This window comes from Equus asinus, chromosome 26, assembly GCF_041296235.1.
Source record: "Equus asinus isolate D_3611 breed Donkey chromosome 26, EquAss-T2T_v2, whole genome shotgun sequence".
Taxonomy (NCBI): domain Eukaryota; kingdom Metazoa; phylum Chordata; class Mammalia; order Perissodactyla; family Equidae; genus Equus; species Equus asinus.
In genome coordinates this window covers 36,537,198-36,598,165 of record NC_091815.1, presented here as the reverse complement: position 1 = coordinate 36,598,165, position 60,968 = coordinate 36,537,198, and the positions used below count along the sequence as shown (strand labels likewise).

Sequence of the window (60,968 nt, the reverse complement as noted above, 5' to 3'; positions counted from 1 at the left end):
TTAAAGTAGCTATTGATAAATATGTACCTATTACCATTTTGTTACTTTTTTCTCCGGGTGTTTTTAGTAGTTCTGTTTCTTTCTTCTTCTCTTGCTCTCTTCCCTTGTGATCTGATAGCTTTCTTTAGTATTAGGTTTGGGTTCCTTTCTCTTAATTTTTTGTGTATTTGTCATAGGTTTCTTGTTTGTGACTACCATGAGATTCATATATAATGACATACATATATAGCAATCTATATGAAGTTGATGGTCTCTTTAGTTGGACCTCTTTCTACAAACTCTTCTCTTTTACTCCTCTCTTCCCACATTTTACGTTTTTGACATCATATCGAACCTCTTTGTGTGTGTGTGTATTTCTATCCTCTTATCATGGAAATAGGTAATTTTAGTACTTTTATCTTTTGATCTTCATATTATCTTCATATATAGTTGATCTGCTACCTTACTTTTACCAGTGATTTTATTGACTTTTAGAAAATAATTTTCTTCCTATTTGTGGTCTTCTCTTTCCCACTTAAATAAGTCCCTTTAGCATTTGTTATAAAACTTGTTTCTTGTTGATGAACTCCTTTAAATTTTACATGTCTGGGAAACTCTTTACCTCTCCTTCCATTCTGAATGATAGCCTTACCAGGTAGAGTATTCTTGGCTGTACGTTTTTCCCTTTCAGCAGTTTAAATACATCATGCTACTTCTGTAAGGTTTCTCCTGTGAGGTCAGCTGATAGCCTTATGGGGTTTCCTTTGTATGTAACTTGTTGCCTTTCTTTTGCAGATTTTAAGATTCTCTCTTTATCTTTAATTCTTGACATTTTAATTATAATGTCTCTTGCTGTGGGCCTCTTTGGGTTTATCTTGTTAGGTGCTTTCTGTGCTTCTTGTATTTGGATGTATTTCCTTCCTTAGGTTAGGAAAATTTACAGCTATTATTTCTTTGAATAGATTTTCTACCCCTTTATCTTTCTCTTCTCCTTCTGCAACACCTATAATACTAATGTTAGTGTGCTTGATGTTGCCCCAGAGGTCCCTTAAACTGTTCCTGTTATTTTTAATTCTTTTATCTGTTCAGCTTGGGTGGATTTCCTCTAGTCTTTCGTTCTGCTCACTGAATCATTCTTCTATATCATCTACTTTGCTATTGAGTGCCTCCAGCGAATTTTTCATTTTCGGTATTGTATTCTTCATTTCCAATTTGTTCTATTTTCTATTTTCCAATTCTTTGTTCAAGTTCTCATTGAGTTTATCCATTCTTTTCCAAAGATCAGTGAGCATCCTTATGACTTTTTGCTTGAACTCTTTCTCAGGTAGCTTGTTTATTTGTTTCATTTTTTTTTTCCCCCTGGGGTTTTGTCCTATTCACTTACTTGGAATGTATTCCTTTGTCTCCTCATTTTGCCTCTTTCTCTGTGTTTATGTTGATGTACTAGGTAGGTTGGCTACATCTCCTGATCTTGGAGCTGGGGCATTATGTAAGACATGCCTTTTGAGGCCCAGCAGTGTGCTTCCCTCTTGTCACCATTTCCAAATATTCCAGGGGTGTGCACTGTGTGGGCTATGTGTCCTTCTGCTGTGGCAGGGCTGCTCTTGCTGCAGGTGCCCAGGGAGGCTAGGCTGTCCCCCTGGCTGGCTGGTTGTAAGGTTCAGCTGTGTGTGGCTGCTGTGGACTCTTCAGTCACTTTATTGCGTGTGGGCAGCCCAAGCACAGCTGGGTGCAAGGTCTAATAGCACATTCCTGTTGCAGTTTTTCTGTTAAGTCAGTAGGCCTCCAGCATGGCAGGTTGCCAGGCTAAGGGACTTACAATTGCTGTTGGCTTCTGGACTGCAAGGCTCTTGTCAGTTCTCTCTGGATTGCAGGTGAGTGGGCCTGGACCCAGGCATGTGAGCACCCAATTGTTTCATCCTTTGGAAGGTGGGGCTGATACTCTATGTGCCTGTGTGAGAAGCACATTTTTCTGCCACTGACAAGCCCCACTACCCACAGGGCCACACACACTGCCAACACAGTCCTGTCGCATGTGCATGTCCTGACCCCCTGAAGTGGACACAATCACCCCACTGGAGAGGCCCCACACACTCTACCAATGTCCCACACACTCCACCTGCTCTTCACACACACCCTGCCCCACAGAGTTGGACCCACTTGCCCAGATGAAGAGGATCCAGGCACCCAGCCTATGCAGGCCCATAAGTTGCCCAAGGGCTTGCTGTTGGGTCAGGCCAGTTGCTAGGGTGGGCTGACTGCCCTGGCTGAGCTGGATTAAATCAATGCTTTAGTGGGTGTGACAGACCTTGGGCCAATAGGCCAGGGGAAGAACTCCAATAGTGCCCATCAGTGTCTGTCAGCATGGTTGTACAAGGTCACAATAATGGCTGCCACCAATGTCTCAGTCCCAGAGGTCTCACCTCTCAATGAGATGCACCCAGAGCATATTAGATGAGTTTCTTTTCACAAAAGGACTGTTAACCTTTCTTTCTGGTGATTTTAGGTTGCTTTCTGAAACAGGGGAATTTGTGCATATGCCTTTTAAGAGCCAGCTTTTTCCCCTTATGTTCAATAGCTTTTATAGGAGTATTCCCTGTTGTTGTCAGTAACCAGCAAAGCCAGATATTATGACACTCATCTAGGTTATGCTGAGTCCAAAGGATGCTTATAGCAGTAGTGCTCCCCTGCTCAGGTCCCCTACTCCTCCAGGGAAGGCTGTGTACCTTAGGATTGCTCCTGGCCAGCCATAAAGCACTAACACTTAGGAAGGTGGCTTTTTCTCTCCAGAAAGGAATTTCTGCCTCTTCCACCTCAGTCAGGACTGTCTTTGGTTGCAGAGGTTCTTTTTGTCCAGTTTTCAGTTCTCTCAGGGGTAATTGTTCCAAGAATAGTTGTAAATTGTTGTGTCCATGGGAGGAAGTGAGTTCAGAGTATGCCTACACCACTATCTTGACACCAACCTCCTTCTTTACCCTTCTGCTAGTATTCAGCTGGCCCAGGACCTGGTGGGATGTGTTGAAGGCCAAGTAGTTGAGCACAAAGGTGGTGACACTGGAGATGTTTCTACCTGAGAAAGCTGGTACCATGGACTCTGTCAGTTTCTCCACCATGCCTGCCTGGAGGGCATGCATCCTGCAGGCCTCATTTAAATTCACAGTTGACTCATCTTCACACTGTCTTGCAGTAGAGCATGTGCCCCTGTACCAGGGCTGGGGGTGGTGTTGGGGCGATTGGTTGGTGGCAGTGGCAGAGTCTGAGGCAAATGAGGAGGCAGCGGAGTCTCTAATATTTATTTATCTTGCCATTCTAGTTGATTATCTCCTTAACGTACTTGGGATGTATTTATCATTTATTAACTTTAGTTCTTGTCTTAGCTATATCTCTTGATAAAAATATTCAAGTGAATATAGTCAAATAATATTTTACTTTAACAGGATTAATTAGTCTTTTATGTTTAATATAATAACGGACAAATTTGGGAAGCATTTACCAACTATGTGGTCTTCATGACACTTGTTCTATTTTCTTATTCTTTCTATGTTGATTTCTTCTGTGTTAATTTATTTTAAAATTCTACATTTTACCCCCCCTCTTTTTTTTGGGTGCTATAGACTTAGTATCTCTTAGATTCCAACCAGAATTTGCAGAATGCTTTTAAAAACTAATCACAATTAATGTTAGTAATACTTTTAACTTCCACCTTCACAACATAAGGTCATCACATATTAATGTACTTACCTTCTTACAACTTATTTTAATTGCTGATATGTCTTTTAAAAATGTTTATGCACAGGCCATGAATGGACTTTCAATTAAATTTCAAAAACTGAACACATCTCCGTGTGCAGCTCCTATCTGAAAAAGAAAACACTGACAGCTTCACAGATGCCTCCTTGTGCCCCAGTCATTATCCCCAAGAGTATCATTATTGTGATATAACTGCATACATCAATTTCACCTCTTTGTAATTTTCATGGATGGGATCACACAGCAAGGACTCTTTGGTACTTGGCCTTTAAAGTTCCATATGTTTGTTAATTTATCTCTATTTTTTCATGCCATTGGTGATGGAATTCCATTATGTGAGTATCAAAGAATTAATTTAATCATTCTTTTCTTAATGCATATGTGAGTGGGTTTATGTTGGAGCTGTGATGATGAGCACTGGTATATAAATTCTAAGTGTGGTCTGGTGATACATGTATGTATTTCTGTTCAATACATATGTTGTAGAAGAATTGCTGGGTCACAGGTTTACATCTACTCAGCTTTTGGAGATACTTGCAGTTTTCCAAAATGTTTGTACAAATTTCACACCCACCAACAGTGTATGAGATGCCTAGTTTATACATATCTTTATTCACACTTAGTATTTTCTGTCATTTTCATTTTAGCTTTGTGGCTGGTGTGTGACGGTAACCAGGTAATAGCTTTATTTGCAGTCCCTTTATTTACTTAGGAAGTTGATCATTTTTCTTGTTTTTTAGACATTGGGTACTTTTTTCTTGAAGTGTCTGTTGCTTTATTTTGTTCATTTTCCCATTGTGTTTTCTGCCCTTTTTTTTTTTTTTTTTTTTACTGAATTTTAAAAAGTCCTTTATATACACTGGATAGGAGGCCTTTCTTGGCTCTCTCTGTCTCTATCTCTAATTCTATCTTGGTGTCTTTTGATGAGCAGAAGCTCTTAATTTTAATACAATATGACTTGTCATGTCCTCCTTTAAAGTTAATATTTTTGTTCTGTTTACGCAGTCTTTTCTTATTATGAGATCTCAGAAATAGTCTATTTTCTTCTAAAAATATCATTTTATACTTTTAAATTTACATCATCAATCCATTCAAAATCAATTTGTTACAGGTATAGGTAGTGATTTAAGTCTTTTTTTTTTCATCAGAATAACATATTTCAATTTATTCTGAAATGTATTTGGCTTTCTTGTCATTTGTTGTCACCTGTCATTGCCTCACCTACTTTAACATAATCTCACCCTTGGAGCTGACATTCTGTCAAGTCTACTGGAAATTCTCTCTCTTCTTGTCTCCTTCAATCTTTACAACTTCAGTGTGCCACCAATCAAGGTTAGCCATGGTGTCAAAAATCTTCAGTGGACCTTTTTGTTTAGAGAATTGATTATTCCCTAGCTCTAAAGGGAATGTGCACCATGTTGAGACAATTCTCCATTAGTCTCAAGTTTTTTTTCACAGCTTATATCAGCTTCTGTCTTGAATTATCTTTTAAAGAATCTTTTGAATAACAGTAAGCCTTAGGTCATGTAGGTAGCATCTCTCTCCAGGGAAAAGTGTGAATTAATTTTAACCAATATGATAAAGATAATGCCTCCCTCTGAGGCAAAATTTGGGCAGGTTTTTTTGTGACCAACTTTAAAAGACTGGGATTGCTCAGTTGTGACACAAGCCTACTACATGTGCAGCATCCACCTGGGTCTCTTTGTATCACCTCAGAAGGACTTGAGGTAGACAAGGGGAACAAATGCAAAAATGAAGCTCTTGCTGCTGTGTCATGAATAAAAAATCTTTTATCTCAATCTGAGGAGTCTCATGCCTTCTGTCAGCATCCATGAAACTGACAAGATTAATTTATTATCTTGCAAATAGGGTAAATTCTAAGCCATTTCTTCACATTTCGTGACAGTCTTGATGATGAGGATGGGATGCTGAGAGAGACATGACTTTCTCAAAGAGTAAATTGCAAAGACCCTTCATGGTCCTGGTTAGTGGATACGAGAAGTCTTCCTAGGACAAGTAGAAAATTCTGTCACCCACATGCTGGGGAAAGTAGAACTAAGGGCCCTGCACTGTCCTACCTGTTAATGAGGCTGAAGAGTGAGAGGTAGGACTGAAACAAGTAACTTGATTGTGCTTTGTTTTTCATTCTCCTGGCAGAAGGAGGAAGAGTCAAGGGATTATCAAGACCGACATAGAACTTTGAGAAAATCAAAAACATTATATATTCATGTCATTGGGCTGCAAACAGCCAAAGGCTGCTGAAACAAAAAGGACATATGCCTGAGAGGGTCATGGCAGAACAGGAAGCCCAGAATCCTCCTTTTCCCTCACAGACACATTGATTCAACAATACGCAGTTGAATTGCTTTTGTGAGAAATTCTGAAACTAGTTAAGAAGTTCCTGAACCCTGGGTGAGACAGAAACCAGCCACATCAAAGCCACTAAGAAAACTCCAGACACCTTCTTGCCAAAATCCCTACCCCTAACCCAGCTCCATTTGATCAGAAGGAACATGCCAGCTCCCAGCTTCTCCCTGAGGAAAGAAAGAGCTGGATCACACATTCAAAGTTCCAACTTTTCTGGGGCTGCCCAAGGGATTGGTTTGTCGTGTCTGTCTTGGAGCACTGATGGAACCTGGCACACTCTAGATACCTGAAGCCTGGCGAGAACAGACAGAGGTTTTCAGCAAGCACACACACAGCTGCTGTAGCCCCTACCCCAGCTAAGCACAGGGTGAGCAGGAGAAAAATCCTAGATCCCAGCTTCTCCCTGGGGAGGGAAAGAGTTGACCACCTGTCCAAAGTCCCAACTTCTCTGGGAGATGCCTGAAGGACTGGCTCCTACCTCACCACAGTGCAAAGGAATCCTCTGGTAATGGTGGGAGAGTTCATGAGGTAACCACATGTTGCCTTAGAAAAATGAGGCAGAGAGTGAGAAAGAGGTTGGGGTAAAATGAATGGGAAATGAATGATGGAGGGAAAATAACGAGCTGGTGGGAATGAATGGAAATACCCTTATCTCCATCTTGACTACACACCCAGACAGACAAAAACTGATCTGGGTCCCACGTCCTTGTGGCTCAGTAGGGAACTCTAGACCATGTTGGTGCATCTCTGCAGAACTGTGCATGGAATTTGTCTTTGAGCACAGACATGACATCTGAGGGATGTTTTCAGGCCTGTCATCATTCATTTGGGGAGATGAAACTTGGTGCCTTCCTTCCATCTATACTTTATCACAATGTGCAAGATATTATCCGTGGGGTGAACAGTTTACTCATTGGGGATGAGGTGCCACCTTGTAATTCTTAGCTGCTCAGGGACCCATGGTAATTCTACTCCAGGGACACCTGCAGTTCATGCACCACAGGTGGATCCTGTTCCTGGCACTGAGGGCACAATGATTCTAAGAGTGTGTGCTAACCTCTACTCAGACCACTGAAGCTAAGGCAGCCAGAAGCATCAAATGGCTCCACAAATTCATCTACATCAAGGTCTTCTAGGTTGAAGCACTGAATGGAGGAGCAACAGGTAAAAACAACAAATTCAGCCAAAGAAATGGAGTCATCAAAAAGGGAGACGATATTACTGTGTGAGTTCTCATGGATGATGTCATGAAAGAAGTCAGGAGAGACAACCAATGCACCACTGCTGGTTTAGGCCTGCCGGGGAAGAGAAATGAGGGCAGTGTAGCTCATCTCGGCTCCACCCGTCTCTTCACCCTGACCTAGCCGCAGGTTCAAGGGTTTAGAACAGCAAACTTCAGCTGTTAAAGAAAGGGTCAGGCTTATAGAGCAAGCAAAGCCTGCAGGATGGGGTGATTAGTAACTGCTCCTAACAATATACTTAATAAAATTAAACAATCATCATTTTATTTGATTCTCCCAACTGAAAGGTCACAGAAGCTGAGTTACCCTCTAGGTGGAAAAGCCACGACTGGAGATCTCAGAGGATGGGACCCTGAGACCAGCAATCCTTTCCACATATCCATGGCTGAAGCACTTCTCAAAAGGAAGAAAAGGGCTGTGTGACTGACTGCAGGTTCCATACACAGGAACTTTCTTCAAAACAAAAAGAACCATAAAGAAAGATTAAGCTATACTCAGTAAACTGATTATTAGTAAACCTGTTAGTCATTTTGGAACTATTACAAATGATTTTATGTTTTCCTAATATATAGAATGTATAATTGTATAACATATACTCTATTTATATGATACATTATATATTTGATAGAATTTATTTAATAGGCAATGTTTCCAAATGTCCTAAAATTATAGATATCATGTAATTATATACATATCCTAAAATATGGATAAAACAAATAAATTATTATGTCAATGTCACTAAAACCTAAGATTTTCAGAGGCCAGCCTGGTGGCATAGTGGTTAAGTTCACGCACTCCACTTCGGCTGCCCAGCATTCACAGGTTTGGATCACAGGTGCAGATCCAGCACCGCTTGTCAAGACACGCTATAGTGGCAATCCCACATGCAAAATAGAGGAAGATTGGCACAGATGTTAGCTTAGTGACAGTCTTCCTCAAGCAAAAAGAGAAAGAATGGCAATAGATGTTAGCTCAGGGCCAATCTTCCTCACAAAAAAACAGAAAACTAAGATTTTTGGCATTAAAGACAAAAGAAGCATAAAGATAAAATCGAACAAGTCTCGGTAGGGTTAGACATTCTGCATTTCTCACAAGCTCCCAGAGGGTGCTGAGGCTGCTGGTCCACTGACTGCATTCTGAGTATCAAGATTCTAAGGTCCTTACATTAAGCACAAGGAGGGTAGTTCTGATTACTGTTAGACTTTGATATGTCGGTTACGCATGTTGTGATTTCTAGGGCAGTGTCTCAGCTGGGATAGACTTTGCCTCCAGTGCATACAAGCAATGTCTGGAGACATTTCTGGCCATGGAGGGGGTGGAGAGGTGTTACTGCTATCTAGTGAGTGGAGGCCAGGGGTGCTGATAAACTTCCTATAGCATAGCCCTGCCAAGGAATTATCCAGCTAAACATACCAACAGTGCCGAGGTTCAGAAACACTGTTCCAGGGGAACCACTAAAGGAATAAAAACAGAGTCTGTGGATTCCAAACGAGGAAGAGAGGAGAAATGGACTGATAAAATCAATCCAAAGTCAATCCACAAAGAACAATGAGAAAAAGGAACAGAGAAGGGCAGAAGAAATAGAAAGCATAATGGGAGGCAGCAGATTTAAGCCCAAGTCTATTAGTTCATTAAATATAATTGGAACTAACTATTGGTTAAAAGCAAAGATTGTTAGACTGGATTTTCAAAAATATGCCATTTACAAATAAAACTTCAGGATGCAGAAAGTTTGATAGTAATAGGATGGGAAAAGTATACCATGCAAATACTAATCAAAAGATAGCTGATAAATCTTTATCGATATCAGAGAAAGGAGCCCAAAGGAAAAAAAGGTCTTCCTCAATGTAAAGAAGGTAATTTATTTCATAATGATGAAAGACTGAATTCACCAAGATATAAAAAATCTTCATTTGATGCCTCAATAATCATGACTTTAAAACATATAAAGCAAAAGTTTACAGAACTAAAAGAAAAAGCAGGCAATTCCACACTAAAGTGGGAGTTCAGCACAATTTCCTTAATATTAATTTTTAAAAAGCAGAATTAATTTAGAAATAGGTCTTCCTAGACAAATAATAAACTTGGTTTTTGGAAATACGTAGAATGTTGCTCACAACATCTGCAGACTACACATTCTACTCAATGAAACAAAGGGATTTACAAAATTGGACCACATACTGGGTGCATAAGGTAAGTCTCGGTTGTTATCAAAGGATTTTAATAATACCAAATATGGGGCTGGCCTGGTGGAGTAGTGGTTAAATTTGTGCACTCTGCTTCAGCAGCCCAGGGTTCGCGGATTTGGATCCTTGGCATGGACCTACATACTGCTCATCAAGCCATATGGTGGTGGTGTCCCATGTACAAAATAGAGGAAGATTGGCACAGATGTTAGCGCAGTGACAATCTTCCTCAAGCAAAAAGAGGAAGATTGGCAACAGATATTAGCTCAGGGCCAAACTTCTTCACCAAAAAAAACCCAAAAAGAAACCCCCATAAAATTAAAAACAAAAAACAAAAAAATATATTCTCTAATTATAATGCAAAGAAGATAGAAATTGATGGCAAACATAAGTTAGAAAATCGTCTTCTAAACAGCACTTGAAACAAATAGTATATATCACTTTGTGGAGAGGACAGAAGAAAATTCTTTGTTCTTACAAGCCTACTTACCTAGACCAGGGGTTGGCAAACTACAGCCAGGGGATCTGTTTTTGAGGGGTGGGATGGGGCTTGGTGGTGATTGTTTTCTTTGAGATGTAATTCACATACCATAAAGTTCACCCTTTTAGTATACAATTCAGTGGTTTTTACAAAGTTGTACAACCATCTCCACCAATTCCAGGACATTTCATTATCCCAAAAAGAAATCCCATACACATTAAGCAATCACTTTCCACTGTCCACCCACCCTTCCACCACCCAACCCCCACGTTCAACCCCAGCCACTAACGTACTTTGTCTCTATAGATTTGCCTATTCTGGACATTTCATATAAATGGAATCATACAATATGTTGCCTTTTGTGTCTGGCTTCTTTCACTTAGCATAATGCTTTCCGTGTTCATCCATGTTGTAGCACTATCAATGTTTCACTCATTTTTATGGGTCATGTTCATTACATGGACACACCACGTTTTGTTTGTCCATTCCTCAGTTGATTGACATTTGGGTGATTTCCACATGTTGACTATTGCAAACAATGCTGTTACAAATATTTGTGAGCAAGTTCTTGTGTGGCTGTGTGTTTTCAGTTCTTACGGGGAACATACCTAGGAGTAAAATTTCTGGGTAAAATGGTAACTTAGTGGGACTAACAATGTTTTCCAAAGTGGCTGCACCATTTTACATTCCCACCAGCAGTGTACGAGGGTTCCATTATCTCCACATCCTCATGAGACACTTGTTATTTGCAATAATACAAATTACTTTTGCATGATCTTGTATCCTGCAACCTTGATGAACTCGTTTATTAGCTCAAATTTTTTTTACTGGATTCTTTAGGATTTCCTATATACAAAATCATGTCATCTGCAGAATTTTCAGTTCTTCCTTTCCAATCTGCATGCCCTTTTACTTTTTTCTTGCCTAATTACTCTGGCTGGAACTTCCAGTATCATGCTAAATAGAAGTGGTGAGGGTGGACATTCTTGTCTTGTTCCTTATCTTCTGTGGAAAGCACTGTCTTTCACTAAGTATTATGTCAGCTGTGAGTTTTTTGTAGATGTCTTTTATCAGGTTAAGGAAGTTCCCTTCTATTCCTAGTTTGTTGAGTGTTTTTAATCACAAAAGGGTGTTTTATTTTGTCAAATCCTTTTTCTTCAATTGCGAGGATCACATGGTTTTTTTTTTATTCTATTGATATGGAGTATTTCATTGATTTTTCTGATGTTACACTAACCTTGAATGCTTACGATAAATTCCACTTGGTCATGGTGTACAATTCTCTTTATGTGTTGCTGGATTTGGGTTGTTACTATTGTGTTGAGCATTTTTGTACCTGTTCCTGAGAGACAATGGTCTGTAGACTTTTTTCACTTTGTGTCTTTGTCTCCTTTTGGTTATCAGCATAATGCTGGCCTCAGAATGTGTTGGGAAATGTTTCCTCCCTTTCTACTTTTTGGAAGAGTTTGTGAAGAATTGGTATTAATTTGTTACATATTTTGGTAGAATTCAGTGAAGCCATCCAGGCTTGCGCTTTTCTTTGTGGACAGTTTTTTGATTACTAATTCAATATATTCCCTATAATCCTAACACACGAACATTTCTTATGTGATTTACATTCCATATGAGAGGGATAAAACACTAAATAGCAGTCTAAGTGAGGTTTTGTTACTACAGCAGTTCAGGTCAGATCAGCTTTTGTCACCAATGACTTATTCAAAAGCCTACCAGAGATTTCTGCATTCTGCATCATGGCTAAGAAATCAGGAGCCATCTTTCCTACAGTGCTACTAAGCTGGCCATGCCCTGCATCTTCTTGTCTAGCTTGTAGGGCCAGCTTCCCTCTTTGGCTGGGCACTGAGTACCATAAGCTACTAGAGGAAATTAAGGGATTTTTCCCTTCTGGGAGAGATTTGTCAAGTTCTGGTCTGGTCAGTCCTAAGACCCCACATCAAAGTCAAAACAGTCTGGGTCTGTTCCCCCATCTGGAAAACACAGATGGACAGGGAAGGACTAAAGGGAGTGGGGATTTCCTCCAGGCAGGAGGCTGATGACAAGGAATGTGTTTCAACTTCAGATGTTTTGATTAGAACTGAGAAGAGGAGAGGTACAGGGCCTTCCTTCCGGCTGCCTCTTGTGTAAGTTCTTAGGGTTTGAAAAAGAGAAGTGGCATCAAGTCCACTTCCTCAATTTCTCTGCCCTCTTTCCTCAGCCAAAGCCCCCACTGAAGCCTTGTCCTCACCCTCCAGGACAATCATCTCAGCCTCCTCCCTGGTCTGCTAGATTTGTTTGACCCCAGAAGGCTCTCCTCAAGTCTTACTGGACCCTCTCCCTCAAGGCAAGTCCAAGCCCTTCACCCTGCTATCTGGATCTTTTTGGGATCTGGCCCCTACATACTTCTCTATGTTCACCTGTGTCACTCCATTTCACTTTCCCCACTCTCCATGCCAAATTACTTCTGTTTCCATGAAGAGTAAGGAGCAGAGAAAGCTTCCAATGTAGAGGTTCACATTATAAGCAAAAGGCTGGAGATGTTGAAGCATGTGTGGGTTTGCAGGAACCAAGAATGTTTCCCAGGGAGGAGTGGGTGGTGAGGCTAGGAAGACTGGAATCCTGGTTGCCAAGGTGACTGCATCCTTCCCTTTACTCCCCTAATCCAGGTGTCACCAAGGTCCAATCTGTCTCCTCGGCAATCTTTCCATTTCCTTTTTTACCCAAAATCTCCCTAACTATGCATTACCGCCTCCAGTTAAAACTCCTGTCTCATACCAGAATCCTCCCGGGGCTCCCAGCCTCAGGTCTCCTCCTTCGATTCTAATGCTGTCACTCCTTTGCCAAAAACCCCTGTGGCTGCTTGTGCCTTCCAGAATGAAGTTTAAATCTTCAGCTTGCTCCCAGCTGCTGTATACACTCTGGAATCAGCCTCATCTCCTTATACTGTTGATGCCCCCACACGTTAGTAGCAGAGCTAAGTTGGAACTAAAAATTTTGTCTCTGGACCACAGGCAGTAGACTGTTACAGTGGCACGCCCAATAAACCACACCTGCAGGTTTCACATCTTACGTGGCTCCCTACCACAATGACTCTGGGCTTGGCTATGCGACTTGTTTTGGCTTGTGATGCAAGCAGAGGCTTGGAAAACAGTTGTAATCTGGAACTTGTTCTCTTGGAAACTTCTGTGGAGCTGGAAGCTGTCAGATAAAGAGGTCCAGCCACCCTGGAGCGGTCACTGTACCAGGCCTTAGCTGAGGTGCCAGACATAGGAGTGAAAAAGTCATCTTGATCATTCCACCCCAGTACACACCCCAAGGAGCAGATGAACCTGCCAACTGAGCAGAGCCTAGACTGCAGATTATGAGGAATCATGTTTTTATTGTTTTAAGTCACTAAGTTTTGGGGGTGGGTTGTTATGCAGCAAAATATAACTGGAACAACATGGATCATTCATTTGAATGTTCCTTCAACAATTATTGGTAGGTTGCCTACTAAGCTAGAACATTCAACATCATGCTCAGTGATCCTATTGCCCCAGCTCCCAATCTCATCAATTCTTCACTCATTCAGTCCTTCAAATATTTATATCCTAGGAAAGGTAATTTGTGCCAGGGGTAGGTGGGCTGAGTTTAAACCACAGGCCCTGCCCTTATGAAACTAACCATAAGCTAATAATGGGAGGAACAAGGTCTCCTTTACCCTCATCCCCAAGGACCCAAGTGGGTCTAATAAACACTAGGGACTTGGCAACACGAGGGCTGAGCTGGTGAAATCACCTTGCTACCCAAAGCCAATTTCCCTTCCATTCTGCTAAGGCAAATTTCACTTAAGTATCACGTCCTCCTTGAAACCTTACATGCAACAGCATCCACTAAGTCTCCTGCTCCTCTCTCCAGAGCTCTTTGGCCCCTGCATCAGTTAGAATTTGGGTGACCTTCAAGTAATGAACCCCCAAACAGTCACTTAAACAGTTTAACTCTCCCACGTGACAGATACTTGGATACTGGCCTGAGTCTTCACTGCATCAGGAACCCAGGCTCCTTCTCTCTTGTTCTGCCGCCTTGCTTGGCCTATACTCTTAAGATAACTTCCTGGTCTGAGATGACTGCTCCCACTCTGGTCATCTGGTCTACATTCCAGAGCACAGGAAGGAAGAAACAAGGGGGTGCATCTCTCCTCCTTTGAGAACACTTCCTAGAAGTTGCACATACCCATTATGTTCACGCATTATTAGCCAGAATTTACTCACAATGCCACACCAAATTTTAAGAGACACTGGAAAAATACCTTGAATCCAGGCAGTCGTGTGCACAGTTAAAAATGAGAGTGTCTATCTAAGTAAAGAAATGGGCAAACAGAAACTGAAGGACAACTGGTTCTGTCTTACCACAGGCCCCTTCTGCTGTGTTATAGCCCTGATTATCCTGAGACCTCCTGAGGGACATGGCCTGACCCACACGGGGTTCTCTGGCAAGTTACGGCTAACCCTGACTGACTGCTTCTCACGTGCCATGCACTGTTTCACATTTTATATGTATGAACTTATTTAGTCTGCACAACTGGCCCTTTGATTTAGATTCTACTGCTATCCCCATCTAACACAGTTCAAAACTGAGTTCAGAGAGACCTGGTAACCTACTCAAGATGACACAGCTATTAAGTGTAGGAGCTGGGATCTGGAGCCAGGCAGTCTGGCTCCAAGGCACCTGCTCTTACCCACTGCATACTCGGTCAATATCTGCGAAACTAAACTGCACACAGGACTGCTGGCCAGAGACACCCTGTGGACTCTCTACCACACAGGCTAGCTGCACTCCTGGTGCTCCCCAGAGAATCCTCCCCATTCTTGGGACACATGGGTGTGGCAAGCCCACTAATTAGGTCTTCCCCAGAGAGGGCAGAGAGACCATGGCCCTGATGTGGTGCCCCCTCCTCCATACTAGTGACTAACACCAAAGGACCAGCTATTTCTAGACCTTTATTTCTCTGTGAAAAGGGGAAAAAAAAGGAATAAAATAAAAATGGCACAGTGACACAAAAAACCACTGAGGGGGAAGAAGGGAGAAAGGGAGGTGGAGAAGTCAATGGGGGAGGGGGTCCCCATTACAGCAGCAGGAGCCAGTGACCTGGGACGCTCACATCTCTCCCCCGACGTGGGCAGGAGTGGCCCCTTCCTCCCAGGGTCACTGCCCTGTCCCACCTTGTGCTCCCCCAGCCCCTTGGGAGGTGGACAGTGAGAAGTCGGATTCCCAGGCTGGGAAGAGAAAGAACCGTGCTGGGGGAAGGGGCATGGGGTCAGACCATGCACAGGGAGTGACAGCCAAAGGGCCCCCACTGTCTCCCTGAGGGAGGGAATTGGGGTGGAAGGACACCAGAGGCCGGCATTGGCTCCTCTTCCAGCATCAGGCGAGAGACAGAACTGAGGAAACAGAAATAGGTGGGAGTCAGAACCACAGCTAGCCCTCTGCTCACAACCGCTCCTGCATCTGCCCCTCCCAGGAGCTGCTGCTCCCAGGCCTACTGCCTGTCCCTGCAGACCACTCTCCCCCGGGGTCTCCGAGTTTTGAATGCCTTACCAGTCAGAGCCTCCTGGGCAAAGTACTTGACATCTACATCCTGGTCCTGGGTCAGCTTCTCTAGGATGGGCTTGACTTCACTCTGGAGTGTGCTGGAAGAAGGGGAAGAGTGAGCAAGGCTGGGCTGGGGGCACAAGGCAGGCAGAGGGCTCCCAAGTAAGGAGGTGTACACAGATACAGACAGATGTGAATTCAAAGTCTCTGAGGCCAGAGATATAATTACTTTTAAAGTTGGAAGTCTAACAAACTAAGACACAGAATCATAAAACCCACAAGTCTCCAAGGGTTGGAAAATGGATGGCTTTCATTTCTTTAACACATTTACTGAGGCCTGCTGCATTTCAGGTGTGAGCACAGTGGTAAATCTAACACTGCTGATTGTTGCCCTCACAGAGCTTGGGCTAGGAGGAAGACAAAGACCAACCTGATGATAAGTAACAGAAAAGTGGGACGTGCCCAAGGGGAAATCCTTGGCTCAACTGGAGTCAAGAGGAGGCATCCACTCTCAGGTAAGGGGCTCAGGGAAACCTGTCTGCACTGAAAGTCAACTGTTTGGGAAATGAAGGTTGACTTCAGAGAGAAACGAAAGGTGTGAAGTTGGGTCCTGGAACTGGCACACAGAAATCAGAGGTGCAGCCTTCATGTGTCCCCTTCAAGTTGACAGATAGCTCCCCTTCCCCCATATAACCACTACTGTCACTTCTATCATCTAGATCTCTTTCATCTATTCTTGAACTTGATATAAATGGAATCACAGATATGTTTTCTTGGGTCTGGCTTCTCAGTCAACAAGAAGTCTGTGAGAGGTGCCTACGTTACTGCATAGAGCAGGATTCCTTTTTCACTGCTGAACACAATCTCCCATTGTATGAATAAATCACAACTCATCCACTGTACTGCTGATGGGCATTTAGGTTGTTTCCATTTCATGGCTAATATGAATAAAGCTACCACATTCTTTTGACAGAAATAAGCATTCATTTTTCCTGGATATACACGCGGGAGCGGAAGTGTGGCTCACATCTAATTAGCTTCACTAGATTCTACCAGTTTTCAGAGTGACTGTACGCATTTACCAGTCCCGCCCCCACTTGCAAGGTATGAGCACTCCAGCTGCTCTACCAACGCCTAAACGTTCTTCACCAACACTTGCACCCTTGACCTTTTTTAAGTTTAGCCATTCTGGGTGTGTTTTCACTCCCATTTCCTGATGGCTGACCGTGTTGAGCACACTGTCATATGCTTACTGGCTATTTGGAGATCTCCTTTTGAAAGTGCCCATTCGACTCTTTTTTTGCCCATCTCTTTCTTGGGCTTTGTCTTATTGCTTTGCAGGCAAGTATTCTGGATGAGTCAGTCTTCTGTCAGAAATATGTACTGCAGATAACTCCTCCTAATCGTGCCTTGCCATTTTACTCTCAAAATGCTGTCTTTTGATGACGTTCCCATTTTACCAAAGGTCAACTTCTGAATCTTTTCCTCTGGTGAGCAGTTTAATAAATCTGTGCCTTCCACAAGTCTTGAAGATATTTTCCTACATTTTCTTCTAGAATCTTTATTTTTTTTTTTATCTTTCTGATTCTGGTCTGTTATCTCTAATTTGTTTATGCATTGAGGTAAGAGGTTTTTGCCCATATGGATATCCAACCGACCCAGCCATTTATGGAAAATACCTACATCCCCCAAAACTGTAGTGGCACACTCTGTTATACACACGTAGGTCTGCTTCCGTGCCCTTGATTCTGTTCTAATGAGCTATTTGAATATTGTTGTACCAACACCTCATTTTCTAATTATTGTGATAATTACTTGGCAAGTCTTACCAAGTATTACTGCGTTCAGTCTTGGCATTTAAGTCTTTCAACTTTGTTCTTCTTTAGGATTGCCTTGGTGATTTCAGATCTTTGCACTTTCGTGCCAATTTTTCATTAAAGAAACTGCTAAGAGACTGAGATTATACTAAATCTATAGACGAATTTGGGGAATCACCACATTCATGAATATTATGTAGGTCTTCTTTAATTTCTCAAAGCAATATTTTATTGTTTTCACTAGTGGTATCACATAACTTTCATTAAATTTATTCCTGGGTATTTGATGTTTTTGGTACAATTATAAATCTCACACACACACGTCACTTTAATTTTCTAACGATCTGTTGCTAATACAAAGAACTACCACCCTCTCAGCCCCTCCCACTATGTGAGGTAGGCCATGTGAATTCTCCTTCTACATTTGAGGAAACTAAGACCTTGGGAAGGGGAAGAGACAGACCAAAGTCACATAGCAGGGGAACAGCAGTGCTGGGACTCAAACTTTAGGCTCTACCTTCAAAGCTCAAAGATCAAGATGCCCAGAACAGCCTCACTGCTGTGTAAGGGAAGGTCCAGCCCTTACCTGTTGTCCAGGATGGGTCCTATTTTCTGGAGGGACTTGGCCACATTGAAGCGGACGTTGGCAACGGGGTCCCCAGCCATACGCAGGACCGTGGGCAGCATGTGCTTGGTGGTGATGTCCTGCCCACAAACCTCAGATAGCACCTGGGGGTCAGCGAGTGGCAAAGGGGTGATTATCCAAAGTTCACGGCTAATTCCCATTTCCCCTTCCTCTGACCAGGCCACCTCGGTGATCATCAAGTCTGAGGATGAAGCTGATCAATATATGGGACTCTGAGCCCAGGTTCACACACCCTGGGGCAAATTTACTCTCCTAAAGTTCCTATCTCCCCTAACACCCTCCTAACACCACTGTCTCCTGCCCTGGAAACTCCCAGCCAGAATGTCCCAGTCCATTTCCCTGTCCTCAGATATCTCTTCATCCCCTGGGGATGGGTCTTAATTCCTAACCCCCAGGAACCCCGCCTTAGTGCAGCAGTCTCCAAAGTGAGCAAGGGAAGAAATGATCAGAACACTTAAGTTATAGTTGCTTTTAAACGTTATCCTCTAATTTCTAGTTATGTGTATGGTTTATTTAAAAGAATAGAAATGAGCACTTCCTATACACAACTAAGTATTCTAAGTCCTTTGCATGTATAACCAGATTAACCTTCAGAACCTGAAGAGTTAGGTACTGTGATTACCAGTATGAATCCTTTACAGGTGAGAAAACTAAAGCACTAAGCCGTTATTAGTTCATTTTCTCAAAGTCTAGAGCTAATATATGGCAGATCTAGAATTAAAAACCAGGTCTGATTCTAGAGCTTGCACATTTAACCATTATATGATAAATGAATATATCACAAATCAATGTATTTCATGGGGAAGGAGAGGGGTGCTCAGAAAGATTTGGCAATCACTGTTCCAAAAGTCCCAGTCTCACGAGTCGTGGGTCTCCTACCATGCAGGTCCCTACCGCCCAGAGGCCCTGTGACTCTGACTCGGGGAGCCCCACTGTCTGGCCTGCCGTTTCCCAGGGACTCATCCCTGTGACCTAAGAGTCCCACCACGTCCCCACTCTCAAGCCAGGTGTCTCCCTTGAGGATCCTCCACCATCTCTTCTCCCAGGTACTCTCAGTTCCCCAGAAACAGGCTGGTGGGGGGGTGGAGGTACTCACATTGATGCAGAAGAGTGTAGTCATGCGGTGCAGGTAGTTGGGGTCCCCAGACATGGCCAAGACCTTAGGGATGATGGTGGCATGGGCCCACTCCTTTCCAAACTTCTCCACCAGCTTTTTCAGGTTGCTGGTAGCCGCCTCACGGATGGCATATACTGCAGAAGGACGAGGGCGAGAGAGTGGTGATTCAGAAGGTGAAGGACTGAGGACTGACATGGGAGGGAAGGGACAGTCACACTCACTGCTGCCTACTGAGCAGCCCCCAGGTACCAGGCCACAGGTGAATCCATAAACTCCCAGAGGAAGAAAGCGATTACTACACGCTAAATGTAGGGTTTTCTTTACACGTAGTATCTTCTCAATAGCTCCAAGACACAGGTTCCACTATTGGCCTCATTTTCAGATGGGCAAACTGAGGCTACAAGAAGTGATTTGCCCCAGCAAATTATTTAGTACTTAGTACTTGGAACAATGCCTAATATAGACAAATGTTTTATTTTCACCACTCTTAGTGAAAACAATGAGCAATTCTCACAATGGCTCTGAAAGACTGGGATGAAAAGTCCCATGTTTCACAGAATGAGCGTGGGTGAAAGACAGTAATTGACCTGCCTAAACTTCAACAGTCAGGAGGGAGGATTCAAAACCCAGGGCTGCCTGCTTGTTGGCCCTTGAATCCGCCCCATTACCAGGCAGCTCCTGGGTGATCTGTTACATCCTCCCCCTACCCTGCACTTCTCCAGGATTCTGAAAACCAAGTGAATTGGTCCAGGTGAGCATCTGACAGCATGGGAGAGTGACTCCAGCCTCCTTTACACTCTCCCCACTGGCCCCAACCAATCTGTCTTCCATCCTTCCTGGAGTCCCAATATCCTTCTCCATCCTACTGGAGGCACTCACCGTGATCCACGAGCCAGGCCATGCATAAGGAGTTGAGTTTCTCATCAAAGAACTCTACCCCCTGTGGGACAAAAGGAGGTATGGGATCAAGGGAGACTGAGTTGAGGTTCTAGCAACACCCCCAGGGAATCCACACCCACCCAAACAGACAGAGACCTCTCACTTTCACCTTTAAGCTCCTTCCCCTTCTCTTTCTAACTGAATTCTGTTCATCCTTCAAGGCCTTATTTCCTGTGCCCCTTCTGAACTCCCCGGACAGTCCTCATACCCTTCACTGAGTCCCTAAGGCTCCCAGTTACCCTATCACAGCCCTGGACCCACTGCACCATGACTAGACTCTGAGAGTACCTCCCCTGGGGCAGTATGCCTGGCCTCTAGGCCTCCTTACTCACCAGCTGTCCAGCCAGCAGGGGCATGTACTCAATGATGGCCAGCCGCACTCTCCACTTGGCATCCTCAGCCAGCTCCACGATGGCGGGGAGCAGGGACTGGGACAGCTGCCGGATGCCGATCACCTCATTTACGCAGTCCAGGTTGGAGATGATGTTCAGCCGCACCTCTGGGCACTGAGGAGGGGACAGGAGGGTTCTGAGGAAATGCACTGCACCAGCAACCCCAGGACAGGGTGAAAAAGAGCTGGACCACATCAACTTTATATAACAAACATCTCCTGAGGGCCTACTACCGCCCGGCCCAGCTCCTGGCATTGGGGATGCATTAAAAGCACACTCAAAGCCAAGGAACATGGCTAATTAAGTGAAGCGGCTTTTTAAATCTCATAATAGCAGCACAAGAAATGTTTAGCTATTTTGAAAAATCTGTAGGAATCACAATGCAAATATATGGTATCCTGGAAAGAACAGATGATAACAATCCCACTCTACTATTTATGAGCTGGGAGCCCTTGGAACTTAACCTTTTTGGATATCAATCTGTGACAGGAGAACATCTATGTAGCCTCAAAGGGTGGCTGAAGCTATCAAGGTGCCTGTCAGTGTCTGATCCATGAGGGGCTTGACGTGTGAGGGCTTATTATTACTAGCATTTCTATTACTTTATTCTCTCTGCTAAGTTTTTGAGCTCTCCAAGGAGCAAGTCTCATTCCTATGTCTCCAGTACCCAGTAGTCTCTGGCCCACAGTAGGTGCTCAATATATTTCTGCTGAAAGGACGAAGGAATAAAAAATATTTTTGAACTGCTTGTTGACTACCAATATTAGGAATTATGATTTACAGACATATACATGTACCCCATTAACTTAAGACATGTAAAGCAACTTGTACGCAAATATACATAAACAGAATTAGTTCTTGTTAATCAAAACAGAAGGCCTACTAGATCCTTGTCCTACAGCACATGTTCCTGGATGGCAAACACTGCCAGTTAACTCTTTCTACGTCACCTTCCAGGAGCTGTGGGATGAAGGAGCAAGCATTGAAATGAATCAATGAACCAAGTAAGTAAGTGTGCAGTAAAGGGTTAACTCAGCAGATTTACGACATTCCAAAGAAAGGACTGGCCCTTGATTGGCTCCCAGGAGATGATCTCTAAGCCCCTGGAATAGCCTGCCTGATAAAAGTGTCCTGGTTGACCTGGGGGCCTTTGGCCACGCCAGATAGTCTACCCTAATAAAGTGACTTATGGGGGATGCCTTGCAGCACGTTGCAACAATTTGACCTCTGGAAGGGGTGGAGACAGAGTAACTTAGGTCAGCCATGCAGGTGGGGCACCTCCATGCCTCTGTGACCAATTCCCAAGAAAATCCCTGGGAGCCAAGGCTATGTAAGCTTCCTTGTTGGCGAACTCCACAGGCGCTGTCACACATCTTTGCTGGGACGATGAGTGCTGTACGCATAATGGGAGAAGATAATTGGAAACTCGCACCTGGTCTCTCTGCGATGCACCTTTTTCCTGTGCTGATTTTAATCTGTATTCTTTCACTGTAATCAACAGCATGATTATAACAGCTTTTCTGAGTTCTGAGGGTTGTTCTAGCAAATCACGGAAACTGAGCATGGCTGTGGGACCCAGACACAACAAGCAATGAAGAAGAGTAATGGCAATCGCTAGGAGAAGAAGACAGCCTCGGCTGGTACCTCCAAAGTGAAATTTCCCAGGAGGCCCCAACAATTCCTTTGTGAAAAGCATGTGAGTACCTCTTTTCTTTATCAAAAATAGTAAGATTCTCCTTTAGGAAAAGAAGACAGCCAATTTCCTGCTAGCCTAACGGCTAAAGAAATCTCAGAACCAACACAATATCCCCCTACACTGTATTAATTCATTTCTTCCTAAAGCCAAGGATCCTCAGGGAGGGAAGGAACTGTCCCAGTGCTAATCAACTTGTTAGTTTCACTTTTCTGGTACATTCCTTTAAATCTTCTACCATAGAGTTGCTTCAAATATTTGTGAAACACTGTTTACATAAATTACATAAACTGATACGTGCTTCAACTTTAAGCTTACTTATCTTTTCTTAAAGGGACCTTGTATCCTGTATTTACAAAAGCCTCAATTGTCATGAAGGTAAATAAGAGCTTTTTACCCATTTTTTCTTTCTCTAAAGAAAGATTTCTGGAGTGGGAACTGCCTATGTCTGCCACCGTTTTTGTTTTTGTTTTTGTTTTTTGAGGAAGATTATCCCTGAGCTAACATGCACCACCAATCCTCCTCCTTTTGCTGAAGAAGTCTGGCCCTGAGCTAACATCTGTGTCCATCTTCCTCTACTCTATATGTGGGACACCTGCCACATCATGGCTTAATAAGCGGTGTGTAGGTTCACGCCCAGGTTCTGGGCCAGTGAACCCCGGGCCACCGAAACAGAGCGCATGACCTTAACTGCTGCACCATGGGCTGGCTCCTATGTCCACCACCTTAATCCCAGTCTGGGAAAATGAATTAATTTGTATGTGTAAGTGTCAGAATCTACTACTGGATAATGTAATGAAAGTGCTGCATTAGAATGAAAAGAAGATTCAAATAAACTGGGCAGACCAAGATGTGGTCAGATAGAGGCTGGGAGGGGAAGAGGAGGGAGATACACTCTCTTCCCTTAGCATGGAATAAATGCATCTGTAATACCCAATAATAAAGAGAAGGCTTTCTTTCTTGAATAAATTGAAAATTAAGTGGATTGAGGCATAATTTGTACAAAAACCATGTGAAGTGCACATAAAACCATTTTGATGGACTTCCTGAACTGCTTCCATACTCAGCTCAAGTGTGATGAAGAATTAAAGGAGGCGCTGGGCCAGTGGTGTAGTTGCTAAGTTTGCATGCTGTGCTTCAGTGGCCCAGGGTTTTTGGGTTCAGATCCTAAGCGTGGACCTACACTGCCCATCGAACCATGCTGTGGCAGCGTCCCATACATGAAGTAGAGAAGCACTGGCAGGGATGTTAGCTCAGGGACCATCATCCTCAAGCAAATACAGGAAGACTGGCACCAGATGTTAGCTCAGGGCCAATCTTCCTCACCAAAAAAAAAAAAAAAAAAAAAAGAATTAAAGGAGTTAGCACATATCATATATCCATGACTGTGAGTGTAAATGTTTCCAACAGTGAATGGGCCTCTTTCCTTTCGCTGAAGGAGAAGAAGGTTAGCAAGACACAATTCTAAAGATGGGAAAATACTGTGTATGCCCACATACAGACACAGGGGGTCTCACCTCAGGAGATGAAAGAGAACTCAGTGCCCAGTAAATCACTTTGCCTGTTGGGATACAGGCTCTGAAGCAGCACAGAAGTCAAACTAAACCTCCCTCTGTCAATAGGCTTACTTCCCAGGCTGCAAACCATTCTCTGGTACAGAGCACCTGCCATCTCAGAAAGCCTTGATGAGAAACTCTGGATCACAGCTACAGAACAATCCTTGAGGGGCATCCGAAAATGTCAGGTACAATTCTGAGCCTGAGTGTCAGCCAGAGAATAACAGGAAAAGCCCTTCTCAGATAAGGGCTCTCCCATAAACCACCATTTACCCTTGGGGATGGGAAAGGGGAGAGAAGAAATTATTTTCTTTTTGAAACTATCCTGGTCATAAAAAAAATAAATAAATAAAAGGCAATGAAATGAATCAATGAACCAACTGAGCAAGTGTGTGCAGTGAAGGGTTAACTCAGCCAGCCTGGGTTGTCCAAACCCTGCATATTTCTCCAAAGACAGGACTGGCCCTTGCCTGGCTCATGGGAGATCACCTCCCAGCCCTTGGTGCATAAGCCTCAGCGTCCTGAACACATGAGAAGAGAAGCCTCAAAGAACATGCCTTACCCACTCAAAAAGATTTCTGTTTAGGTACACCAAGAAAAGGGTTTGTAAATCTTGGTGAGAGTCAAAAGTAAAATACAAAGTTTACAGATCTAAAATAAAAATTCCAGACATAAGCCAATGAGTATCTCACACCAGGAAAACCATGATGTTTCTCTTCTTTTCTTCTTTGCAAGAGAAGCTGTCTTGGGACAGACTGTGGCTGTAGAGATAGGATTACCGTGTAGCACTTGCTGAAGGTGAAAGTACAGCAGAAAAATGCTCCAGCCCCAGCACCGTTTTAGCACGTGTGGGCTCACCACCTTCACATACAAGCTGAATATGAATCCTTTCTTGATGCCAGAAAGCAAAAGGCTCTCCTTGACTCTGGAGAGGTGTTTAAAGCACATATAAGCCTACTTGAGGAGCTCCCACGAGCCAAAGTGTCCCCATTTAAGCTTCAGAAGAAAATGAGAATTATATTTATAACAAGTTACAGATAGAAAAAGTGTGCTTATAAAAAAATGTGTGCATGAAGCACTTAGGTCATAAAATTTGAGTCATTATGAAAATTAATGATGGTTCAACCTGTAAGGACTGATATAAACAAATGATCAAAAGTCAGATTACTAAGCTTTTCTTAAAAAGGTGTAACATTTTCTATGTATAAGAAAATGCTGATTAGTAATTATGGGGCTGAGAGATATCTCCCCATAGCAGAATTTAACACTGTGATATTCTGGGGGAGAGGCAGAGGATTCACACCTGATGCAATGCTTTCTGTTGAAATGTTCCCTTTAACTTCCTAGAACACTCGTGTGTGTATGTGTGTGTGTGTGTGTGTGTGTGTATGTAAGGGGAGGGCAGGGAGAGAGAGAAACTGAGGTTTTGGGGAGCACAGAAGTTACACTAACAGGTCACACACCAGCAAATGGTGTCACCATCTGCCCAGTTACCACCAAAGCAGAAACCAGGGAGCCCGCAAACTACCCCCACCCCAACATGGTTCCTTCCACCTCTCAAAACCTTCCACATCTCTCAGCCTCACCCACTTCTCCCAGACCCCTGCAGCAGCCTGAAGTCTGGTTTCCCTGCACCTCTTTCGGCCACTGCACTTTGATCTTTGTCATTGGCCTCAGGGTTCTTTTCTAACATCCAGATCTGTTCCAGCTCCTCCACTCGCCCAGATTCGAGTCCAAACTCCTTTCCTGGCTGTAACCTGATGACCTCTCCAGCCATCGCCTAGCACACTCCCTCATCCTCTGCACTCCAGGACAACTGAACAGCCAGGTTATGATGATGTGACTGGCTCTAGCCAATGGGGTGTGTGGGGTGTGAAGAGACTGCTGGGTACCCTCTTCTGAATCTTGCTCTTAAGAGAACTAGGGCTACTGCTGTCTGGTACTTTCTCCCTTCATGCTGGCTGGGAGGTGATGAAAATCAGAGTGGCCACCTCAGACCCAGAGAGTGTTAAAGTCAGCAGGGCTAACCCCTCATTGTAGGCCCACTCACCTACGGACTGTTATGAGAGAAAAACAATTATCTAAGCCACTGTACTCTGGGGCCTCTCTTATAGCATCTTAGCTTGAACTCCAAGAAACATGAAAACAGAACAGTACCTACATGGTCATGGACTCATGAGATTGCCCATCTGTCTCTCACCATTGTCAGTCTCTGGCCATTGCCAGTCTCTGAAGGTCTTTAAGGATCAAAACTGTCTTATTCTTTTTTTGGTATCCCTAATAGCCAGGAAAAGGACTAGCACAGAGTAAGGGCATGTGAAACAACTGACTAATAAACGAAACGAGTGAATGCATAGTCCATTGGGTCCACAAACATTCAACTCATCAGAGATCAGGGTGTCTGCTGAGATTCTAGGAGATTCCTGGCCAATCTGAGAAAGCAGCTGACCCACCTGTCACTTCTGCAAACCAAGAGCTCAGAGCATTCCCAGTGCCCTTACCTCATCCTTTAGCTGAGCCAGGAAGAGGGGCAGGAGGTGCTCAATGGTGTTGTCTTTGCCCAGGATGGGAGAGAGGCCCATAATGACGGAGGCCAGAGCCGACTTGACGTGTTGGTTGGCATCTGACACCAGCTCCTGGGAAGGAAGAAGGAAGGGGAGTCATGGGGTCAGGGAAACCCCTAGAGCGGCAAGTGGCCAAGCAGACTCCAACCCCTAAGGAGCCCCGGGACACAGCCTGCTTGTCTTTGTCCTCCCCTCCTCTTGGAGCAGGGGACAGTTTAGGGTACAAGGGAAATGGCAGCTCCTTACCTGTCCTGCCTGCTTAGAGTTCAGTGACCCCTGCTCCCAGCAGTGCCATCCCAATCCCAAAGCTCTGTGGATGAGGGGACTCAGTGATCTTTTAGGGGGAAGCACTCCCACCTCCAAGCTCAGCTCCAGGGCTCATATTTTGCCTGCACTCAGGGCAACTTCAAACCCAAGACTGCCTGGTCCTGGATGGCTGGGAACTCAGTTTGCAGCCGGCAGTCCCTAAAATCCAATATCCACCCTTCTTTTTGGTAGGTTCAGACCTGCCTTAACCCTCCCGCCAAATTCCCCATTACCTTGATGCAGGGCAAAATCTGGGTCATGATTACATTCTCCCGACAGTCAGCTGACAGATTTTCACAGAATTCTGTGGGCAGGGGAAGGGAGGCAGGGGGAGGTGAGATCTGATGTTCTGGTTCTGCCTCTAGCCCTCGGAGGCCCACCCACTTGCTGTGTTCTGGTCGCCAGCACCAACCTTTGACCTTGTGGGAGGCTGCGGCCCTCACCTCGGCCTCACAGTCTTTCATCAGGTTCTGGAAGGCGGGAACCAGGTCCGTCTTGGTGATCTCAGGCCCCACTGCTTTCTGGAGCTGCAGAGAGGGAAGGTCGGGGGAGTGAGAGGGCCGGGCAGGTGTTCCGGGTAAATGAGACCAAAATCAAAGTTAAAGGCACCAGAATTAGGGGCAAGAGCATGGCCCTTGGAATCACTGCTGAGATCTAATCCAGTGCCATGGGGTAACCTGGGCAGGTCTCTGAGCCTCAGTTTCCTCACTAGGGGGGTGCTAAGTTGGGCTGGGTAGCACAGCAGTCACGAGCATGGGTCTGGGGTCCAACTGCCCAGCTCAAATTCTTATTCTTATTTATCATCTGTGTGACCTTGGATATATCACTTTAACATCTCTGAGCCCGTTTCCCCAAAAGCAAAATGAGAACCACGAGGGTATGGACCATGATGGTACTTACCACAGAGTGGTGTTGTCCACACTAAAAATAACAATAGTTCTCCCTGTGACTCAGGCTATTTGGGCTTGGGTTTTGTTTTTGTGTTTGTGTTTTCCTGACCCAAAAGCATTCTAATGATATGCTGGCACTTCCTTTTTGATTTTTATACTTCTGTATTTTTTAAGATTGGTTACCAGAGCATGTATTACTTTTGTACGTAAAATAAAACCATAAAACGGGCCAGACCAGCAGCATAGTGATTAAGTTTGCATGTTCCGCTTCGGCGGTCAAGGGTTTGCCAGTTCAGATCCCAGGCGTGGACCTACACACCACTTATCAAGCCATGCTGTTGCAGGCATCCCAAATATAAAGTAGAAGACAGGCACAGAGCTCAGGGCCAATCTTCCTTAGCAAAAAGAGGAAGCTTGGCAGCAGATGTTTGCTCAGGGCTAACACTCCTCAAAAGAAAAATAAAATAAAATCAAACCATAAAGATTAAGAGGAAGAGGCCATGCTACGCCTTGCCTGCCCCATGTCACCAGGCAGGGAAAGGTGCATTTCTGCTGCAGAGCTGATCCTTGAAGACCTGGGAGGAAGCAGGGCAGTTCACTACCAAGAAGGGAATAAATACATACAGGCCACGACAAGCCTAATGCTAAACCGGGCAAATGATGTTATTCACATAACAAATATTTACTGTCTAATGTGTACCAAACACTGTTATTTATTTATTTATTTACTTATTTGGTGAGGAAGATTGGCCCTGAGCTAACATCTGTTGCCAATCTTCCTCTTTTTGCTTGAGGAAGACTGTCCCTGAGCTAACGTCTGTGCCTATCTTTCTCTATTTTTTTGTATGTGGGACACCACCACAGCATGGCTTGACAAACGGTATGTAGGTCTGTGCCTGGCATCCAAACCCACAACCACAGGCCACTGAGGCAGAGTGTGTGAACTTAACCACTTCGCCACCAGGCCAGTGCCCCAAGCACTGTTTTAATAGTCTAAATTAAAACTTGCCCTCACTGAGCTTTTATCTAAAAGCCAGTGTGACCCAGTTCATGCTGTCTAGGAGCCAAGGACAGGAAGAACTGTCCTTAATCGTGGTGCTGGGCCTCCCTGGCACATCCACGTCCACACAGCCATGCTGTGCTAATAACATTTTCACAGGGAAAACTGATGGTCCTGGGAAATGTCATCCAGAAGCTCTAAGTCCTTCCAGCAAACACCAGTGGAAATAAGTATAATTACAAGAAAAGGGAGCCACAAGGCAGAGTGGCACCCAAGGCCTCTCTGATCAGACGCTGCCCATCTCTCCAGCTTCCCCTCTCGTAGGGTCCCCAGGAGTCAGCAGTGAATGTTCTTGCTTGTGCTTGCTCTCGCCTCTCAGGATTCTTTGCAATGCTGTCCTTCTGCTAGACCACAGTTCCTGTCCCAGCTCTCACCCACTCATCTTCTAGAACCAGCTGTAGCATCACCTCCTCTCCTTGAGGCCTCTATGCCCCACATACATCTGTCTGTCAGTTCCAGCATCTGTACCACTTTATTATTAAATTTCCCTCTATCTCAATGGACTTTCCCCGCAGGATGACTGCTCCTGGAAGGCCTCAAAGGTTCTGAATTCACTATATCCCCAGTGCCCAGCAAAGAGCTGGTGCACAACAAACATGTTGGTGGGATAAACAAATTTGGATCCCCCATGGAAAGAGCACTGTCCTGGGAGTCAGAGACATGGGATCTTGTCCCTGTCCTGCCTGCCTGGTGGGGTCAGTCTGACCAGTCAAACTTGTGGGCTGTGTTATGGGCTGATCTGAATCCTCTCCAAATTCCTATGTTGAAGTCCTAACGCCCAGCACCTCAGAATGTGACTTCATTTGAAGATAAGGCCTTTAAAGAGGGAATTAAGGTGAAATAAGGTCATTAGGCTGGGCCCTACTCCAAAATAACTGGAGGACTTACAAGAGAGGGAGACTAGGATACAGACATGGACACAGCAAAGACCATGTGAAGACAGGGAAAAGACGGCTGTGTACAAACCAAGGAAAGAAGTCTCAGAAACACCACCTTTACTGACACCTTGATTTTAGACTTCTAGCCTCCAGAATGGTAAGGAAATAAAGTACCACCCAGTCAGCAGAACTTTGCAATGGCAGCCCTAACAAACTAATACAGGCTACATCTTCCCTTTTATGAAAGGAGAGAAAGTCCAATGAGGTCAGGAACACACATATGCTACCCTTCTCTGCTCCTGTGGTGCTCTCTCCCACAGAACCTACAGTCTGCCTCGAAATCCTCAACACAGTACCAACCTGCCACTATCAATCAACCAGAGTTAGCGTGTGAAATGAGAACTAACTCGATAATCACACAGGTCTTACCGCTCAAACACTCAATGATTCCACTGAGCCTAACTAAAAACCCCAGCTTCTATCTGTGGCCCCACTGACAGTCTCAGTTTCCCCATCTGTGAGACGCTGCCAACGGTTCCTCACCTACCTCTGTGAACTTGTCGGCCACCATGTATCGCACACGCCACGACTTGTCCTCAGCAGCCTGGCGCAGGGTGGGCATCACTAGGGCCTCCAGATCCTCCTGGGGCAGGAGCTGGGCAATGTTCACACACGCCTCCACAGCCAGCAGCCGTACCGAGTCCTGAGGAGAGGATCAGAGCAAGCAGAGGGCAGCAGAGCCCCGTTAGTTCTGAGATTCCCTTTCAGATGCAGGATCCACCAGAGGGTGAGGACGGTGAAAGACAGAGAGCAGAACCCACCTGCTCGTCAGAGGCCAGGTTGGAGAACATGGGGATGATCTCACTCTTGACGTTGTCCAGCTCCAGCACCTTGGCGAACTCCCCCAGCTTGGAGGCTGCGGCCCGCCGCACCATAGGGGTGTCATCTGAGCACAGGTTCCGAAAGTACCTGGGGGTCAGGGATGGGGTTCAGGAAGAAACTCTGGGATCCCAAGGCAGCAGGCAGAGAGGAACGAGCACAGACTCTGCAGTCACATGGGTGCTGGTTTCACCTGGGTGCCCTTGGGAAAGTGATGATCCCTCTCTGAGTCTTCCCTATCCTATATAAGGGAACTGATAACAGTACCTACCCCACAGGGTTGTTGTGAGGTTTAAATGAGATAATGTGTGTGAGACATGCAGCAGCCTGTCTGCACATAAATCTATAGCAAATGATAGGTGCTGAGTATATTATGAGCATATAAAACTGCTTAGTTAAGATGTTGGTTCAGGACCATTCAAAGGTTTTACTTTGCAGAAGCAACTGCTCCAGTTAGAGATGCACGTGAACGCAGATCTTTAAGCACGTGTGGGCAGCTGGAGACCAGTATTCGGGCACGAGTAACGGCTGAGGGCTGAGGCTTCCTATTCAATAGTCTGTGGAGTTGGTGAATGGATGAAGTCCAGAGGGAGGGGAAGAAAGATACACTAATAGGAAATTTTAATCCAATCAGAAGCATTTTCCTTCATTCTTTTGGAAGGCAAATCTTGCATACAAGGAATTCCCTGAGGTATCAAGCCAAAGGGTAGGAGGGTGGAAGAGAAGGTGGCCACACCTAGATGGTCTATGAGAGGTTTCTGGACATGGGCAGGGCTAAGATGGCAACACACATGACTTGTTGAGTGCTTTTATGTGCCAGATTCTGCTTTAAGCACTTTGCATGTGATAATTCTTTTAAATCCTCACAACCACCAACAGGAGGAAGGAATTGTTATTATCCCATTTCCTAAATGAGCAAGAGGCAGCACCTGGATTTAACGTGGCCGTGTCCACAGACCAGCTCTGGGCGACACCACCTCTCTGAGGAATGGGAGGGAAAGAGTGGGGCCTGGGAGCGTTCAGGGGTTTTTGGGCCCTAGAGAGAGCTAAAGGGGACTGAGGCCTGAGAGAATGGGACCACACTAAGCGGGGAGGTTGGGACTTCTCAGGGGTCAAAGGCCAGACTCACTGTCGAAGTTCCGCCTTGACAGCACTGGACACGCGGGGGTAGCAGACGGAGAAGAGGCCGCAGGCTGAGGTACGGGAGGTGAACCAGTCGCCGCCCGCCAGCCGCTTCACTAGCGGCACGAAGTGGGCCTCGAGGTCGGAGGGTGAGTGCTCGTGCGAGATGGCCCGCAAGGACTCCACTGCCTTATCCCGCACCACTGTCTCCTCCACTGTGGCCAGTGACTCCAGGGGTGGCTGTGGCACAGAGCACGAGGTCACTCGACAGCTCCCTCCTGACCACCCCAAGCCCTGGAGCCTCGCCCTAGAACCCCTCCAAGAAACCTTCTCTGATCACTCCATCCAGCCTTCATTCAGCGTGCATTCCCTAAAGAACCGCAATGAAGAACTTCATTTAGAGGTCCTTGAAGGAGCTCCAGAGGGGTCCATGAACCTTAAAATTATATGTGCTACTTTCTGAGGAAAGGACCACAACTGTCAGTAGCTTCTCAAAGTGCAATAACAATCACTGACATTGATTGGAACATCTACTTACTATGTGTTCTAAGCAGGGCCACTAAACTGCAGAACTCCAGGGAGCACTGGTTCTAACCCACTGAATCCTATGAAGCAGATCCTCTTACTGTCTTCATTTTAAAGGGGGAACTGAGGCACACATAGGCTCAGCAATTCGCCCAAACTAATAACAGTGACAAGCCAGGCTCTAAACCAGGCCACCTGGCTCCAGAGCCCTCAAAGGGCTGAAAAGTACAGCTGTGGTTTCTCACAGGCAATGCACCAAGAGCGCACATTACTGGCGGATCCTGGGATTCGCGACTGCTCACTAGTTTGTTACTGTGAGGCCAGGAGTGGTAGTGCTCCTTCAGGGACATTTGACTGACTCACCACTGAGTCCCCAGAGTGCAGCAGAGCTCATAACACAGGGCAGGAACTCAGTAATCACTCACCTAAGGAAGGGAGACTCAATTTATCCTATCTGTTCAAATAAAGGTGTGGAGGTCTGCAGTCTGAACTCCAGCTTGGCTTGACAGGTATAAAAAGCAGAGAGAAATCATAAAGGAAATACCACCAGCCCACAGGCAGGTAACAGAAGGAGGCAATGAGCAAAGGTGAGGGGTGGGGACAAAAGAGAGAGAGAGAGAGATTATGCCATGTAGCCTAAGGTGGATGGCTGCTTTCCAGCTCCACCAACTGTCACCATGGGGAATGGCTGGTAAAAGCAAATCTGGCTTTCCACAAGGAGCCAAAAGGGCCAGGTTTTTATATGTGAAAAATCTCGTTTAACACATGCTGCAACATGGATGAACCCTGAGGACATTATGCTCAGTGAAATAAGAGAGTCACAAAGGTCCACATACTATATGACTCCTTTATATGAGGGACCTGGGTAATCAGATTCATAGAGACAGAGAATAGAAGGGTGGCTGCCAGAGGCTGGGAGGAGGGGGCACGGGAAGTCAGTGGTTAACGTGCACGGTTTCAGTTTGGGGAGACGAGAAAGTTGTGAAGATGAATGGTGGTGACGGGTGCACTACAATGTGAATGTACTTACTGCCAGAGAACCGTACTCCTAAAAATGGTTAAAATGGTAAATTTTATGTATATTTTAGCACAAAAAAGTAATTAAAAAGAAATTGAAGTATTTTTTTAAAATCTCATTTACAAAAGGTTGGTAATGATTCAGAATCAATGTAACGCTTTGCTGGCCAGTGTGAGGCCTCTGCCATAGGGTTTCAGGTTCAGGATTGACCCACGGGGATGTGGTTAGAGGTGTGGAGTCACTGAGCTACTGCAGGGACCAGGTTCTTGTTTTCCTGCTACCTGGGCTGGCACACAGGAGGCTCTTCATCAGTATTTACCAAGTGACTCTAAGTGGAACTTACAGTAATCTGTCATACAGAGGCCTGGGGACCAACGCTGAGCACTAGTTATGTTGCCCAAGGGTCTCTGCCCCAGTGGATTACTACAGGGGGAGGTTCTTGCAGTGAGGTCTCCAGACCACCTACAGCCTGGATCACCCAGGAGGCCTCTCCCAGCACACACCTGAAGAATCAGACTCTCTGGGGCGGGGCCCAGGAAGGCGCACGTTCAGGAGACTCCAAGGGATGCTTTTGAACAATGAAGACCCCCTGCCCTGAGGCCTCTCTCTGAAGAAGAGAGAGCGGGGTTCTCAAACCCAGAGACCATGCAGGGGAAGGGGAGAAGTGTGAACCTCCTAAAATCATCTGTACTTTCATGAGAGGGTTTAGAGTTTTTGTCAGATTCTCAAAAGGATCCACCATTAGAGAGGCGTTAAGAGCTACTGATACAGAAACAATCTTTGTGCTGAAGCTACATGGGTCTCTGTGAAATTACAGTCATCCCTCAATATCCACAGACTGAGGGTACCGCATCCGCAGATCATAAACAAAGTAAAGTACACAATCCAAGGGTGTTTGATCCTCGGTTGTCTGAATCTGCAGATGCAGAACCTGTGGATACACAAGGCTGACTGTAATTCCAATTCACCACTGCAGAGAACGATCGAGTCTGACACACCGCCAGGTTTCCAAGGCCCACAGTCCTTGCTCACGTTTGTGGAATGAATGAATTGCGCAACAGCCATTTTCCACTTCACATAATTTGTCAAAATCCAGGTTAACTGCCACCTCTTTCAGAAGGCCTTCCTTGACAGCTCCCCTATTCCATCTAGACCAGGTGCCTCCTCTGGGTTCTAAGGGCCCCTGGCCTCCTTGTTTTCCAGCTCTGATCAGCCTGTGGAACAACCACAAGCCCTCTAAGGATAGTAGAGGAGTGGTAGTGGTTAAGAGTCAGGGGTCTGGGTTCAAACCCTGGCTCTGCCTCTTCCCAGCTCAGGGAATTCATTTAAACCAGTTTGTGCCTCAGTTTCCTCATCTGTGAACTGTGGCTAAAACCAGCACATGTCTCAAAGAATCACTGTGGGACACAATGGGTTACTGTGCCAAAGGCACTTGGAACATACGCTGTGGGTGCTGAGTGAGCACCAGTTATTCTGACTCACTTCTGGGTTCCCAGCATTGCCCAGCCTAGAGGGCTTCAGGATGTTTCTGCTGGCTGATGTGAACATCATGAACACTAGTCCCAGAGGTTTATGTGACTGCTTCCTAAAAGGAAGTGTGGGATGACTGGGGTTTCCCTCACTGAAAATGCTCTGTGGGATGACCCTGACCTGGCTGGGGAAGGACCGTGGATTCCAGTCCTGTCTCCACATCAAGCCTGAGTCCCCACCCCGTCCGCGAGCCCTGGGGTTCTTAACAGTGTTTTCTGCTCTTGAAAGCTGTGAATTCTCTCCTCAGAAAAACTGACAAATGCCATGGCTGGAGATAGTTCCATGGAGTTCAAAGGACCCCTTTCAGGCTGGTTCATGGATCTCATCACGATCCTCATGTTAAGCAGCCCTGTTCTATTTAAAATGTATCAAATAATCTGATTCACATACACTTTTCTGTGTGTATGTACAAACAAATTATACACATACACACAAATGAAAGCTGACATACCAGAATTTAATGGCAATTATTAAATTTCCTTAGACTTAATGCTGTCTGGGAAAATACAAACAAATTACTATAACTGTTCAAATCCAAGATCCCAACAGTTGTAAGAAACACCATTATTTTATACATCACTAAAAGGACAATAATTATAAAACATTATCAAGTGCAGATGCCCAAGTATGACAATTTGTCTTTAGAAACAAGGAAATACAGAATTATCGGGGGGAAACAGATGGCAGCAGTGGCCCTGGGCTCCAGGAACAGTAAAAATAAAGGGTTTGGGCAACCTATAAGGCTCTTCTCCCCAGATCACAGGACTGGAGTACCCCATGGATGAAAACAGGAGTCCTCCCTTCTCTTCTCGCAAACAGTAATTATTGTTAGTATCTGACACATCTCTGTGTCCCCAGCAGTCACCCAGCATGAGGTCACACACACAGGCAGTGGGTTGGGGGAGAGTCAAACTGACACACCTGGAATCCCAGCTCTGTCACATACTAGCCCTACGACCTTGGACAAGATGCTCAACCACTCAGCGCTCCAGGTAGCTCATTCTATAAAAAGGGAGCCCTCCTTACCTCAAAGGGTGGACATAAATAACCTCATAACATATGACATAATGGCAACTAACAGCTGTTAGTATTTACTATATGCCAAGTACTGGGCTAAGGGCTTCTTAAATTGATTATAAAGATAGATTTTAATGACTTCCATTTACAGATAAGGAAAGTATGGCACACAGAGGGTAAGTAATTCTCACAAGCCACACAGCAAATAAGTAGTAGTACACAGCCTGACTTCAAACCCAAAGCCTTATATGTAGAGTGCCAGGTGGAGTGTGGCACTGGGCAGGGAGGTGCCCAGGTAACAGTAAGGAAGACAAGTGCATTTTCAGTATTGCTGTAGTAAATACACCTAGTGACTTCTTGGATTAAAGTGAATTTCCAAGGCCCATCTGTTCGGAGAAGGTGACCCCAGCTTCTCCTACACTCTCCCCTCCCTGCCCCTGGCTGGCAGGAGCATGGGTCTGACCCTCTAGGGCAAGAACGGAGACTTCCCTGCCTTCTAGACTCACCAGCAGGCAGTGCACGTACTCGGGGCCTCCCACGAGAGTGGTGAAGGTTCCCAGCTGTTCCGCCAGGGCCAAGAGGACCTCGTCCTCATCGTAGATGGTGTCTGTGGGACCAAGACAGACCGCGTTACAGTCCCACCACAAGTCTGAACCCAGCCCCGCAGTAACCCAAAATGTCAGCACTTGCAGTCTCCCCACCCTCCACCTGGGCTGGCACAGAGACCAAGGCACAGGCTTAGGTCGGATGACAGAACACCCTAGTCCTACTTCTGCCCTTCGCTTGGTGTGGGACTGGGGGAGTGAGACTGCTTCTCTGAGCCCATTCCTGTACCTGTAAAGTGGTGCCCGTACATGGCCAGCACCTCCATTACATTCAGGTCACACCCGCAGGAAGACCTGCCCTGACCGCCTGCTGTAATACCCGCTTACCACTACTCCCACTTCGTCTCTCTTTCTGGCCTCAGCACTCACTACCTAACCCCCCAACTGGAATGGAGGCTCCATGAAGATAGAAACTTGGATTTGTTCTCCATCTTCAGACTGACAGCACAGAGTGGGAGGGCATTAGATGTTTATGGAACATCTAATCTAAAAAGAATGTTTTTAAACGTACTGTGAATTAGCTTAACTGAACCCAGATCTTTTAAAGGGAAAATCCTCCTCTTTCCTGAACTTGAACAAACGTCAGAAGTCATGACGAAAGGCAGATCTCAGGCCAATCTCTTGTCTCAGGGATCCTGCATTCAGGTCTTCACAACAAAACTATGAGGTGTGTTTAGGGCAAACCTGGGATACCTGAGCACACCTTTCTTTAGTATTTACCTGAGCATGAGTCTTTAAATGACAGCCTACTTTTCAGCCCTTTACAGACATACACATGACTCAACTTAGAACCCACTTGATGTCTCACAAATTACGGCCAAAAATTACCAACACTGGTCTCTTTAACACAGTAGGGATGTCATGTGGTAATTTTCCCCTTATAACACCGGTTCTATATGTATTAGCTCAGAGAAGACTTTTTGCTTGTCTAAAACAGTATCATCATTTCTGAAAGACACGGCCTATCTGTCATTTGCTATTTGAACATTTTGCAATGGATGGAAGCCCAAAGCAAAGAAAACCTGATGTTCCTTGAGACTGCAACAGCTCAAAGAAATTTCTCACCTGAATCACTAGCTCCTCTTCAATCTTACAGCTCCCACACTACTCTGTCCCCACAGTTCCTCTCATCTGGATTATTAATACTATATTATATGTGACTCCACAATAGAACGAAGGTAACACTTACATACTAAATTCTCTGAATCCTCATAATGGCCCTAATACATATTATAGGATTGTTTCCATTTTACAGATGAGGAAATAAAGCATGCCAAGGCCGGAACTGAACTCAGGCGATCTAACCCCAGGGTCTCTGCTCTTCGTCACTGTCTCCCAAGTCGACATCCTGCCTCTGCCGTTCTTTTGCCCATTCCACCCTCTCAACACAATTCTGCATGTGCACAGGTTTAGTTCTCTACATCTCATCCTACTTGCCCCCTACCATCTATCTCCAATGGCTGCCCTGCCTTCATCTACTGGATTAAACATAGACTGCCACCTGGCATTCAAGACCAGCAAAATCCAACCCACTATCACCCTCCTGCCCCCGCGCCACTCCTTGCATCCCTCATCCTGGCAAATCACCATGTTGAATCCTGCCTCCATGTGCTGTTTACTCCTGCCCATCTCCCTCCCCAGGATGCCTTCTCCACTACCTCATTATAGAATTACCAACAGAAGGCAGAGTTTTCTATGGACCAGGCTCTGTGTGGAGCATTTAATCCTCCCAAAACCCTCTGAATTAGGTCCTATACTTACACCCCTTTACAGTTAAGGGCACTGAGGTAAGAAGAGGTGGAATGGCTCACGCAGGTCTGTCAAGCAGGTTGGCAGCACAGTTGGGTTTTAAACCCTGGTCACTTTAACTTTATTTTCTTTCCAATTGTTTAAACACTTCGTTACACTGCTGTGCCACAATCCCTTGCCCCAGAGGTTGTCCCTGTCTCAGCATTTGAAAGCTTTCAAGTCTAACACATTACCGATGGAAGCCACTTGGTTTGGGGTCATCTGCTCAGCGTCACATATGTAGATACCTACTTCTCATGTGGCGTTCAGGGGCAGACCGTGCTCCTCAGTCATCAGCTGTGTCACTGTGGGCAAGTCCCTGCAAGTCTCTTTAGGCCTCAATTTTCCCCATGTCAGATGAGTAAGGAGTAACAACCTCTGCCTCTTTCCTCCCCAAGATCATAGCTAGGTTCAAGTGAGAGGATGAGACAGGAAAGAGTTTCATTAGTGACACAGCACGGTGTGACTCTGAGCTTTTATCTGCACTCTCAATGAGTATAAAGTATGAAGCTGTAGTAAGAATAATGGGAACAGAGGATTTACTCTTAATCAGTGGTCCAGTCTGTGGCAGACATTGTACTAAGCGCTGTGCACACAGCTTCAGACAGGAGTGCTTGGGAATAGTCTAATCACCAACACTAGGCAGCCCTCACCACATGCTGGGCACTGATATGAGCACTTTACACGTTATCTTATTTCATCTTCATAGCAGGTTATATTATCACGCCCATTTCACACATGAAGAATCGGAGGGAGGCAAATGTGAAATACCCTGCCCAAGGTCACACAGCTAGAAAATGGTACAGCTTAGATCTGAGCACAGGCAGTCAGGGCCCCAAATCTGTGAAATTAGTCATTAACCAATGCTGTCAAGTTTGGAGCCAGCATGACTTTCTCCCCTCCAGGTCACCTCCTAACTATATGACCAAATAAATTACTTCACCTCTCTGTGCCTCATCTATAAAATGGGGACAGTGGTCTTACCTACTATAAGGAGCTGCTGAGAGATTAACTCGGATAACAATATTGACATACATTTACTGAACACAGGCATTGTTTTCAGGACTCTATGTGAATGAACTGAATCCTCACAAGAAATATTGCCTGCTATATGGTAGGCATGTAATACGTGTTAGCAATTATTATTATGATTATTTAATGCTCACATCAGTACTACACCAAGTGGATAATTATCCCCATTTTATACCTAAAAACTATACACAACAGTGAAGATAAGTAACTTGTCTAAAGTCACCAGCTTCTAACTGCTGGAGCTCCAATTCAAACTTGGGTCTATATACTTCCAGACCCCTTTCAATAAACCCTACCCCCATCTCACAGTGCCTAGCAGAGGGCAGACACTTACAAATATTCTGTTAAATCCACAAGGAGGCCTCTCTCTTATCTCACAGGAACCACTCCCAATAGTCCCCCAGTCCACTTGGGCCCTTGAAGACCACTTCGTTACCTGTAAGGAAGGGCAGAAGCTCACTGCGGGTCCTTTCCACCCCGAGGGCCAAGGCGATGGTGGACAGCTTCTTGATGCTGTTGAGGCGAAGCTAATGAGAGAGAAGAAGAATAGGAGGGGAGAACGTTAGCAAGTCCACAGTTAACAGAGTACAACAGATCTGGACAAGCCCCTAGAAGCTTCGCTAAGTATGTGTCAGGATGCTGAATAATAACTCGGCAAACACCTACCGAGTAACTCTGTGACCTCAAGTCATTAAATTACAATGGTAGCGGCAGCCTCAGCAAAAGCATCCACTGGGTCTTAACTGAGCCGAGACCCACTCAGTAGCACTTTCCAAGACCACTCTGTCTAAAACTGCGGCCTGCCTCTCCAACACTCGCTACCCTCCTCTCTGCTTTTGCCCCTCCTGTAGTCCGCACCATCTAACAGGCTATGCTTCACATTCTGATAGTGGCAGCCACGTTCACAGCACACTATTCTATGCCGGGTCCAAGGCTAGGCACTCACGCACCGTCTCATTTAACTCTCATGACAACCCTGATGTCAGAGGGTTATAGGACCCGTTCTATAGAGGAGGAAACAGGCTCAGGGAGCTAAAGTCCCTTCTAAGGGCCATACCACTTGGATGGCATGGAGCAGGGACTGAAACCCAGGACTATCAGCTAACAGTAAGGAGAACAGAACAAGCAACATTACAACCTTGCTACTAAAATAGGAGTACCGTTAGAAGCAATACCACTAGTGTAATGGGTTAAATAGTGACCCCAAAGAACTATGTCCCAGTGCTAACCCCAGTACTCATGAACGTGAAGATAGGGTCTTTGCAGATTTAATTAAGCACTTCAAGATGAGATTATCTTGAATTCAAGGGGGTCCTTGGGAAAAATAGAAAATATATATTTTGGTCTCTGCTCTTAGTCCCTGGTACAGGACTCCTTAAACCCTTGTAATTTTCTAAGTGATAAGAACACTAGGAGTATCTTGTTTTAATATTTGGTCTCTGACCCCATCCCCGACACCAAGCTCCAAAATCCTTTGGAATTTTCTGGGTGATAGCACTGTCCTTTTTTCTAATGAGGTGACTCTTGATGGGCTCCTGGCCACTAGAAAGACCAAGCCAAGATTAGAAGCTTGGCACTTTCAGCCCCATCCCTCACTCTCCGGAGGGGGGATGGAAATTAAGTTAATGATTGATCACGCCTATGTGAGGAAGCCTCCACAAAAATCCCCAAAGTATGGGGTTCAGGGAGCTTCCAGGTTGGTGAAGACATCCACACACCAGGAGGGTGATGCACCCAACTTCAGGGGAACAGAAGTTCCCATGCTCGGCATTCTCCCAGATATCACCCTATGTATCTCTTCACATGGCTATCCATCTGAATCCTTCATCATTTGTTGGTGGTGGTGCTGTCAAGTTGATTCTGACCCCTCACTCCCTGTGCACAGTGGAGCAGAACCTTGCCTGGTTGTTTTGCACCATTCTCTCATCTTCTGGCGCTGTATCAAACAATGCTCTGCTGCTATTCATAGTGTTTTCATGGCCAATTTTTTCAAAAGTGGATGGTAAGGTCCTTCTCTAATGTCAGATTCTGGAAGCTCCGCTGAAACCTGTTCACTATAGGTGACCCTGCTGGTATGTGAAATACCATTTATAGCTTTCAGCATCACAGACACATGCAGCCGCCACAGTATGACAACCGATAGATGGGTGGTGAGGTTCCCTGACTGGGAAGTGAACCTGTCCACGGTGGTGTTGAATTTTAACCACTAGACCACCAGGGCTGCCTATCCTTTATCATACCCTTTATTATATAATAAACTGGTAAATGTGTTTCTCAAGCTCTGTGAGCTGTACCGGCAAGTAGCTGAATCCAAGGAGTGGGGTCAGGGAACCTCCGATTTGGACAGAAGTTGTGGATAAGCTGTGGATAACTAGGGGACCTAGTACTTGTGATGTGCGTCTGAAGTTGCTGGTAGTCTCACAGAACTGAGTCCTTAATCTGTGGGGTCTGCACCAGCCACAGTTAGAACTGAACTGAATCATAGGACATCCAGGTGGTGTCGCAGAGTACTGCTTGGTGTGGGGGAAAAAACCCACACATCTGGTGTCAGAAGTGCTGAGAATGGTAGTAGTGTGAGAATAAAGAAGGAATACAGGAAGAGAGAGTTTTCTCTACACAGCCCTATATCCAATGACAGTACCCTTATAAAAGACAGAAAAGGAGAAGACACAGAGACATACAGAAGGGAAAACCATATGAAGACAGAGGAAAAGATCAGGGTGATGCCTCCACAAGCCAAAGACCGGCAAGAACTGCCAGCAGCCACCAGAAGCTAGGAAACAGGCATGAAACGTATCTTCTCAGAGCCTCCAGAAGGAACCAACACTGCTGACACTTTGATTTCAGACTTCTAGCCTCCAGAACTGACTGAATATAATTTCTGCTGTTTTAGCCACCATATTTGTGGTGCTATGATGTGACAGCCCTAAGAATATAACCCATGTGGCTCAAACACACAACAGGTCTCAGGCTGAGCACTGATGTGTTAGGATCTTGTTTGATCCTCTTAGTCCTAGGGAAGTAAGCACCAACGAATACCCTCTTTCTTCACTGAGGAGACAGGCTCAGAGAGGGAGAGACACCTGCCTAAGTGAGAACTGAGAGAGCCGGGATCCAAACCCAGCTGCTCTGATGGCACGGCCAGCTGTGAAACCCATCCTTCTTGTTTCTCCATGGGGCCTCTCCCTTGCTCACAGGGCTGTGGCCAGAACGCAATGAGATCATGTGTGTGAGAGTGGAAGGAAACGCCCTCGTGAATGAGTAAGCTACTGCCAGGCACAAGTGGGAATCTTCTCCCTGGAAGGAAGAGCAGGACAAGAAGGGACCAGGGGTTCCCTCAGCCTGTTCTTTTCCCAGGCCCCACACACTGCAAGGAGGGCTGTGATGACTGAGGCCCTACATTAGTTCAGCTCTCTAGTTTAAGGGGTTTAAGCATCTCTTCGGGATCATGGACAGTAATGAGAATCTGAAGACATGCTGTGGCGGTCTCTCCTCAGAAAGACACGCACACCAGTTTTCATCCAGTGTCACTGGGTATTTGGACTACCCGGGCTTGAGATGGTCCAAACATTCAGCTCCCTGGTAGTAAAAGGACCTTGAGATTAAGTATTACAAGGCCTGCATCTTATTTTTAGACAAAAAATTAAATGTCTATAGACCTATAGCAACAGATTAAAAACTAAATATGATAGACACTACCAGTGAGTCTGAGCAGTCAGCATGCAAGTGCTCACGGTACCGGCCTGGAGGGCGGCAAACTTTTCCTGTAAATTGCCAGAAAGTAAACACTGAGCTTTGTGGGCCTCCTGGTCTCTGTGCCAACTACTCAACTGTGCCCCTTGCAACACAAAAGCAGCCACAGAACCAATGATATGCAAACAAATGGGCATGGCTGTGATCCACTAAACTGCATTTGCAAAGCAGGCCACGGCTGGAATCTGGCCTATAGGCTGTAGTTTGGTGTCCCCTGAACTAATCTTTCAATGTTCTGTATGTCCGAAATTTTCTGTAATAAAATACCAGGGCAGTATTGACTTAGTTGCCTGTTTCTTTCTTCTCTGTCACCTCCAAGTTGGATCTTTGTGTTCTTCTCTCAGTCAGGCTATGGGGAAATGTGCACATGTGCCAGGGCCACAGCAGGTGAGTGGCATCTCTGAGAACAAGGAGATGCTGGCAGGGAATAATCATAATGACAGTAACAACAGCAGCTAACATTTATCAATTGCTTACTATGAGCTTGGCAGCATTCAAGTGCTTGACATGGATAACTAACAGATTTAATCCTTACAGCTGTGCTGAGGTAGGTACTGTTACTAGAATCCTCCTTTTAAAGGGTAAGGATGTTGATGCACAGAGAAGCTGTCACTTGCTGAAAAGCAGCACATCTGGGACCAGAAGCCAGGCATTCTAACCCTCAACCGCAACCTCACACTGTCATTTAGGAAAGAGGCCCCATGAGAACCGGCTGTCTCGGACACCATGGAGAACTCCTTCCTTCTACTGCTGTCCTTGGAGATTCTGGTTTTGGTTTTGCTAAGAATGTCTGCTGGTTTCTTCAGCGCAGATGGCACCTGGAATGCTCCAGATAGGCAGCACGGGGTGCTGCTTTGGAGCCACACGGCCTGGGTTCAAGGCTAAGCTGCTTTACATATTAGCTGTAGGACCTTGGGCCACTTCTTTGTACCTTTCTGAGCCTCAATTTTCTCATCTGTGAAATGGGGATTATAATACGTATCCTCAGAAAGTTATTGAGTACAAAGTGACATAAGCCTGGGAACACCCAGCACTAGAGCAGGATCAATAACGGCAGCTGTGGCAGCCTCACCCTGGGGGACAGCATCTTGATTTCGTTCAGGCATCAGGAAGGACACGTGGTGCTGGCTAGTTGTCCATCAATGTCTCTTTTCCCTTCTCCCATAGTGACGGAATAATAATAGCAAACATTTCCATGGTACTTGCCATGTGCCAGGCACCGTGCTTTAAAGTTTTAACTCATGTGATCCTCACACAACTTCATGAGGTAAACACAAGATCCTCCACTTTATAGCAGAGAGATCAAAGGCACAGGGAGGTTCAATAACCTCACACAGCCCAAGGGGGCAGAGCCGGAACGTGAACCTCAGTCACCTGGTTCTTAACCAGTACCATCCCTCCACATTTCTGTTTCTTTAATTTAGGGCGGTGGGTGCCATGGATCTCCCCACCCTTAGCAGGTCTAATAACGACCACAGTTTTGAAATAGAGGTGAACATAAACAAGACTAGAGGTATCTGCAATAGCTGAAAGGAGATCTGAACAGCCATAATTTCCATTGGTGACTGTCACAGGTTTTGCCAACGTGGTTCATAATATTCTATTATACTATAATTCATGATAGAAGTAAAGTGAAATTTGAGTTAAAGGTTAGTGAAAATAAAGATGTTGTTTTTCCCATCCAACTTAATAGACCTGCCCTAGAATTACAGATGAGCCCTAGGTTAAGAGCTCCTGCACTGAGCTATACTGCTGCTTAACAACCCCTGGTTTTCAACTTTGCACACAACCTCCCCGCCCCCCCAACTCACCTCCCGCCCCACACATACAAAGACACATCTGAAACACCTTTGCATCTGCATGTGACCATGAGACTATAGTCTGGCCAATGAAATCCAAGTGGGAGTGGTGTGTGCAACTTTTATGAAGTGCCTTATAGGGAGATGGGGTCACACCCTTCTTCCCTCCTTCTTGTCTGGAATGGGGTTTTGATGGCTGGGGCTTTAGCAATCATCTTGGGGCCTTGAGGTAACCTGAAGATGGGGACGGCCAGATGGAGGACATACAAGCAGAGTACAATGTGTAAGAGCCTAAGACTCTAACGCCATAGAGTACCACACTAGCTTGGATTGCCACCAGACTTTTTAATCATGAGTCAGAAATAAACTTCAAGCTCATTTAAGCCTCATTTATTTAGGATTTCCTATTACTTTCAGTCAAACTTAATTCCAACTAACTCAGCACAGGACCTAGTTCGGGACAAACAGACATGAGGGCAAGTCAGTTAAGGAGATTCCAGGAGAGATTTTCCTCCATGATAAAAGGGAGGAGGACAAGAAGAACCTATTTGTCCTGGGTCGGCCTCTGCTTTCAGTGTGGTTCTGCAAGGACTTAAATAACAACAGATCCTGCATGAAGCTTGTGACCACGTGAAGCACGTCAAAAGAAGGGCATACTCTGACCCAGTTCTGTGATATCCTTGAGCTGCTGGACTTGCTGTACGAGGAAAATACGAACCCTTATTTGTTTAAATGACTGCTGGTTGGGCCATCTATAATATTCCTCATAGAGCAGCTATCAACATCAATAAGAAATCTTCACTGTCCCTTGATCATGTCACAGCCATAAAAGACTTCACCGTGTACCGTCCCCCAAGTGCATCCCCATGAAGCACCTACTACACTCCACATAAATAATTTCATGACAGCACTTTCCACCTTGGCCTGGGACTGCCTGGGTCCCCAGCAGCCCTCAGCACACAGCCTAATACATGGAGCCATAATAAATAAAATCTCCCTTTCTGCCACCTCATCCACCTGTAGAAACACTACCCACTTTTTAAGACCCACTTGACATTCAACCCATGGAGCTTCCCTGATATGAACATGTACAGTACAATCCCACACATAGTACCTCTTCCTTTCACAATCAGAGTACAAGTCAAAGGCTTCATTATGGACTACAAGGCCCAATATGATCTGGCCAGTCTTGCAATCCATTCTCACCTCCCACCACCTCCTTTGCTCCCTGGGTTCCTGTCACAATGGCTTCCTTGATAGTAACCAAAAAGCAAACATCCATTCTCAGCCCAGGTCTTCATACTTGCTGACTCGCTGTTTCCTCAGCCTGAGACGCCCTTCCCCTAGACACTCCCAGGCTCTCTCCTCACTTCATGCAAGTCACTGCTCAATCCTCATCATTAGACTACTCTGAGTAAAAGAGAACACTCCATCACTTTCTATATTTCCGAACTCTTATCACTCCCCACATACACTTCTTTGTTCGCTGTTTCTCCTTCTCTCTAGAATGTGAGCTTCACAAGGGCAGGGACTCTGTCTTCTTCACTCTGTGCCCCCAAAACCTAGGACAGAGCCTGGTACAGAATAAGAGGCCAATAAATATTTGCTGGACTGATTTTTTAAGAAATAAATACAATACAGATGTTAGCACAGCAAGAGGGAAAAAAGAGTATCTGGGGGAATATGTTCCAAACTGTTACGGTTTGGTCTAGCTGGTGGCTGACGATGGGGAGCGGGGTCTGTAACGTTTGTGCTTTAACAAGGAGCCTCAGCCTGGGGAAATGCTCACTGAGAGACAGAAGAGTCTCTTCACCTCTTATAAAGTCCTAAAATCTATACGTCCTCCCTGCTTATTCCATGAAGCTCACATTTTTAAATGAACAGAATGTGTGTGGGTGGACAGGTGTGAAAAACTGAGCACCTACCTGATAATCATTTAGCATTCACTGAGGAGTGAAATGAGCATCACGATCTACTTCTGTAGCATTTGGTTTTTTTAAAATAACAAATGAGCACTTATTCTGGCTTCACCAATTAGCTAAGAGTCCCTGGGAGAGTCCTGGGCACCTCAGAGCTGCAGTTTCCTCACTATAAGATGGGAATTACACCTGCCTCATAGGATTGCTGGGATGATAATAAGGAAAACAGAGACAGAGCCCGGCATGTAACAAGCACCCAAGTGTTAGCTGTTATTCTTACCATAATTTCTTGTGTATTTATATTTCTTGAGCAGCAATAAGAAAATGGTAAATTAAAATAGGAGGGGAGAAAAGCAATCTCCTCACCCCCTTGGAAACTGCACCTACGAATACTTCCCATAGGAGTTCACCTGGCATTATAATTATCAACGGCTGTTCCCCTATTTGGAAGGTCATGTGTCTCTGGGAGGAGGAAGGGACAGGAGTGTCACCAAGTGGTGATTCCTGAACCTAGTACAGGGCTGGACACACAAAAAAGCACAAACAGAAAGAATTTAAGTTTTTAAAAGCCCAACTACCACTTAGAGAGTGTTTACTATGTGACAGGTACAAAGCCAGGTACTTTGCACATGCTCTGTCTTGTAATTCTTATAACAATCCCATAAGGCAGACACCACCTTTGCATTCATTTAACAGATGCGGCAACCAAGGTGCAGAGAGGGGAACGCAGGTAACCCAGTGAATTTGTGGCAGAGCCTGGAACCTGAACCCATATTCTTCACCACCATCCCACCAACTTCTCTTTTTAGTTTAAACTCCCAGAGGGCAACCTTCTTTCTAAGTTCTGCTTCACCAAGTCCCCACGCATTCTATAAGAAGTTGGAGCCTATAACATCCTGTTTCTAGGATGCGAACAGGGGGGCATGCAGCTGCAAGGTCTTAGACCATGGCTACTAACTGCTGTGTCTTTATGTAGTTCATCTCATTTAACCCTCACAACAACCCAGCCAGGTGTGCCTTCTGTCATTGTTCTCATTTAACAAGAAAATGAAGGCCAGAAGAGTTGAGTAACTTGTAAAGTGGCCAGACCAGGATTCAAAACCCTGGTCTGCCTCCATGCATGGCAGTGTCTTCTCTGTGTCACCTTCAGGTCTGGGCTTTGTCTCCAAAGGGGTTCCAGTGTGGTGGTGAAGAGTGCTGTCTTGAAACCCAGTGCCCTTGGCTAGTTTCACTACTTATTGTGTGACAGTGACCGAGTATTTTTATGTATTAAATGGGAAGAATTTCAGACTGTAGATCCACAAATTCACAAATCTGACTTAAGCGAGCCAACTGCAAAGGGACACTTGAAGCAATCAGGAAAACCCGGTTATGGTCTGAGTATCAGACGATACCAAGGAATCACTGTTCAAACTGAGGTATGATGATGGCATTGTGCTTATAAAAATGTCTGTTGCTACAGAGGTACATAACAAAGTATGTAGGAGAAAATGTCTGTAGCCTGAGATTTATTTTTAAAATACTTCAGCAAAAAGAAAGGGGGGGTGAGCAATGGGTGGAAAAATTTAGCAAACTTTGCAGAAAATACTGAATCTGGGTGTCTGGAACTATTTTCTCTATTTTGGTGTATGTTTAAAATGTGATAATTAAAAATCTTTTTAATGGAAAGAAAATGAGCACACATCTCGGATGTCTTTTGTAAGGATTCAATTACCACGCACACTGTCTGGCACAGAGCAGGGTTTCTAAACCTCAGCATCATTCACCTTTGGAGCTGGATCATCCTTTGTGGTGGGGGGCCATCCTGTGCACTGTAGAGTGTTGAGCAGTCTCTCAGGCCTCTCCTTACTAGATGACAGTAGCCCCGACAACCAAAAATATCTCCCTGGGGGACAAAACTGCCCCAAGGTGGGAAGCAGTGCTCTAGAGTAACCATTAAAAGAGCAGTTTATTAATGCCTAAAGCACCTCACTTTTGACAGACAAAGCCCCCATTACTTCACCACCGTGACTACTGCCAACCGACACTTTTGAACACAACAATATGCCAAGTGCCGTTCTAAACATTTTCCATGTACTAACCTATTTAGTCTTCACAACAGCCCTCTAACTGCTAAACTAAAAAATCACTCCCATTTTACAGATAAGAAAACTGAGGCAGAGAGAGTGTCAATAACACAGAAACCCAGCCTCTCAACCAGTGGACCACATTTTAAGAAACATGGCAACCCAGCCTTTGCCCCTTACCGGCTGAGGAGGCCTTGGGTAAAGGATGTAATCTCTTTGCACCTCACTTTCCCAAGTATAAAACCATAAGCTACCGTGACAATTGAATGAGGTCACTGCTTACTGAATGTGTACTCTGAGGCAGCCACTTAACATGCCAACTCCACTGCATCTTCAGTACCAGGCAGATGTTGCTTCCTCATCATTATGTCCCCTTTGCAGATAAGAAATCAATCAGGACCCAAAATGAAGAAGGCAATGGTCCAAGGGCACAAAGGGAGCAAACGAGCCGAGCTGGGATTCAAATCTCAGTCCTCTTGGACAACTCCTTCTACATTACCCACATTACGTCCTAGACATCAACAAATCCCAACAGCCCTCCTTCTCAACAGACCAACTCTAACCACTTCTTCTACCTACATTGAACACTGATCCTGAGTGCTGTACAAGAGCATCACAACAGGTTTTTCTGCTCCTGCCCAGCCCCTACTCGGCAGCAGAAAGATCCTTTAGAATTAAGTCAGAACACGTCATTCCTCTACACTAAGCCTTGCGATGGCTCCCCCCCATCTCACCAAAGCCTTTGCCCTGGTCCACAGGTTTCACTAGATCTAGTCCAGGTCTAGACCTCACCTCCCACTACTTTGTCATTCACTCTGCCTTAGCCAGGCTGGCCTTCCTGCTGTTCTTTGAACACACTGAGCATGCTCCCACCTCAGGGCCTTTGTACCAACTGCTCAGACTGTTCTCCCCCGACCTGTTCATTCAAGATCTTGCTCAACATCACTTCCTCAGAGAAGGTTTCCCTAACTACCCTATCAAAACAGTGGCCTTGGACTTGCTCTAGTCCCTGTCCCTGCCTTATTTTTCTAATTAGCAATTACTGCCACTGACATCATATTATAGATCTACTGTCTGTCTCCTCTACTAGAATGTAAGCCCCTAGAGGGCAGCAGCTTTGTTGTTTTGCTCTCTGCTGTATCCTAGCACCTAAGACAGAGTCTGGCAAATAGGAGGTGTTGAATAAATATGTGCTGAACAAGTGAATCAAGACTACAAGATTTCAAACCCCATGTTCTTTCTAGTACCCTAGAGTGTCTCATTAAAGACTAATTACAGTATCTGGCATACAAATATAGCCAGCAAATGTCTGCCCCATCCCAAATTCTCTTCCACTCTCTAGTCTCACTCTTCCTTTGAGAAACTGTCCTGGCTCCTCCACTTCCCATCTGGCATGAATGTGGCCAAGTTATTTACCTTCACTGTGCTTCAGTTTTCTCATCTGGAAGACGGAGGTAAGCACAGGGCCTACTTCAAACGGTGGTTGTGAGAACTCAGTAAGCTCAAAAATGCACTGCACCTTTTTATAGCACCTAGCACAGAGCAAGTACCCAAAAAATATCAGCTGTTAATATTATTTATTCAACCCTTTCTGAGCTCCTGTATCCCCTGGTCTCTGTTTTCAGGCCTGTACTGGCCACTGAATCCTTAGGGATGAAGCAGATCCAAGCCCTGTCCTCAGAAAGCCCACAGACACAGACACAGATACAACCTCTGTGTCTCTATGTCTCTGATTCTTGGGGAAATGTTCAAACTCCTTATAAATGCCAATCTGTTTGTTCCTGTATGGAAAGCTTGGAGGAAATACTAAGTGAAAAGAGCAAGCCGCAAAACAAAATATTTAGTGTTTAAAAAAAAAACAAAAGCCCATTTTGTCTTTCTTTCTCTATATATGAACAGAATATAACCCAGAGTCAGCACACTCCAATAGAAATATAATGCAGCCTGTAAATGCAAGACATCAGGTCATTTTACATTTTCGAGAATTAAAAAAACTAAGAGGCACGTGAAGATTAATCTTACTATATTTTATTTAACCCAATATGTCAAAAATATTATCATTTCAACATGTAATCAATATAAAAAGTTTTACTGAGATGTTTTACTCTCAGTTGTAGTATGTCTTTGAAATCTAGTGTGTATCTTATTTACAAGCACATCTCAATTCAAACTAGCCACATTTCAAGTCAATAGCCACATGTGGCTAGGGGCTCCAACAGTGGACAGCACATGTCTAGCAAGATTGACACAGACCTGATAACACACGTTACTTGTAATCTCTTTCCTGTAAAGGGTCAGGCAGTAAATATTTTAGGCTTTAAGGGGCCAGTTTGTCTCTGTTGTAATTACTCAACTCTACCCTGCTGGTGTAGCACAAAAGCAGCCATAGACAATATGTAATAAATCGGTGCATCTGTTTTCAATATATGCAAGCAGGCATAGGGCCGTGGATGGCTATTTGTCAACCCCTGGTTTAACTGATAGCTCACAAGGTCTTTCTAAGACATAGCCCTTTTCATCTTCATCTCCTGACATCAACAGCTCAGTCCCTTGGCTCCAGCCACCATCAACAGCTCAGACCCTTGGCTCCAGCCACACCGGCCTTCCTGCAGCTCCCAGAACACACACTGCATATACCTGCTGAGGACCTCTGAACTTGCTTTCTCTGCCTGGAATGCTATTCCCCAGATATCCACAGGGCCTGGTCCCTCCCTTCACATCGCTGCTCAAATGCCACTTTCTCAGTAAGGCCTTCTCCAGCTATTCTATCTAAAATCGTAACACTCTCCTGTCTTCCCCCGATCCCTGCTTTATTCTTCTCCACAGCTCTTACCCCATCTATCATCCTCTACATTGTACTTGTTTGTTCCTTGTCTACCTCCACAACAAAATGAGCTCCATGAGGGCAGATTTTTGTCTGTTTTGTTCACTGCAGTTGCCCCACTACCCAGATCAACGCCTAGCACACACCTGGCACTCCTTAAATATTTGCTGAATGACTAGCTTCCCCTCAGACTTCAATGCAATAAAAGTAACAAAAGAATAAACAAAAATTAAATCACTTGAAAATGTAAAAAAACTTTTTTTAAAAAGGCACTTCACCACCACCTCACTCAAACCCCTACCACTTTCCCCTTCAATCTCCACCTTTCAATCAGAAGGACTGTGGTAGGCAGCATGATGGCCTTCCAAAGATGTCCACACCCTAATTCCTAGAACCTGTGAGTGTGTTACCTTACAGGCAAAAGGGACTTGGCAGATGTGATCAAGGTAAGGACCTCGAGAGGGGGAGATTATCCTGAGTTACCCAGATGGACCCAATCTAGTCACTTAAAATCAGAAACCCTTTCCTGGCAAGTCAAAGGGAGATGTGAGTACACAAGAATAGTCACAGAGATGCAACAACGCTGGCTCTGAGGATGGAGGAATGGGCCACAAGCCAAGAAACAAGGGGAGCTTCCAGAAGCTGAAAAAGGCAAGGGAATGGATTTTCCCCTCAAGCCTCCAAAGAGGAATGCAACCCTACTGACACCTTGATTTTAGCCCCGTGAGACCCATGTCAGACTTATGACCTCCAGAACCATAAGACAATAAACTGGTGTTTTTTTAAGCCATTAAATTTGCTTCATAGACAGCTTCTCTCAATCTCACCACTATGGACATTGTGGGCCAATATTTCTTTGCTGTGGGGGCTGTCCTGTGCATTGTAGGAGGGTTAGCAGCATCCCTGACGTCTATCCACCAGATAAAGCACTTCCCCAGTTGTGACACCCAAAAATGTCTCCAGACCTTACCAAATGTCCCTTGGCAGGCAAAATCACCCTAATTGAGAACTACTGCCATTACCTGTCTGTTCTCTCTACTCGGAAGGCTCTTCCCCACCTTCTACCCAGGGCAGGCCCCTTCTTCTGGTCTCATCTTAAACTGCATCCTCAGAGAAGCCTTCCTTGACTAGCCTACTTAAAACCGATCTTCCTCACCCAGCTTCATGCTTGCTGTGTACTCTGCCCAGAGAGCCTCATGACTCCTTCCCTCGCCTCCTTCGAGTCTTTGCTCAAACATCACCTTTTCAGCAAGGCCTTCCTCAACCACTCTATAAAACTGCATCCCCCACCCCTCTTCATTTTTCTCCTCAGCCCTCGGCCCCATCTAACATAGTACACATTTTACTTACTGTCTGCTTCCCCTCACTACAACATAAGCTCCACCAGGCCAGGAGTTTGTGTCAACCTTGTTGTGTACCTGTGCCTGGAAGAGTGCCCGCCCTACACAGAGCAGAGGCCCAAAAAATACTTACTGACTGACTCACTATCACAACGTCCTCTGGTTTCCTTCCTACATCTCACACGTGTTAATGAATTCAGCTCTGTTTCACATCTGTCTCTTGTATAACAATTGGTGTCACCACTATATCCTCAGCACCATATCTGCTATGTGGCAACTGTTTATCGAACAAACGAATTCATACGACAGCCCTTATGAACTGGATAACTACCTCCATTTGAGAGAAGAGGAAACCAAAGCTTAGGGAGACTAACTGGCCCATGTCAATCAGCAAGAAGTGGAAGAGCCAGAAATACAACAGCAGCCTGTCTGACTAGAGAACCAGAGTGATATACACGGAACCGGGGAGGCTGGGCCCAGTGCAACCGCTCAATTTTACAGATAAGGAAAGTGAGGCCCAAAGGAAGGATGGGACGTCTTCAATCAGCACTCTCAGTAACTACAGCTAACATTTACTGGGCCCTCACAACAGGCCAGACATCGTTCTATTTTATTTGCATGTATTATTAACTCGTTCAGTCCCTCACAACCACCCAGTGAGGTTAGGACTATTATTAGCCCACATTTGATGGAAAACAGAGGCCCAGAGCGATGAAGTAACTTGCACAAGGTCACGCGGCGGCCGGTGGGAGGTGGCGATGGGATGGCTAAACCTTGGAGCGCTAACTCTTCTCAAATCCTCGCCAGCCAGAGCCACTCTATTCCATTCACCAGAAACGCGTTAGCCCCTTTAGTAAACTGCCCGCACCCCAGTCAATGGGGGGGATCTCAGAAGGGGAGCGGGGTTCTACCGTAATTGGCTCCTAAATCTGGCTAACGCCCCCGCTCCCCTTCGGGGATATACGCTAAAACTGGAGAGAGAAGGAGGGAAGGAATTGCAAAAACAGCCTCCATCTCTCGGTTCCCCCATTTAGAGAGTTTAACCCACAGCGCTGAGGCCCAGCCGCCAAAACCCAGAAAGGAGAAAACCTACCGGGGGCCAGACCAAGCAGGCGGCCCCTCCCCGACTCGGAGCAAGCCACGCGCCCTCTCCATCCCCCAGGGGGCACTGAAGGACCGCCGCCAATCACCGAGCCCTCGCCTCTCCCCCCACCACCATGCCAACCCCGGCCCTGGCCGCGGCCTCTGAGGCCCGGGGCCGCCGCGCGCTAGGCAGGCCCGGGACCCTCTGGGCTCGCCTCGCTCCCGCCCTCCGCTGGGCCGACACCCAATCCCAGGCACCGTTTCATCGAGTCCTGGGAGCCAGAGAGATGAGAGCTGGACGCTGATTGGCCGCCGCCCCCTCCCTCCACCACTCCCAGCGAACGCGGAGCCTTCTCCGCGAGGGCCGCCCGTGACCCCATGTTCTCCTTCCCGTCTTCCCCAACTCCCCCCGTGGCCTCCGGACCTGGACATCCTCGTTGCGGAGCTCGTCTATGAGCACCGCGATGGGGTAGAGCGAGTCATCGCCGTCGGCCGCCGCCATCTTGGCTCCGTCCGTTCCTGTCAGACTGCGGCCAGCGCCGTGCTGAAACCGGGATGGGGAGGGGCAGGGCTGGGGGGAGGAAAGGCGGGCGTGGGGGCGCCCGAGCCACTTTACAGGGGCAGCTCTACAGTCATTGGCCGCGCTACGCCAGGGCAAGGCCGCTTTTCTTTGGTTCGGAGAAGCGAAGTCCCGCCCACCGCCCATTTGCCATTGGTCGAAGGGACAAGACAGGCTTGCCGGAGCCAAGGAGTTGGGGGGAAGGATGCGGAAGTATGAGGTATCTTAGCGACCAAAGTCGTACCCGCCTACGTTATACCTAGCAACGGCCAAGACGAGCAGTTGTTTCTAGCCAATGAACGGCAGGATTGGGAGGAGGAGAAGCCTGCCCTTCTGCGAGTCCTGGAGCAAGTTTCTGCGCATGCGTCAGTAGGAATGTATGACGTCATTTGGAGACCGAGAAGGTCTGCAGGTTTTGGCTTGTGAGGTAGCGGCCCGCTGGCTGGTAGGCGGACGCCAGGTCTCTTTGTTTGGGGGAGGAGGCGGGAGTGAGTCCTTGGTTTATGCCTTGTGCCGAGGTCCAGAGAAGGGGGGCGACTTGCCTTACTCTCTGGGTTAAACCTAGGTCCCTCGGACTAGTATTCAAGGCCTTTGTGGATCATGATTCCTGAACCCTTTCTGGTTACATCTCCCATCTCCCCTTTTTATACGTCAGCAGTCCTTGAAAATTACCCCCCAGTACGTCATGCTTTTTCATGCCAACTAGTCAAAACGTACCTTCTACTTGGAGAGCAGTTCCTATTCAATTGTCAGATCTCCACAGAAATGTCTCCCTTTCCCTCCCTTTCTTCAGACTTGGTCCTCAAGGCCCCGGAGCCACATAATCTCTCTCTCAAAATTCCCATCCTCGGGGCTGAGGCTGTGACCGTGTGTTAGAGTCTGTCGCTTCTCACAGAGTGGGGTAGGATTGGGACTGACTAGTCTCTGCTCCTAGGCTCACTCATCACAGCCCCCCCACCGGCAATCTTAGGATCACCTTAACTGAGGGAGTTGGGGATGGGCGATTGGAAAGCCTCGGGTGCTTCTGCACCCGTTTTTAGGGCCACTTGGAGGGCAAGGCTGAGCTAGGACTCCTGGACAGGTCTGAATAGCCCAAGCATCTTTTCCAAAGGCCTCTGCCCAGTCCAGTTAGGTTTATGAGTTTTACCCTCAAAAAAAGTGGGAAGTGGTGGTGTTTCATACTTCAGTCCCTGCCCTCCATATATCCAGGGTCCTTCCCCACCCCACCAGCTCACTGAGACTATGGATCTTCTTAACTAAGGGTGCACTTTAAATATCTTACAATTTTCTTTGTCAATTTATACCTTAATAAAGCTGGAAAGAAAACAAAACAAAAAGGCACGAGTGTGCCATGCAGAGGTAGCCGCTGCATCAGGGAGGTATAATCAGCAACTTCATTCTGGTCCGTCTTTTCAAAGAACGGGCCCTTAGCATAGGCATCTAAATGAGTGACCCAGACAGTTATTTTAGCGCTGCAATTTGTTTTCATGGTCCACAGCCCAAAAGAGGGGTGTCCTTAATCTGACCGTGCATAGTTTTCTAAGTGGCCTACTAAACAGCTAGACCACTGGCAGCTGTCCAGGTGTCTGAGATCTGGCCAGTGAAGGGAGCAATCACATTTTGGTTCTGCAGAGCTGGCACTGAGACTAAACAGCCACAGTGGCCCAGGGGACACCATTAGGATTCAGCTTACCTAAACCATCAGTGAACCAGGGCCATGCGTTTAGGGGAATCTTGAGGCTTGAGGGTTCCTAGTGCATGGATTTGGCTACAGTGTAGAACTTAAAATTTCTTCCTTAGAGATAGGTACCACTTACTCTTGTAAAGCTGAGATGTCCCTGGGACCAGTCTGCCTTCATTCTTCTTCTTTTTCTTCTTCTTCTTCTTTTTTTTTTTTTTGGTGAGGAAGATTGGCCCTGAGCTAACATCTGTTTCCGGTCTTCCTCTTTTCACTTGAGGAAGATTGTCACTGAGCTAACATCTGTAGCAGTCTTCCTCTGTTTTGTATGTGGAATGCTGCCTCAACATGGCTTGATGAGTTGTGTGTAGGTCCGCACCCAGGATCCAAACCTGCGAACTCTGGGCTGCCCAAGCAGAGTGCACAAACTTAACCACTACGCCACTGGGCTGGCCCCCTTCATTCTTGAATATGCACTTTCCATGAGACACAGGACTTTTTGGGCCCTTCTGACGTTGTTAATAGTGGAGTCCATGTTGACTCATTGCAAGATTGGAATATCATGCCTGTCAAAAAGGAGCCAGCAGACCCAAAGTGGAGTCACTTGTGCTAAACCCCATATCAGCAAATCAAGACTCAATACCTGACCTAATTACAGTTTGAAGCTCTCTTGGAGTGTAACCTTTGACCAGTCAACTTGGAATGACCTGGTCAGCACTAGTGAGGTAATCTACCTGAAAGACGCATACTATTCCCTTTCAAATGGTGACCTTGCCTGAAACAATGCATTCTTTGCTAATAATTTCCTTTTTCCCACCCCATTTCTGGCTTTAAAAACCTTTCCTTTTCTATAGCCCTTTGGAGCTCCTCTCTAGTTGCTGGAGAGTGTTCTGCATGATTCACAAAGCCAATTTAATCTTTAACTTTACTCAGTTGAGTTTTTGTTATTTAACAGATTTAGTGGCAGTGGCAGGACCAGAGGAAACTTTTGATAGCTTTGGGGATGAGGGAGACAGGTGTGGTACCAAGGAACCCTGTTGAGTTCTCCGCCTTTCTTGCCATTTTCAGGGAGATGGGTAAGTTCCTCTCACTTCTGAGCCCTCCTCTCTTTGCATTGAGCTCCTGATCTAATTGGCTTTCCACGGTTCTGCATTTGACTGGAATCCCTCCCCCAATTCTCCCTCACTCTCCCCATATTCCACATGGGGATCTACTGGTGGTTATCTGACTAGGTCTGGAGTTAGGCTGGGTCTTATTTGAGCTGGACTGGGTCCAGTGTGAGGCATCAGGTGAATAAAATTTTGTTTTAAGTAAAAGATAGTGACTAATGGGAATCAGAATTTAAAAAAAAAAAAAACCAAACATTTTTGGGCACAGGTTGAGCGTGAAACCAGGGGTCAAGTTCTTTAACAATACTCAATTAGTTGTCTGTTTGCAAAAGTAGTTAGATAATTACTAAAACCCGCTGTATAGATCATATCTCTGACACATGGGTCACTATGGTAACAGGTGCTTAAGTTTTCAGAAACTGAGAGTCAACTCCTTGTCCAGTTTAAGCTGGTTAAGACTTAGGTCATCAGCTGGACTTGTGCAGATGACGAATAAGTGACCCTTTGATGTCAAGGAGCTGAAAACTCCACCATCAGATCATGGTGATGCCGCCATTTTGTGAATATGTGTCCTATGAAGAACCATGAAGCTTGACTATGCTTGCACAGATCATCAGTTACGTCACTTCTCCTTACCTCCAACCATCTATTCCCACTTCAGACCACCCTGCCCCTTAATCCCATAAATATCCCTAATCTCCATTTTTTAGAGAGGTAGATTTGAGATTGGTTTTCCCAACTCCTCACTTTGCTGCCTTGTGATTAAACTCTTTCTCGCTGAAAACTCATCATCTCAGTGATTGGCATAATTGTGTGGCGGGCAAAATGAACCTGGTTTGGCAACAATTTGGTGAACCATCCAGGAGGGAAGTCCAGATGGACCTTTGATCCATGGTTCATTGGCCCTTTGCCAGTGTGGAGAACCTGTGGATGAGTCTAGCAACTTACAGGAACACCTGACCCAGGGACTCTTCTGGGATGTTTTCCTGACTCAGTGCCACTGACCCCAGTGCATAATTTCATTTTTTGCAATAAAGAAACAGAAGCCTGTAGCCCTCTAGGCTGCATTCCCTAAAATGGGGCGACTTTAGCTATGAGCCAATGAAAAAGGAAAAATCCATTTAAAAGGTAAACTTAACCCTTCCAGTTGCTAAAATGAAATTTGGATCCCATTGTTTTATAAACTGGTAAGTTTTGTATTGTACCTTATACATTGGAGGTTGTAGGGTCTCTATGTCTACCTGTGTGTTCATATATGTATATATGTATAAGTTGTATGCGTGTACAATAAATGTATATGTTGTAAGTCTCAGATGTTTTTCTATCTCCAGAGGGTATGGCCAAAATTAAGAGCTCTATTTAATTGACTTAAAGTAAGTGCTTATATAAATTGTTCCTAAATCTAATAGAAACTAACCCAAATGTTTTTCAAGCTAAAATGATATAAATTAATCTTTGGTAAATCAAAGCTTGTTTAAGTTTGTTGGTTTGATTGAAATAGGCATGTCCTCAGAATTGTCAACATTGAATATGATGCAGACATGCAGGGTTTATGGTCAAATAAGCTCAAGTTATTTCTGTTACAAAGTTTGTCAGCAAAAATAAGCAAATGATAAATTAATTTTGTCTAATGTCTCATGAAGTTTTTGTGGGTAATCTAAACATAGTTATTGGGAGCAAATGATTTAGATGTAAGTGAAATAAGGGATTATAGATAAACTTTTAGCAATAATTATATTTTATGGCATATGTATTCAAAATAATTCCCATAATCTCTTTGGTAACTTGAAACTTTGAAGTGTTGCCTGGTTAAATTAAATGATGGAAAATTCGTTGAATATCTAGATCATTTCTAAATAAGAAAAAATATTAGACATTAATTATTAATATAGGTTTATCTACCTTTGGCTTCTTATTACAGAGAAACTAAAAGATGTTTGGGTTTATCAGTAAACATGTCTTGTATTGTATTTAAAAATTGTACTATGATAGGGGCTGGCCCCGTGGCCGAGTGGTTAAGTTCGCGCGCTCCGCTGCAGGCGGCCCAGTGTTTCGTCGGTTCGAATCCTGGGCGCGGACATGGCACTGCTTGTCGGACCACGCTGGGGCAGCGTCCCACATGCCACAGCTGGAGGAACCCACAACGAAGAATACACAACTATGTACCGGGGGGCTACACAACTATGTACTGGGGGGTTTTGGGGAGACAAAGGAAAAAATAAAATCTTTAAAAAAAAAAAAAAAATTGTACTGTGATATAGTGTGTTTCTAGAAATTATAAAAAGTATTTATAGATTTGCCATGCCACAGAATACTAATTTAAAAGACAGTTTATAATTGTTTACTTCTTAGTTTTCATTAAAAATTAAGATCTGTAAGGGTTAAGAATTATAGTTGAGATATGGGATTAAAGCTATTAAAATTAATAAGGAAAACATCTTTGTATTCAAGGAAAGTTAGATGTGTGTTTTCAGTAAAGAAGGTATAAAGAATTGAAATATTTTTGTTTGTTTTGTTAAGAAAGATAAATTTGTCCTGAAGTACTAGGAACGAAAAAACGAAGGCATAAGACAAATTCTTAATGTAAACAGCAAGTGACAGAAGGTTTATGGAAGTAAAACTCCTAGAAAAGCTTTGTGCATGGTCAAGTTGGCTAAGACTAAAATGAATTCAGTTAAATGAGTAAGTTTTAATATCAAAAGTAAGCTGATGCAAAATTGAGTTTTTTTTCTATCTCATAAAGGGATAATTTTCCTGGACTTTCAGTTTCCTCTTGAGAAAGAGATTATAAAATATTTTTCTTTATTTTGGAGTAAGTCTACATAAAAGACAGAATCAATGCTTGGTCAAAATAATGTCCTGTGTTCAAAAACCTGAGGTGTCTCTATTAAGAAAACTGGTGTGTTTGTTTTTTAACTGTTTAACTTGGTATGTTTTCCTTCAACATCTTTTGCTGTCACATTGGTTAAATAGATAACTAAGCATTGTTTCTTATTTTACCAAGTGTTTTTAAACCATTTGATATTTTTGACAAACTTCCCCAAAATTCAAATTCTAAGTAAAGTCTTTCTTTTTTTGAGAATTTCCAGTGAGGCCTGGGACTTCTCAAAGAATTTATTCTCTCTTTCTATAAAGAGAGCAATATTAAACTAATTAAGCTTATTTAGTATGTTAAATTACATGGAAGCATTGACAAATAAGTGGTGATAAACCTTCTTAAGTTATATTGTGTGGGTTAATATTAGTGATATAAATGTTTTAAAAATTATATAAAATTCTGATCTGTCCTGGTTATCAGTTATAATTCCAATTATTCTCTTAAAATTTTATATGTGACAGAAATAGCCAAGTTTCTTTGTCAATTGCCATTTTTAAGTCTTTTGTCATTTACAGACAGTTATTGTTTTACTCTGATGCTTTTGCAAAGGTTTCATCTTCAGAGAGCTTCATGGAAAGGGCTCTGACACATGGAGAGTACTCTGACACTCTAAAACACAGGTTTCTGATAAACTTTCAGATCATAAAATTGAACTGGGTAAGAAGTTACAAAGTGCAAATGGAGAAACTAATGACTCTGTGAAACTGCTAACAGAAGATCAAGATCAAGAGTTGATTACATGAGACTGAATGAACTGATGAGAATGATTATAATTTTTATGACTTGGAAATATTGCTCATTTTTTTAATGTTTTGTTTTTTCCAGATTTAAGGAAACATTCTTCTCTTTTATCTTAAGCTAACTGTGACTTATAGCAATTTGGTAAATTATACCTCAGTAAGCAGAATTGAAACATTTATTTTTTTCTCTCTAGCTGATCCCTCTAGAATTTGGAAACTCTTAGCAAGTTAGTAGTCTTACTTTCACGGCAATATGGTTATTTACATAAGTTCAAAA

The 60,968-nt window shown here is 45.0% G+C and overlaps 1 protein-coding gene across 1 annotated transcript; it reads right to left on the bottom strand.

Moving 5' to 3' along the window:
• Positions 1 to 14,964: 14,964 nt before the first annotated feature.
• Positions 14,965 to 54,468, bottom strand: PPP2R1A (protein phosphatase 2 scaffold subunit Aalpha). The gene is made up of 15 exons (XM_070499162.1): positions 54,152 to 54,468; positions 39,380 to 39,470; positions 36,025 to 36,125; positions 31,436 to 31,668; positions 30,249 to 30,396; positions 29,975 to 30,130; positions 27,012 to 27,126; positions 26,833 to 26,903; positions 26,231 to 26,365; positions 20,421 to 20,594; positions 20,029 to 20,089; positions 19,129 to 19,283; positions 17,973 to 18,115; positions 15,576 to 15,667; positions 14,965 to 15,418 (listed from the first exon to the last, which is right to left on the bottom strand). The coding sequence occupies exons 1-15, from the start codon at positions 54,431 to 54,433 to the stop codon at positions 15,402 to 15,404; spliced, it is 1,974 nt and encodes a 657-aa protein (XP_070355263.1). The 5' UTR covers positions 54,434 to 54,468; the 3' UTR covers positions 14,965 to 15,401.
• Positions 54,469 to 60,968: the final 6,500 nt, after the last annotated feature.

Coding starts and splice junctions, on each gene's coding strand:
- PPP2R1A (XM_070499162.1), bottom strand. CDS start 54,433: ATGGGCGGTGGGCGGGACTTCGCTTCTCCGAACCAAAGAAAAGCGGCC. Junction 39,471..54,151: donor TCCGCAACGAGGATGTCCAG/GTCCGGAGGCCA, acceptor CTCTCTCATTAG/CTTCGCCTCAACAGCATCAA. Junction 27,127..29,974: donor TGGCCGACAAGTTCACAGAG/GTAGGTGAGGAA, acceptor CCCTCTCTGCAG/CTCCAGAAAGCAGTGGGGCC.